This window comes from Triticum aestivum, chromosome 4B (assembly GCF_018294505.1).
Source record: "Triticum aestivum cultivar Chinese Spring chromosome 4B, IWGSC CS RefSeq v2.1, whole genome shotgun sequence".
NCBI lineage: Eukaryota > Viridiplantae > Streptophyta > Magnoliopsida > Poales > Poaceae > Triticum > Triticum aestivum.
In genome coordinates this window covers 129,298,153-129,370,241 of record NC_057804.1, presented here as the reverse complement: position 1 = coordinate 129,370,241, position 72,089 = coordinate 129,298,153, and the positions used below count along the sequence as shown (strand labels likewise).

Below are 72,089 nucleotides of genomic sequence, written 5' to 3'. Positions count from 1 at the left end.
CAGAGAATCCTAATCCCCTAGTCAACATCTTTACTCTCCAGGCGGTAAAGCCTAATAAAGAGAGACGAGGCTCTAATACCAATTGAAATATCGTGGATGTCGCCTAGGGGGTGAATAGGCGCTTTAAAATAATTACGGTTTAGGCTTGAACAAATGCGAAATAAACCTAGCAGTTAATTCGTCAAGCACAAAACCTACAACAACTAGGATCACCTATGTGCACCAACAACTTATGCTAAGCAAGATAAAATACTAGGTGATAGCAAGATATATGACTAGAAACAATATGGCTATCACAAAGTAAAGTGCATAAGTAAAGGGCTCGGGTAAGAGATAACCAAGGCACGTGGAGACAATGATGTATCCCGAAGTTCACACCCTTGCGGATGCTAATCTCCGTTTGGAGCGGTGTGGAGGCACAATGCTCCCCAAGACGCCACTAGGGCCACCGTAATCTCCTCATGCCCTCGCACAATGCAAGATGTCATGATTCCACTAAGGGACCCTTGAGGGCGGTCACCGAACCCATACAAATGGCAACCATTGGGGGCGGTCACCAAACCAGTACACTTTGGCAACCCTTGGCGGCGGTCACCGGAACCCGTCAAATTGCTCGAGGTGATCTCCACAGCCTAATTGGAGACCCTGATGCTTGACCGGAGCTTTACACCAAAATGATTGAGCTCCGAACACAACCAACCGTCTAGGGAACCAAGGCACCCAAGAGGAACAAGCTCAAGGGTACCAAGCAGCCAAGAGTAATAAGCTTCTCAACTTGAAACTTCCAGGTATCACCATGGAGAACTCAAACTGATGCACCAAATGCAATGGCAAGGGCACACGGAGTGCCCAAGTCCTTCTCTCCAAAATCCCACCAAAGCAACTAATGCTAGGGAGAAAAATGAGAGGAATAACAAGAAGGAGAACACCAAGAACTCCAAGATATAGATCCAAGGGGTTCCCCTCACATAGAGGAGAAAGTGATTGGTGGAAATGTGAATCCAGATCTCCTCTCTCTTTTCCCCACAAAACTAGCAAGAATCCAAGGTGAGATTGAGAGGTAGCAGGCTCGAAGAAGGTCAACAAAGGGGGAAGAACACGAGCTCAAGGGATAAGGTTCATTGGGGAAGAAGACCCCCTTTTATAAGTGGGGAGAAATCCAACCGTTATGCTCACGGCCCGCACAGAGCGGTACTACCTCTTATGGGAGAGGTACTACCGCTAGGGCGATGGAAGCCCTTTGAAAAACAACAGTGAGGAGGCAAAAGGCCAGTAGAACCGCCGGAGCGGTACTACCGCTCGACCTCACGGTACTACCGCTAAGGGTAGCGGTACTACTGCTTGCGAGCGGTACTAAAAAATACATCCGTGCCTACCACCGCTGGACTTAAAACGAGATTTTGGTCTGGAGAGAAAGTAGCCAAGGTAGTAGGTAGTACCGCTCTGGAGCGGTAGTAAAATATTGCATCTGCTCCAAGCAGTAGTAGCCACGGTAGTAGCCGCGGTATTACCGCTGCAGCCTTTTAAGGACACCAAAACTGCCACAACTTCTAGAAACAGACTCCAAATTCAATGAAACCAAGTTTGTTGGAAAGCTAACGACATGGGCTAACACAATCTTTACAGAAATAACAATTATAAGCAAATGAGAAATGTCCCATAAGAAAATGGTGAGAACCATTCCTTGAATAAGACCCGTAAAACCTCCAACACCGAAAACTCAATAGAAGAAGCATATGAAATCAGTTTTCGATGTAATAGAGCTTGTCATAAAGATAACCACAAGATCTAAAACCTCAAAAATAGGAAATACAAATAATAATCAATAAATATGATGCAAGGATGCAATGGTTTTAGCTCTCGTCGAACGATATGATCAAGTTACTCACTTGAGAGCCCCCCTTGATAGTACGACTATCGATCCTATAACCCGGTCTCCAAACTATCACCATGAGACCGGTAAAATAGAAAACCTATCAAGTGAAAACCTTTGCCTTGCACGAATTCCACTTGAGCTAGATGATGACGATCCTGACTTCCTCAAGTTGGACCACCTTTCTTGATTGTGTTCGCTCGATGAAGACTAGTTGATTGCTCCCCCATACTCCACTATGGGTGAGCCACTCTTTGGCACCTCTTCACAAGTCCATTGACACCAGAATCGACAACAATCTTCGATGATCTCTTTGTGATGCTCCACTTGAACTTGCACACCACAATTTTTATGACGATCACCACTTGATCTCATCCTCCATGGGTTGTATGAGATCTTCCTCTTGATGCAATCCCATGGAAACAAACCTAACCCCACATAGAAACACGTAGATCATGGGTTAGTACACAAAGCGTAATGGACAATGCTTACCATACCATGGGATCACTTGATCCCTCTCGGTACATCTTCTATGCTTTGTGAGTTGATGAACTTGATTCACTCTTGACTTAGTCTTAATCAACCATGAACCTTTCCAACTCTCTTCATTTGGATTATGCCTTGAAGGTAAGCATGAATGATCACACAATCTTCTTCTTCAAACATGCTTGCAATAAGCTCAACTCTCACATGACCAATCTTTGGATAATTCCTTAATAGCACCTTGGTCAACAAATAAACTCCTTGAAATCAACACATGGACTTCAAGAAATGCCTATGGACAAATCCTTCAAATATAAGTTAATGCAACCATTAGTCCATAGAGAATGTCATCAATTACCAAAACCACACATGGGGGCACTACATGTCCTTTCAAGGAGTCACGAGGACATATTTGTGATATTGTTTCATGAATATTCAAAACAGTTCTGAGAGGATTCGGAAGCGTTCCGGTTTCACCAGAGGGGTTTCAGTGAATATCAGGTAATACCGGGTATTGCCGATATATTATATATAGGTGGAAAATGTTTCTAGAGATGTTTATAACTTAATATATATATATATATATATATATATATATATATATATAATGGTCTAGGAGTATTTAGAATATTTTATATTTAATTTAAATATCAACTGTCCTAAAAAAGCCAAGAGGTGGAGGGAATTATGGGCCACAAGGGCCCATAAGGAAGTGGGGCCCCTTGCCTTATAGGGGGGCGAATTGGACTTTGGGAGGAGTACTCCTCCCCCTTTGTCCGACACACCAAGGAGGGTATTTCCCTCCTTGGTGGCTGCCCCCTCCTCCTCCTACAACCTATATATACTAGGGTTTTTTTCTCTATTGATCATCCAAGTTTTAGAGCCTCCTCTAGTTCTTCTAGTTCTAGTTCTAGTTGGTCCCAGTTGACTAATTAAAGCTAGGCTAATCCTCTTGTCCTCATAATTATAAGCCCCGCATGGTTCTAATCTACTCTCTCTAATTCTCTAGTGATGATTAGCTCTGGACGGGGAAGCACTGTCGGATCGTGAAGGTTGCACACTTGCAACCGAGTAGAGAGGTCGTGCTTTCGGTCTTCAGTTCGAGGGACTGTTCATGGGCGGTATGAGGGATCATTCATCTATGGTTCGAGGGACTCCAAGTATGATCTACAGCAAGACGTTCTTCTTCTGCTACAACACGGTGACGGTAATGATCGTGATCTCAACCCGTTATGCATCTTCATATTGATCTTGAGTGATCGTAGGCACAATTTTTTTTGTTTTCTACTACGTTTCCCAATTAATATTATAGTAATTTGACATTGTTGTAGTTATCCAACTATTTAGGTAAGACTGATATGTTGGTACACATAGGAGCACAAAGATGATGCAATGTTAAGACACACTGCAAATTCTTTATAGTGGAGAAACCTTGATAAAAATAATACCATGATCCTTTTGGGAAAAGATCTTGGAATATAAGGTTTTCATTGGGAACTAATGGAACGAATCCATATGGCAATAACACCTGAAACACCTAACCCCTGAATCTTTACATGTACAATATTTCTACATGGTTCTATATGAATCAATGTACATTATAATGGCGAAACTTATCCATGGTCTGAAAAAAATCTAGTGCAATGATGAGGCATGCATTTCCCCGGCAACACCTCCCGTCGGTACCGTAACGCTTGGGTTCTCGGGACCAATTGCACACGGACCGTGATATGTCTCCAACGTATCTATATTTTTTTATTATTCCATGCTATTATATTATCTGTTTTGGATGTTTTATATGCATTAATATGCTATTTTTATACTATTTTTGGGACTAACATATTAACCTAGACCCCAGTGCTAGTTTATGTTTTTTTGCCTGTTTTAGAGTTTCGCAGAAAAGGAACACCAAACGGAGTTCAAACGGAATAAACCTTTTGTGATGATCTTTCTTGGACCAGAAGCAAACCAGGAGACTTGGAGATGAAGTCGGAGAAGCAACGAGGTGGCCACGAGGGTGGAGGGTGCGCCCAGGGGGTAGGGTGCGCCCCTACCTCGTGGGCCCCTCGTGGGTCTCCTGACCTAATTCTTTCACCCATATATATACTCTTATACCCCAAAACCATCAAGGAGCCAAGAAAACACTTTTCCACCGCCGCAACCTTCTGTACCCGTGAGATCCCATCTAGGGACCTTTTCCGGCGTCCTGCCGGAGGGGGATTCGATCACGGAGTGCTTCTACGTCAACACCATTGCCCTTCCGATGAAGCGTGAGTAGTTTACCACAGACCTACTGGTCCATAGCTAGTATCTAGATGGCTTCTTCTCTCTCTTTGATTCTCAATACCATGTTCTCCTCGATGTTCTTGGAGATCTATTCGATGTAATACTCTTTTACGGTGTGTTTCCCGAGATTCTATGAATTGTGGATTATGATCAGATTATGTATGAATATTATTTGAGTCTCTCTGAATTCTTATATGCATGATTTGGTATCTTTGCAAGTTTCTTCAAATTATCAGTTTAGTTTGGCCTACTAGATTGGTTTTTCTTGCAATGGGAGAAGTGCTTAGCTTTGGGTTCAATCTTGCAGCGTCCTTTCCCAGTGACAGTAGGGGCAGAAAGGCATGTATTGTATTATTGCCATTGAGGATAAAAAGATGGGGTTTTCATCATATTGCTTGAGTTAATTCCTCTACATCATGTCATCTTACTTAATGCGTTACTCCATTCTTTATGAACTTAATAATTCAGATGCATGATGGATAGCGGTCGATGTGTGGAGTAATAGTAGTAGATGCAGAACCATTTTGGTCTACTTGACACGGACGTGATGCCTATGTTCATAATCATTGCCTTAGATATCGTCATAATTATGCGCTCTTCTATCAATTGCTCGGCAGTAATTTGTTCACCCACCGTATTATTTGCTATCTTGAGAGAAGCCACTAGTGAAACATGTGGCCCCCGGGTACCTTTTCCATCATATAAGTTCTATTTTCCATCATATTAGTTTCCGATCTACTATTTGCAATCTTTTACTTTTCGATCTATTTTACTTTACCGCTTATCTATCTTTACCAGATCTCACTTTTACAAGTAACTGTAAAGGGATTGAAAACCCCTTTATCGCGTTGGGTGCAAGTTTGTTTGATTGTTTGTGCAGGTATTTGGTGACTTGTGCGTTGTCTCCTACTGGATTGATACCTTGTTTCTCAAAGTGAGGGAAATACTTACTCTACTTTGCTGCATCACCCTTTCCTCTTCGAGGGAAAAACCAATGCAAGCTCAAGAGGTAGCAGGAAGAATTTCTGGCGTCGTTGCCGGGGAGATCTACGCCAAGTCAAGCCATACCAGGTACCCATCATAAAATCTTATCTCTTGTATTACATTATTGGCCATTCTCCTCTCGTTTTCCTCTCCCCCGCTTCTAAAAGGATTTTCAAAAAGATTTGCCCTTTTATTCTCCCTTCTTCCTTTTGATCCTTTGTTCGCTTGTGTTACCATGTGCCTTCTTTTTGCTTGCATCTTCGCTTGGTAAAAGTTTATGGATCCTCATCCACTGCAAATCTTTTTAAGAGATCTAATTATGATGAACCAATTACTAGAGAGTTGAGTGCACTAGATTATCTTTATGAGGTTTTGCTTGAAATTCGTGAATCTGAAAATTGTGATGAAGTGTTGAAAGAAGAAAATTATAAAGTGATTCACGATAGTGCCTTGAATGAAAAGCATGATTGTGATGATGTTATTATAAATTCAATTACTGTCAGTTGTGTTAATTATATGCAAAACCCTAAGCTTGGGGATGCTAATTTTGCTATGTCTACTACTTGTTGCAATGATCATGATTGGGGTGATTCTTTTTATGATCTTGAAAATTTATTTAAGCCCCATGATGAATATGAGATTGATATTAGTGTTTGCAATAATATTGAAAGTGGGTTTGCAAGAGTGTCAACTTTAGATTCCACATATTTGGAGAATGTTCAATCTTATGAAATTTTTGATAAAAGTGGGTTTGGAGAGGTCATGACTTTAGTTAATGTTAATCCCACTATTTTGGAAGAGTGTCAACTTTGCATGCATGTGGATCGTGTTGAGATTATGTTTTTTGATAGCTATATTGTTGAATTTTCCTATGATCCTACATGTAATTATTATGAGAGAGGAAAATATGGTTGTAGAAATTTTCATGTTACTAAATTACCTCTCTTCATGTTGAGATTGCTATCGTCTCTTTCTTCTTCCTTGCATATGCTAGTTTTTTCTTACCTTGATAATTTGTTTGCTTATAAAATGCCTATGCATAGGCAGTATGTTAGACTTATATGTGTCTGTCACGTGTTTTATGATGCTATCTTTGCGCTTCAATTATTCTCTTTTATGTGAGCATCATTGAATTTATCAATGCCTAGTTAAGGGCGTTAAACAATAGCGCCTATTGGGAGGCAACCCAACTTTATTTTTGTTCTTTGCTTTTTGTTCCTATTTAGTAATAAATAATTCATTTAGCCTCTGGTTAGATGTGCTTTTGTGTTTCAATTAGTGTTTATGCCAAATTAAACCTTTAGGGTAACATACGTTGATAGTTGTGTTGATCCTGCTGAAAAACAGAAACTTTTGCGGCCAGTAAATAATTTTCAGGATTTTATTGAAACACACTTTTGAACTGATTATTTTTGCTATGGATTGGTGCACAAATTGCTCAGGTTGTCCTTATTTTTCAGAATTTTTGTAGTTACAGAAGTATTCGATAGTTATAAATTGCTATAGACTGTTCTGTTTTTGCCAGATTCTATTTTCTATGTGTTGTTCACTTATTTTGATGAATATATGGGTAGTATCGGGGGATATGAACCATGGAAAAGTTGTAATACAGTAGATATTACACCAATATAAATAAAGAATGAGTTTCCAACAATACCTTAAAGTGGTGATTTATTTTCTTATACTAACGAAGCTTATGAGATTTTCTGTTGAGTTTTGTGTTGTGAAGTTTTCAAGTTTTGGGTAAGGATTTGATGGACTATGGAATAAGGAGTGGCAAGAGCCTAAGCTTGGGGATGCCCAAGCCACCCCAAGGTAATATTCAAGGACAACCAAAAGCCTAAGCTTGGGGATGCCCCAGAAGGCATCCCCTATTTCGTCTTCGTCTATCGGTAACTTTACTTGAGGCTATATTTTTATTCACCACATGATATGTGTTTTGCTTGGAGCGTCTTGTATGATTTGAGTCTTTTATTTTTAGTTTACCACAATCATCCTTGCTGTACACACCTTTTGGGAGAGACATGCATGAATCCTGATTTATTAGAATACTCTATGTGCTTCGCTTATATCTTTTGAGCTAGGCAATATTGCTCTAGTACTTCACTTATATTTTTTTAGAGCACGGCGGTGGTTTTATTTTTTAGAAATTGATGAACTTTCATGCTTCACTTATATTATTTAGAGAGTCTTTTAGAACAGCATGGTAATTTGCTTTGGTTATAAATCATAATATGATAGGCATCCAAGGGGGATATAATAAAAACTTTCATATAAAGTGCATTGAATACAATGAGAAGTTTGATTCTTTATGATTGTTTTGAGATATGAAGATGGTGATATTAGAGTTATGCTAGTGGAGTAATTGTGAATTTTAGAAATACTTGTGTTGAGGTTTGTGAGTCCCGTAGCATGCACGTATGGTGAACTGTTATGTAACAAAGTTGGAGCATGAAGTATTTTTTTGATTGTCATCCTTTGTGTGGAGGTCAGGATCGCGCGATGGCTAACTCCTACCAACCCTTCCCCTAGGAGCATGCTTGTAGTGCTTGGTTTCGATGACTAATAGATTTTTGCAATAAATATGTGAGTTCTTTATGACTAATGTTGAGTCCATGGATTATACGCACTCTCAGCCTTCCACCATTGCTAGCCTCTCTTGTACCGCGCAACTTTCATCGGTACCATACACCCACCATATACCTTCCTCAAAACAGCCACCAACTTGTAACACCCACGATGCAGCTATATCTCCCACGTGTCGAGGCATGACTTAGAGGCATAACCGCATTGTGGTTTTGTCGCAAGAAGGGTCGTCTTCACACAATCCCATGTAATGAACAAGAAAGGGATAAATAGAGTTGGCTTACAATCACCACTTCACACAAAGATCATCTAATTCACACATCATCCAGAGTACACACAAGGTCCAACTACGGACGGATCCAAAAGAAAAGAAGACAACCCCAAATGCTAAATCCCGATCGTCCCAACTGGGCACCACTACTGATCATCCGGAAAGGAAACATAGTAACGGCCAAGGTCTTCGTCGAACTCCCACTTGAGCTCGGTGGCATCACCTACACTGGTATCGTTGGCACCTGCAACTGTTTTTGTAGTATCTATGAGTCACGAGGACTCAACAATCTCAAAACCCGAGAGATCAAAACTATTTAAGCTTATAGGTAGGATGTGGTTATAAGGTGGAGTTGCAGCAAGCGCTAAGCAAATATGGTGGCCAACATACGAGTACAAGAGTAAGATGAGAAACTACGCAGCGGACATAGAGCTAGAAGTGAGCAAGAAATGATCCTGAACTACTTATGTTCATACATAAACCCAATCGTGTTCACTTCCCGAACTCTGTCGAAAAGAGACCATCACGGTTACACACACGGTTGGCGCATTTTAATTAAGTCAAGTGTCAAGTTCTCTACAACCGGATATTAACAAATTCCCATCTGCCACATAACCACGGGCACGGCTCTCAAAAGTTTATACCTTGCAGGGGTGTCCCAACTTAGCCCATGACAAGCTCACGATCCGCGGAGACAATCCTCCATCGCGGGACCCTCCGATCATACTCGGAATCCCGATGCACAAGACATTTCAACAATGGTAAAACAAAAGCAGCAAGACCTCCCGACGTGCCGACACCCTGATAGGAGCCGCGCGTGTCTCGTCTCAGGCCATGATTGGATTGTCCAAACTTCTGGTAGGCCAATCCAGAGTTTCCCCTGGCGGCCACCGGCGGTTGACAGGTTTGGACCAACACTCATGAGGAGCACTGGCCTGGGTTGTTGATTAAGAAGCCTTGGGTTAATTACTCCCTATGCAAATTTTAGTTGATATTAGGCAAATGGTAAAACCAATGTTGGGCCTTGCTGGAAGAGTTTTATTCAAAGTGAACTGTCAAGAGGGGCCCATAAACCCACGCCGTGTTAGGGACACAAAATCAAGGAACATAACACCGGTATGACGAAAACTAAGGCGGCAAGAGTGGAACAAAACACCGAGCAAAAAGGCCAAGCCTTCCACCCTTTACCAAGTATATAGGTGCATTAATTAAATAATAGATATTGTGATATCCCAACATATCCATGTTCCAACATGGAACAACCTGCACTGCACCTGCAACTAGCAACGCTATAAGAGGGGCTGAGCAAAAGCGGTAACATAGCCAAACAACGGTGTTCTAGGAAGGTGGGTTAGAGGCTTGACATGGCAATATGAGAGGCTTGATAAATATGTGGTAGGTAGCGCGACATAGCGATAGAACAAACAACTATCAAGCAAAGATAGAAGTGATACCGGGGGTAATGAGCATCTTGCCTGCAATGTTCTCAGGGTTGTCGAAAGCTTGCTCCTCGTAAACGTACTCAACAGGATCCTTGTTCACGAACTCGTCTCCCGGCTCTACCCAAAACAAGAACACAACCATGGAACAACAATCAATCATGGTGCAATGCGCAAGCAACATGATGCAAGACCTGATAGGGAATCTAAGATATGAGGTGCAATGCATATGAGGTGCTTCGAAGGGGGCAAATGAGACGGAAGGAGAAACGATGAACATGGCACAACCTTGGTAACCCAAGCATTCCATTGGATAGATTGGTAGATTTCGTTTGAAATCGATATAAAGATCACCGGAAATGGATGCACGGTTTGAAAATGACAAGCCAAACAAGATGCAATGCAATCTGTTGAAAACAGCAACATAACAACTTGTGTGCAAAGCTTAAATATGCTACATCAATATATCATGGCAAACAGAAGCATGGAATGCTAGTACTAAATGCACTTAACAAGACTCAATTATTGAACATGCTCCAAATATCTACAGAAATGATGATAGCATCAATGCAAACATGGCAAGTGACATAAACAGACCCAGACTCAGTAGAATTTAATGTCATGGCAGAAACAGATTCATGATAGCATGTTTGCAAGCATGTTTAACTCAATATAAAGCATATCATGGCATGATAATAATTCTAGAAGCAAGTAGGCATGATGAAGAGCATGCTCATGTGTAAAACTACCCCATAGCATATTTGCATAAATATACACATGAAAGACAAAACAACAACATGATGTAAAATGACATGTGTGCAAACTTGCTCAAATGCAGAAACTAATGCCACCACTGGATTGGTGGGATTGTTTTACCCTAAAAACATATATAATATGTGGGTGTTCCTATAGAAAAATCATCACAAATGCTACAAGTGAAATACTACCTATTATGGCATTTCCATAGTCATTCCGAGATATATTGCCATGCAACTTTCCAGTGTTCTGTTTATCATGACACGTTTCGTCATTGTCATATTGCTTTGCATGATCATGTAGTTGACATCATATTTGTGGCAAAGCCACCCTTCATAATTCTTTCATACATGTCACTCTTGATTCGTTGCACATCCCGGTACACCACCGGAGGCATTCACATAGAGTCATATTTATGTTCTAAGTATCGAGTTGTAATTTTTTTGAGTTGTAAGTAAATATAAGTGTGATGATAATCATTATTAGAGAATTGTCCCATGTGAGGAAATAAAAAAAAAGGCCAAAGAAGCCAAAGAAAAAGAGAAAAAAAGAAAAAAAAAGAAAAAGAAAAGAAAAAATGAGAGAAAAAGAGAGAAGGGACAATGTTACTATCCTTTTACACACTTGTGCTTAAAAGTAGCACCATGATCTTCATGATAGAGAGTTTCCTATTTTCTCACTTTCATATACTAGTGGGAATTTTTCATTATAGAACTTGGCTTGTATATTCCAACGATGGGCTTCCTCAAATCGCCCTAGGTCTTCATCAGCAAGCAAGTTAGATGCAAACCCACTTAGTTTCTTTTTGAGCTTTCATACACTTATAGCTCTAGTGCATCCGTTGCATGGCAATCCCTACTCACTCACATTGATATCTATTGATGGGCATCTCCATAGCCCGTTGATACGCCTAGTTGATGTGAGACTATCTTCCTCTTTTTGTCTTCTCCACAACCACCATTCTATTCCACCATAGTGCTATGTCCATGGCTCACGCTCATGTATTGCTTCAAAGTTGAAGAAGTTTGAGAATACTAAAATATGAAACAATTGCTTGGCTGAAACCGGGGTTGTGCATGATTTGAGTATTTTGTGTGATGAAGATGGAGAATAGCCAGACAATATGATTTTGTAGGGAAAACTTTCTTTGGCTATATTATTTTGATAAGACATAATTGCCTTGTTATTATGCTTGAAGTATTATTGTTTTTATGTCAATATTAAACTTTTGTTTTGAACCTTTCGGATCTGAACATTCATGCCACAATAAAGAGAATTACATGGATAAATATGTTAGGTAGCATTCCACATCAAAAATTATCTTTTTATCATTTACCTACTCGAGGACAAGCAGGAATTAAGCTTGTGGATGCTTGATACGTCTCCAACGTATCTATAATTTTTTATTATTCCATGCTATTGTATTATCTCTTTTGGATGTTTTATATGCATTAATATGCTATTTTATATTATTTTTGGGACTAACCTATTAACCTAGAGCCTAGTGCCAGTTTCTGTTTTTTGCCTGTTTTAGAGTTTTGCAGAAAAGGAATACCAAACAAAATAAAACTTTCACGATGATCTTTCTTGGACCAGAAGCAAACCAGGAGACTTGGAGATGAAGTCGGAGAAGAAACAAGGTGGCCACGAGGGTGGAGGGTGCGCCCTCGGACTTGTGGGCCCCTCATGGTTCTCCTGACCTAATTCTTTCGCCCATATATACTCTTATACCCCCAAACCATCAGGGGGAGCCATGAAAACACTTTTCCACCGCCGCAACCTTCTGTGCCCGTGAGATCCCATCTAGGGACCTTTTCCAGCGTCCTGCAGGTGCAGTAGGTTGAGGGGCAACTAATTGTGGTTCCGGTCGAGGTGAAGATACCCTGAAGAAACCCCTCAAAGGATTGTTTTCCATAGTATTAAGTGACAATAAATTTCAGCCCGTAGTAATAATGTTTCCTTACCAATTTCCACCTACCAAGAGCTCTTCACTCCCCGACATTGGCGCCAGAAAATAGCCTTGATGACCCACAAGTATATGGGGTCAATTGTAGCCTTTTCGATAAGTAAGAGTGTCGAACCCAACGAGGAGCAGAAGGAAATGACAAGTGGTTTTCAGCAAGGTAATGTCTGCAAGTGCTAAAATTGTAATAGCAGAGTAGTTTGATAGCAAGATAATTCGTAACAATAAAGTAACAATAGCTATCCCACTTTCATGAATATAATCATCATAAATAGGAGGCATGCTTTCCTCATAATAAATACTCTCATCAAAACTTGGGGGACAAAAAATATCATCTTCATCAAACATAGCTTCCCCAAGCTTGTGGCTTTGCATATCATTAGTATCATGGATATTCAAGGAATTCATACTAAAAACATTGCAATCATGCTCATCATACAAAGATTTAGTGCCAACCAATTTAATGCATTCTTCTTATAACACTTGAGCACAATTTTCCTTTCCATCATTTTCACGAAAGATATTAAAAAGATGAAGCATATGAGGAAACCTCAATTCCATTTTTTTGTAGTTTTTATAAACTAAACTAGTGATAAAACAAGAAAATAAAAGATTCAATAGCGAGATCTAAAGATATACCTTCAAGCACTAACCACCCCGTCAACGGCGCCAGAAAAGAGCTTAGTTGACGGGGTGTTAGTGCCGCTTACCTAGCCTTCCCGGCAACGGCGCCAGAAAAGAGCTTGATGTCTACTACACAACCTTCTTCTTGTAGACATTGTTGGGCCTCCAAGTGCAGAGGTTTGTAGGACAGTAGAAAATTTCCCTCAAGTGGATGACCTAAGGTTTATCAATCCGTAGGAGGCATAGGATGAAGATGGTCTCTCTCAAACAACCCTGCAACCAAATAACAAAGAGTCTCTTGTGTCCCCAACACACTCAATACAATGGTAAATTGTATAGGTGCACTAGTTCGGCGAAGAGATGGGATACAAGTGCAATATGGATGGTAGATAAAGGTTTTTGTAATCTGAAAATACAAAAACAGCAAGGTAGCAAGTGGTAAAAGTGAGCGAAAACGGTATTGCAATGCTAGGAAACAAGGCCTAGGGTTCATACTTTCACTAGTGCAAGTTCTCTCAACAATAATAACATAATTGGATCATATAGCTATCCCTCAACATGCAACAAAGAGTCACTCCAAAGTCACTAATAGCGGAGAACAAACGAAGATATTATTGTAGGGTACGAGATCACCTCAAAATTATTCTTTCCGATCAATCCATTAGGCTATTCCTATAAGTGTCACAAACAACCCTAAAGTTCGTAGTAAAATAACACCTTAAGACACAAATCAACCAAAACCCTAATGTCACCTAGATACTCCAATGTCACCTCAAGTATCCGTGGGTATCATTATACGATATGCATCACGCAATCTCAGATTCATCTATTCAACCAACACAAAGAACTTCAAAGAGTGCCCCAAAGTTTCTACCGGAGAGTCAAGACGAAAACATGTGACAACCCCTATGCATAAGTTCACAAGGTCACTGAACCCGCAAGTTGATCGCCAAAACATACATCAAGTAGATCACGTGATATCCCATTGTCACCGCAGATAAGCACATGCAAGACACACATCAAGTGTTCTCAAATCCTTAAAGACTCAATCCGATAAGATAACTTCAAAGGGAAAACTCAATCCATTAGAGAGTAGAGGGGGAGAAACATCATAATATCCAACTATAGTAGCAAAGCTCGTGGTACATCAAGATCGTTCCATATAAAGAACACGAGAAAGGGAGAGAGAGAGAGAGAGAGAGAGAGAGAGATCAAACACATAGCTACTGGTACATACCCTCAGCCCCGAGGGTGAACTACTCCCTCCTCATCATGGAGAGCGCCGGGATGATGAAGATAGCCACCGGTGATGGATTCCCCCTCTGGCAGGGTGCCGGAACGGGCTCCCGAGAGGTTTTTGGTGGCTACAGAGGCTTGCGGCGGCGGAACTCCTGATCAAGGTTATGTTTCGGGGGTTTATGTATTTATAGGAGGGTTTGGCATCGAGAACAAGTCAGGAGGACCCATGGGGTGTCCACGAGGCACAGGGGCGCGCCCTAGGGGGGCTCCATCCACCCTCATGGGCCCCACGGGACTCCTCTCCGATAAATTTTTGTTCCAGTATTTTTTATATTTTCCAGAAAAAATCTCTGTTTATTTTCAGCGCATTCCGAGAACTTTCATTTCTGCACAAAAACAACACCGTGGTAGTTCTGCTGAAACCAGCGTCAATCTGGGTTAGTTCTAACCAAATCATACCAAAAGCATGTAGAAATATTATAAACATGGCATGAATACATCAAAAATTATAGATACGTTGGAGACGTATCACCACCCACGGCGGAATCTAAAAGATTTCTAGATGCAAAATTCAATCCCGCATAAAAAAATTGTATGATCATCCATAAACTTAAACCGTGATTAGGGCAATTTCTTATCATTAATTTCATCATCTCCCATGATTGTGCAACATGTTCATGATGAAGTTGTCTAAAATTCATTATGTCGTTCCCAAGAGAGATGATCTTAGCAGGAGGAAAATTCTTGGAAATAAAAGCATCCTTACACTTATTCAATGAATCGATACTATTTTTTGGCAAGGATGAAAACCAAGTTTTAGCACGATCTCATAGTGAGAACAGAAACAGCTTCAATTTGACAATATCATTATCCACATCTTTTTTCCTTTGCAGATCACACAATTCAAAGAAAGTATTAAGATGGAATGCAACATCTTCATTAGGACTACCAGAAAATTGTTCTTTCCTAACAAGATTCAACAAAGCGGCATTAATTTCATAATATTCCGCACTAGTGATGGGAGTAATCTGAGTAGTAATAAAATCATTATTATTAGTGTTGGAAAAATCACACAACTTAGTGTTTTCTTTGAAGGAAATATGCCCTAGAGGCAATAATAAAGTTGTAATTTTATATTACTTATTCATGATAAATGTTTATTATTCATGCTAGAATTATATTTACTGGAAACTTGATACATGTGTGGATACACAGACAAAACTACGTGCCCCCAGTATACCTCTACTAGACTAGCTCGTTGATCAAAGATGGTTAAGTTTCCTAGCCATGGACATGAGTTGTCATTTGATAAACGAGATCACATCATTAGTAGAATGATGTGATGGACAAGACCCATCCGTTAGCTTAGCATAATGATCGTTCACTTTTATTGCTACTGCTTTCTTCGTGTCAAATATATATTCCTCCAACTATGAGATTATGCAACTCCCTAACACCGAAGGAATACCTTGTGTGCTATCAAACGTCACAACATAACTGGGTGATTATAAAGATGCTCTACAGGTATCTCCAAAGGTGTTTGTTGGGTTGGCATAGATCAAGATTAGGATTTGTCACTCCAAGTATCGGAGAGGTATCTCTGGGCCCTCCTGGTGATGCACATCATATGAAGCCTTGCAAGCAATGTGACTAATCAGTTAGTTACGGGATGATGCACTACGGAACGAGTAAAGAGACTTGCCAGTAACGAGATTGAACTAGGTATGAAGATACCGACGATCGAATCTCGGGCAAGTAACATACCGATGACAAAGGGAATAACATATTGACATTGCGGTTCGACCGATAAAGATCTTTGTAGAATATGTGGGAACCAATATGAGCATCCAGGTTCCGCTATTGGTTATTGACCGGAGAGGTGTCTCAGTCATGTCTACATAGTTCTCGAACCCGTAGGGTCCGCACCCTTAATGTTCGATGACGATATGCACTATATGAGTTATGTGTTTTGGTGACCGAAGGTTGTTCAGGGTCCCAGATGAGATCACGGACATGACGAGGAGTCTCAACATGGTAGAGAGGTAAAGATTGATATATTGGAAAGTTACATTCAGACACCGGAATGGTTCCGGTGAGGTTCGGGTATTTTTTGGAGTACCGAGGGGTTACCGGAACCCCCCGGGGAAGTATTGGGCCTTAATTGGCCATAGTGGAGAGGAGGAGGCCGGCCGCAGGATGTGGCACGCACCCCCTATGGAGTCTGAATTGGACAAGGGGGAGGGAGTGCGGCCCCCCTTTCCTTTCCCTCTCCCTCTCCCTCTCCCCCTCTTTCTCCTTTCCCCCTCCATTGGAAGGAAGGGGTGAGCCAACTAGGAGTCCTAGTGGGACTCCCCCCACTTGGCACACCCTCTAGGGCCGGCGGCATCCCCTCTCCTCCTTTATATACGGGGGCAGGGGGCACCCCGAAGCACAACAGTTGTTTCTTAGCCGTGTGCGGTGCCCCCCTCCACCGTTTACTCCTCCGGTCATATTGTCGTAGTGCTTAGGAAAAACCCTACGTGGATCACATCACCAACACTGTCACCATGCCATCGTGCTGACGGAACTCATCAACTCCTTCGTGCCTCTACTGGATCAAGAGTTCGAGGGACGTCATCGAGCTGAACGTGTGCAAAACTCGGAGGTGTCATATGTTTAGTACTTGATCGGTTGATTTGAGAAGACATTCGACTACATCAACCGCGTTAAGTTAACGCTTCCACTTTCAGCCTACGAGGGTACGTGGACACACTCTCCCCCTCTCGTTGCTATGCATCTCCTAGATATATCTTGCGTGAGTGTAGGAATTTTTTTGAAATTACATGCTACGTTTCCGAACAATAACATCCGAGCCAGGTCTATGTGTAGATGATATGCACGAGTAGAACACAAAGAGTTGTGGGTGGTGATCGTCATACTGCTTACCACCAATGTCTTATTTTGATTCGACGGTATTGTTGGATGAAGCGGCCCGGACCAACCTTACATGACCACGTTCATGAGACCGGTTCCACCAACAGACATGCAACTTGTTTTGCATAGAGGTGGCTGGCGGGTGTCTGTTTCTCCAACTTTAGTTGAATCAAATTTGACTGCGCCAGTCCTTGTGAAGGTTAAAACAAAAAACTTGATAAATTAGCGTTGTGGTTTTTGTGCCATAGGTAAGTACGGTTCATGCTAGAAGCCCGTAGCAGCCACGTAAAACTTGCAACAAACAAAGTAGAGGACATCTAAATTGTTTTTGCAGGGCATGTTGTGATGTGATATGGTCAAGGCATGATGTGATATAAGATTGTTGTATGGGATGATCATGTTTTTTGTAAAAGTTATCGGCAACTGGCAGGAGCCATATGGTTGTCGCTTTATTGTATGAAATACAAATGCTATGTAATTGCTTTACTTTATCACTAAGCGGTAGCGATAGTCGTAGAAGCAATGGTTGGCGAGACGACCACGATGCTATGATGGAGATCAAGGTGTCAAGCCGGTGACGGTGGAGATCATGACGTTGCTTCGATGATGGAGATCAAAAGCACAAGATGATGATGGCCATATCATGTCACATATTTTGATTGCATGCCATGTTTATCTTTATGCATCTTATTTTGCTTAGTACGGTGGTAGCATTATAAGATGATCCCTTAACTAAATTTCAAGGTATAAGTGTTCTCCTCAAGTATGCACCGCTGCAAAAGTTCTTCGTGCTGAGACACCACATGATGATCGGGTGTGATAAGCTCTACGTTCAAATACAACGGGTGCAAGCCAGTTTTGCACATGCAGAACACTCGGGTTAAACTTGACGATCCTAGCATGTACAGACATGGCCTCAAAACACTGGAGACTGAAAGGTCGAACATGAATCATATAGTAGATATGATCAACATAGAGATGTTCACCATTGATGACTACTCCATCTCACGTGATGATCGGACATGGTTTAGTTGATTTGGATCACGTATCATTTAGATGACTTGAGGGATGTCTATCTAAGCGGGAGTTCTTAAGTAATATGATTAATTGAACTTTAATTTATCATGAACTTAGTCCTGATAGTATTTGCAAATTATGTTGTAGATCAATAGCTCGCGTTGTAGCTCCCTTATGTTTTTTGATATGTTCCTAGAGAAAACTAAGTTGAAAGATGATAGTAGCAATGATGCGGACTGGGTCCATGATCTGAGGTTTATCCTCATTGCTGCACAGAAGAATTATGTCCTTGATGCATTGCTAGGTGACAGACCTATTGCAGGAGCAGATGCAGACGTTATGAACGTTTGGCTAGCTCAATATAATGACTACTTGATAGTTCAGTGCACCATGCTTTACGGCTTAAAACCGGGACTTCAAAAACGTTTTGAACGCCACGGAGCATATGAGATGTTCCAAGAGCTGAAATTGGTATTTCAGACTCATGCCTGTGTCGAGAGGTATGAGACCTCTGACAAGTACTTCATCTAAAAGATGGAGGAGAATAGCTCAGCTAGTGAGCATGTGCTTAGAATGTCTGGGTACTACAATCGCTTGAATCAAGTGGGAGTTAATCTTCCAGATAAGATAGTGATTGACAGAGTTCTCTAGTCACCATCACCAAGTTACTGGAACTTCCTGATGAACTATAATATGCAAGGAATGATGAAAGCGATTCCCGAGCTCTTCGTGATGCTGAAATCGACGAAGGTAGAAATCAAGAAAAAGCATCAAGTGTTGATGATTATAAAAGACCACTAGTTTCAAGAAAAGGGCAAAGGGAAAGAAAGGGAACTTCAAGAAGAATGGCAAGCAAGTTGTCACTCCTGTGAAGAAGCCCAAAGCTGGACCTAAGCCTGAAACTGAGTGCTTCTACTTCAAAGGAAATGGTCACTGGAAGCGGAACTACCCCAAATATTTGGTGGTTAAGAAGGATGGCAAAGTGAACAAAGGTATATTTGATATACATGTTATTGACGTGTACCTTACTAGTGCTCGTAGTAGCCCTGGGTATTTGATACCTGTTTGGTTACTAAGATTAGTAACTCGAAACAAGAGTTGCAGAGACCAGTTGAGGGTGAAGTGATGATGTGTCTTGGAAGTGGTTCCAAGATTGATATGATCATCATCGCACACTCCCTATACTTTCGGGATTAGTGTTGAACCTAAATAAATGTTATTTGGTATTTGCATTGAGCATGAATATGACTATCATGTTTATTGCAATACGGTTATTCATTTAAGACAGAGAATAATTTTTATTCTATATACATGAATAAAACCTTCTATGGTCATACACCCAATGCTAATGGTTTATTGAATCTCGATCGTGGTGATACACATATTCATAATATTGATGCCAAAAGATGCAAAGTTGATAATGATAGTGCAACTTATTTGTGGCACTGCTGTTTGGGTCATATCGGTGTAAAGCGCATGAAGAAACTCCATGCAGATGGACTTTTGGAATCACTTGATTATGAATCATTTGATACTTGCGAATTGTGCCTGATGGGCAAGATGACTAAAATTCCGTTCTCCAGAACAATGGAACGAGCTAATGACTTAATGGAAATAATACATACCGATGTATGCGGTCCAATGAGTGTTGAGGCTCGTGGAGGGTATCATTATTTTCTTACCTTCATAGATGATTCGAGCAGATATGGGTATATCTACTTAATGAAACACAAGTCTGAAACATTTGAAAAGTTCAAAGAATTTTAGAGTGAAGTGGAGAATCATCGTAACAAGAAACTAAAGTTTCTATGATCTGATCGTGGAGGAGAATATTTGAGTTACGAGTTTGGCCATCATTTAAAACAATGTGGAATAGTTTCACAGCTCACGCCACTTGGAACACCACAGCGTAATGGTGTGACCAAACGACGTAACCGCACTTTATTAGATATGGTGCGATCTATGATGTCTCTTACCGATTTACCACTATCGTTTTGGGGTTATGCATTAGAGACAACTGCATTCACGTTAAACAGGGCACCGGCAAAATCCGTTGAGATGACACCGTATGAACTGTGGTTTGGCAACAAACCTAAGCTGTCATTTCTTAAAGTTTGGGGGTGTGATGCTTATGTCAAAAGGCTTGAGCTTGATAAGCTCGAACCCAAATCGGAGAAGTGCGTCTTCATAGGATACCCTAAGGAAACAATTCGATATACCTTCTACCACAAGTCCGAAGGAAAGATTTTTGTTGCTAAGAACGGAACCTTTCTAGGGAAGGAGTTTCTCTCGAAAGAAGTGAGTGGTAGGAAAGTATAACTTGATGAGGTAGTTGTACCTTCTCCTCAGTTTGGAAAGTAGCTCATCCGAGAAATCCGTTCCCATGATGCCTACACCAACTAGAGAGGAAGCTAATGATAATGATCATGAAACTTCAGATCAAGTTGCTACAGAACCTCGTAGGTCAACCAGAGCACGATCCCCTTCAGAGTGGTACGGCAATCCTGTTCTGGAAGTCATGTTACTTGACCATGATGAACCTACGAACTATGAAGAAGGTATGATGAGCCAAGATTCCTAAAGATGGCTTGAGGCCATGAAATCTGAGATAGGATCCATGTATAAGGGCAAAGTGTGGACTTGCCCGATGATCGGCAAGCCATTGAAGAATAAATGGATCTTCAAGAGTAAGATGGACGGTGATGGTAGTGTTACTATCTACAAAGCTCGAATTGTCGCAAAAGGTTTTCGACAAGTTCAAGGTGTTGACTACAATGAGATTTTCTCAACCGTAGTGATGCTTAAGTCCGTCTGAATCATGTTAGCAATTGCCATATTTTATGAAATCTGGCAAATGGATGTCAAAACTGCGTTCCTTAAATGGATATCTCTAATAAGATTTGTATATGATGCAACTAGAAGGTTTTATCAATCCTAAAGGTGCTAACAAAATGTGCAAGCTCCAGCGATTCATCTATGGACTGGTGCAAGCATCTCAGAGTTGGAATATACGCTTTGATGAGTTGATCAAAGCATATAGTTTTATACAGACTTGCAGTGAAGCCTGTATTTACAAGAAAGTGAGTGGGAGCACTACAGCCTTTTTGATAAGTATATGTGAATGACATATTGTTGATTCTAAATGATGTAGAGTTTTCTGGAAAGCACAAAGGAGAGTTTGAAAGGAGTTTTTCAAAGAAAGACCTCGGTGAAGCTACTTACATATTGGGCATCAAGATCTATAGAGATAGATCAAGACGCTTGATAAGATTTTTCAATGAGTACATACCTTGACAAGATTTTGAAGTAGTTCAAAATGGATCAGTCAAAGAAGGAGTTCTTGCCTGTATTGTAAGGTGTGAAGTTGAGTAAGACTCAAAGCCCGACCACGGTAGAAGATAGAGAGAGAATGAAAGTCATTCCCTATGCCTCAGTCGTAGGTTCTATAAAGTATGCCATGCTGTGTACCAGACCTGTTGTGTGCCTTGCCAATGAGTTTGGCAAGGGGGTACAATAGTGATCCAGGAGTAGATCACTAGACAGCGGTCAAAATTATCCTTAGAGGACTAAGGAAATATTTCTCGGTTATGGAGGTGATAAAGGTTTCGTCGTGAAGGTTTACGATGATGCAAGCTTTAACATTAATCCAGATGACTCTAAAATCTAGATACATATTGAAAGTGGGAGAAATTAGCTAGAGTAGCTCATGCAGAGCATTGTAGACATAGAAACTTGCAAAATACATACGGATCTGAATGTGATAGACCCGTTGACTAAACTTCTCTCACAAGCAAAACATGATCACACATTAGTACTCTTTGGGTGTTAATCACATAGCGATGTGAACTAGATTATTGACTCTAGTAAACCTTTTGGTTCTATTGGTGTTAAATCACATGGCGATGTTAACTAGATTATTGACTCTAGTGCAAGTGGGAGACTGAAGGAAATATGCCCTAGAGGCAATAATAAAGTTGTTATTTTATATTTCTTCATGATAAATGTTTATTGTTCATGCTAGAATTGTATTAACCAGAAACTTGATACATGTGTGGATACATAGACAAAACTACGTGTCCCTAGTATGCCTCTACTAGACTAGCTCACTGATCAAAGATGGTTAAGTTTCCTAGCCATGGACATGAGTTGTCATTTGATAACCGGGACCACATCATTAGTAGAATGATGTGATGGACAAGACCCATCCTTTTGCTTAGCATAATGATTGTTCAGTTTTATTGCTACTGCTTTCTTCGTGTCAAATATATATTCCTCCGACTATGAGATTATGCAACTCCCGGACACCGGAGGAATACCTTGTGTGCTATCAAACGTCACAACGTAACTGGGTGATTGTAAAGATGCTCTACAGTGATCTCTGAAGGTGTTTGTTGGGTTGGCATAGATCGATATTAGGATTTGTCACTCTGAGTATCGGAGAGGTATCTCTGGGCCCTCTCGGCAATGCACATCATATGAAGCCTTGCAAGCAATGTGACTAATAAGTTAATTATGGGATGATGCACTATGGAACGAGTAAAGAGACTTGCCGGTAACGAGATTGAACTAGGTATGAAGATACCGACGATCAAAATCTTGGGCAAACATACCGATGACAAAGGGAATAACATATGTTGACATTGCGGTTCGACCGATAAAGATCTTCGTAGAATATGTGGGAACCAATATGAGAATCTAGGTTCCGCTATTGGTTATTGACAGGAGAGGTGTCTCAGTCATGTCTACATAGTTCTCGAACCCGTAGGACCCCCACACTTAATGTTCAATGACGATATGTACTATATGAGTTATGTGTTTTTGTGACCGAAGGTTGTTTGGAGTCCCAGATGATATCACAGACATGATGAGGAGTCTCGAAATGGTCGAGCGGTAAAGATTGATATATTGGAAGGTTATATTCGAACACCGGAATGGTTCTGGAGAGGTTCGGGTATTTTTTGGAGTACCGAGGGGTTACCGGAACCCCCTGGGGAAGTATTGGGCCTTAATGGGCCATAGTGGAGAGGAGGAGGCAGGCCTCAGGAGGTGGCGCTCCCCCCCGTGGAGTCCGAACTGGACAAGGGGGGCCCTCTTTCCTTTGCCTCTCCCTCTCCCCCTCTTTCCCCTTCCCCCCTCCGTTGGAAGGAAGGGGGAGCCGACTAGGACTAGGAGTCCTAGTGGGACTCCCCCCACTTGGCGCGCCTCCTAGGGCCGGTGGCCTCCCCTCTCCTCCTTTATATACGGGGGCTGGGGGGCACCCCAAAGCACAATAGTTGTTTCTTAGCCGTGTGCGGTGCCCCCCTCCACCGTTTACTCCTCCGGTCATATTGTCATAGTGCTTAGGCAAAGCCCTGCGTGGATCACATCACCAACACCGTCACCACGCCATCGTGCCTATAAGAACTCATCGACTCCTCTGTACCTCTACTGGATCAAGAGTTCGAGGGACGTCATCGAGCTGAACGTGTGCATAACTCGGAGGTGTCGTACGTTTGATACTTGATGAGTTGATTCAAGAAGACGTTCGACTACATCAATCGCGTTAAGTTAACGCTTCTGCTTTCGGTCTACGAGGGTACGTGGACACACTCTCCCCCTCTCGTTGCTATGCATCTCCTAGATAGATCTTGCATGAGCGTAGGAATTTTTTTGAAATTGCATGCTACGTTTCCCAACATTCTTGAGACACCGTGACACAAAAAGCAATCTAGAACACAAGCAAACAAAAAGGCAAACGGAAAGAAGGCAAATATTTTTGTATTTTTCTAAAAATGTTTTAGAAGTGGGGGAGAGGAAAACGAGAGGCAAATGGCAAATAATGTAAATGCAAGAGATGAGAGTTTATGATAGGTACTTGGTAGGCTTGATGTAGATCCTCCCCAGCAATGGCGCCAGAAATTCTTCCTGCTACTTCTTGAGCTTGCGTTGGTTTTTCCCTTAAAGAGGAAAGGGTGATGCGGCAAAGTAGAGATAAGTATTTCCCTTAGTGGAGAACCAAGGTATCAATCCAGTAGGAGGAACACATAAGTCCTCAATAGTTTCACCTGCACAAACAAACAAATACTTGCACCCAACGCGATAAAGGGGTTGTCAATCCCTTCACGGTTACTTGCAAGGATGAGATCTAATAGTGATGGTTATAAAAGATAAGTAAAAGTGCTAAATAAAATAAAAGTAAATAAATTGCAGCAATATATTTTTGTGATTTTATTTTGTAGATCTGAAAATAATATCATAAAAGTAGACCCGGGGGGCATAGTTTTCACTAGAGGCTTCTCCCTTGAAATAAAGTATACGGTGGGTAAACAAATTACTGTTTAGCAATTGATAGAAAAGCGCATAGTTATGGCGATATCCAAGGCAATGATCAGGTATAGATGCATCATGTCCGAGACAAGTAGACTGACTCCTATCTGCATCTACTACTATTACTCCACACATCGACCACTATCTAGCATGCATCTAGTGTATTAAGTTAACAAGAACGGAGTAACGCCTTAAGCAAGATGACATGATGTAGAGGGATAGATCCAATCAGTATGAACAAACCCCATCTTTTTATCCTTAATGATAATAATACAAATACGTGTCATGTCCCTTTCTATCACTAGGATTGAGCACCGCAAGATTGAACCTATTACAAAGCACCTCTCCCATTGCAAGAAAAATCAATCTACTCGGCCAAACCAAATCAATAGATTGGAGAGAAATACAAAGCTATATAAATCACGCATTAAAGAGTTCAGAGAAGACTGAAATAATATTCATAAATAATTTGATCATAAACCCACAGTTCATCACATCACAAAAGAAGATTACATTGAATAGATCTCCAAGAACATTAACGAGAACATTGTATTGAAGATCAGAGAGAGAGAATAAGCCATCTAGCTACTAGCTATGGACCCCTAGGTCTATGGTAAACTACTCACACATCATCAGAAGGGCAGCAAGGTTGATATGTAGAAGCCCTCCGCGATCGAATCCCCCTCTGGCAGAGTACCAGAAAAGGTCCCCAGATGGGATCTCACGAAGACAGAAACTTGCGGCGGCGGAAAAATATTTTTGGTGTGCCCTCTGGTCTTTGGGGAATATTTGAGTATTTATAGAAGAAAAAATAGGGTTGGAAGTGCCATGGGGGACCTACAAGCTTGGGGAGGGCCCGCCCCTAGGGCGTGCCCCCTGAACTTGTTGTCGCCTCGTGGCCCTTCTAGCCTCCCCCCGAAGCTTCCACAGTGTCTTGTGTTCCAAGAAAAATCCTCAAAAAGTTTTGTTCCATCTGGACTCTGTTTGGTATTGATTTTCGGTAAAGAGAAAAACAAGGGAAAAAACAGCAATTGACACTAGGCACTAGGTTAGTAGGTTAGTCCCAAAAAAATGATATAAAATAGCATAATAATGCATATAAAACATCCAAGATTGATAATATAATAGCATGGAACAATAAAAAATTATAGATATGTTGGAGAGATATCACACACCAATTCCCACGCCCCGGCGGCAGCCCTACCTCTCTAATAACTCTCTTTTCTCCTTAGATTGGTTCCAACAGCATTTGGCGAAGCCCTGCCGGCACTACACCACCACCATCTCCACCCACGCCGTCGTGCTGGTTGAGATCCCATCTACTTATCCACCCTTGCTTGTTGGATCAAGAAGGAGGAGACGTCATCAAGCCACACGTGTGTTGAACGCGGAGGTGCCATCCGTTCGGCACTTCAACGGATTGGATCACGATTGGATCATGAAGAGTACGACTACATCAACCGCGTGATATATGCTTCCGCTTAATGGTCTACGAGGGTACATGGACACACTCTCCCCTGTGGCACCCCGGCTCGGAGCAACCGGTTTACCTTGCATTGCTAGCCCAGAGGTCATGTCTTGTGGCAACACACAACAACTTGGTACAGAAAGATAACCGCTTTATTGATCTCTACAGATACAAGGGTCTGATGATACATGAGTTAACGAGGGCAAGCAACACACATAGTGCTGCTGCACATATGTACATTATTTAGTAAACATGTTGGGGCCTCGGCGATAGCTACTCAGTAGCGGATCAACGACGTAGAAGGACTCTATCTCACAGGGACACTGATGTGGACACGGCCTAGACTATGATGCATGATGCAACTCCAACTCCGGTATAGCTTCTCCTAAAACTGGCATGAAACGCCAGGTGAGTACTTTGAATGTACTCGCAAGCTCACAACAAACAAAGCAACAATGGCAAACAACAACATGATATTTAAGCACGTTATATGCAAGAACATGACATGCTACTCATGAAGTGAAAGTGCTTGCAAACAGGGTCCCTCGGACCAGCTTACCATCTTGGTTACCTTGTAACCACGAACATCATTTTACCACGGTGATCACCTCCGGATTACAAAAGAAACCATCTCGATGGTTCCGACAGCTCAATCATCATATCAAGTGCCACACGCATATCTTATGTGTACAGGTTAATTATTTCCGTTGACCCATGGTGTGACCTACTACGAACTATGTCCATGACTGAGGACGCGACTATCGATAGATTAAACACACCCTGCAGAGGTTAGTACACTGTAACCACACCGTAGAACCCATGGCCTCGTACTCCCATTCGGGTGGACCTACGGCGTTCTGACAAAACCGATCTGTTGCATGACACTCTCCCGGCCACTCCGACCAACTCCCATTTGGGCTAAGTCATGGGTGGCCCCGATGCCACTCCGGACATCCAACGACCACCTTCGTGGCAAAACAAAACGGTCCCAAACAGAGACAATGGTACCAAAACAACTACGGGCACACAAGGCTATGCCTGCCTACCGGGCCAGGGTAGCGCAAGCGTATAACCTTTCCTCGTTGAAGGCACCGACGAGAGGCATGACAACGGACCAAATCAGGGCCTTCCCATAAAGGCAAATGTGGTTGCACTGGGAAGCTCGATTCGGTGGCACCATGACTCAATCAACAACATGTTCAAGTTGTATTATAGTCAGGTTTAACTTGAAATGAAATTTATTCGAGCCATAGTATGCCATGAAAATACCATGATATGCATATGCACCATTTCAACATAATGCCGGTATTAAGCTAAGCATGCTCATGACCATATTACTCTACTTCATAAACTTGACCAAACAACTCAAATACCACTGCAAGCATAGTAAGCATAGCATGAATATAAAACTAGCACATGTGAAATTATTAAATAACTATATGCATTATATGAGATTATATTCCAGTAAAAATCATAGTCATTGAAATGTCACTCTTGCAAATATTTGTGGTGGCTTGCCTTAGTTCAGAGGAGGGTCACACTCCTCCTGGTCCTCCTCAAGGCAGCAAGATCCTTCTGAAAATATTAAAAATGGCATAAATAAAATGTCACATAACACACTCAAATGCACCAGAATTCTAAACAGCAAACAAAAATCTCCAAATTTGCATGCTAAAAGAGGAGCTCAAGACAATACCAATGCAAAAGGAATCAACTGATTTGGACTTATAGAATAAGAGTTATAGCTGGTCAAAGTTGGGTCAAATTTCTGAATTAAATTTTGATTTTCCAGAATAAACAGAAGTGATGACGTCGAAGGCGTATTTTGGGATTACGCCTCCACTTAAACCGCTTCGGGGGGAGGCTAACGGGTGGGCCGCTCTGGCAGGTTTAGGAGAGAGAGAGAGAGAGATAATGTCGGTATTAAGCTAAACATGCTCATGACCATATTACTCTACTTCATAAACTTGACCAAACAACTCAAATACCACTGCAAGCATAGTAAGCATAGCATGAATATAAAACTAGCACATGTGAAATTATTGAAATAACTATATGCATTATATGAGATTATATTCCAGTAAAAATCATAGTCATTGAAATGTCACTCTTGCAAATATTTGTGGTGGCTTGCCTTAGTTCAAAGGAGGGTCACACTCCTCCTGGTCCTCCTCAAGGCAGCAAGATCCTTCTGAAAATATTAAAAATGGCATAAAGAAAATGTCACATAACACATTCAAATGCACCAGAATTCTAAACAGCAAACAAAAATCTCCAAATTTGCATGCTAAAAGAGGAGCTCAAGACAAAACCAATGCAAAAGGAATCAACTGATTTGGACTTATAGAATAAGAGTTATAGCTGGTCAAAGTTGGGTCAAATTTCTGAATTAAATTTTGATTTTCCAGAATAAACAGAAGTGATGATGTCAAAGGCGTATTTTGGGATTACGCCTCCACTTATACCGCTTCGGGGGGAGGCTAACGGGTGGGCCCCTCTGGCAGGTTTAGGAGAGAGAGAGAGAGAGAGAGAGAGAGAGAGAGAGAGAGATAATGTCGGTATTAAGCTAAACATGCTCATGACCATATTACTCTACTTCATAAACTTGACCAAACAACTCAAATACCACTGCAAGCATAGTAAGCATAGCATGAACATAAAACTAGCACATGTGAAATTATTAAAATAACTATATGCATTATATGAGATTATATTCCAGTAAAAATCATAGTCATTGAAATGTCACTCTTGCAAATATTTGTGGTGGCTTGCCTTAGTTCAGAGGAGGGTCACACTCCTCCTGGTCCTCCTCAAGGCAGCAAGATCCTTCTGAAAATATTAAAAATGGCATAAAGAAAATGTCACATAACACATTCAAATGCACCAAAATTCTAAACAGCAAAAAAAAATCTCCAAATTTGCATGCTAAAAGAGGAGCTCAAGACAAAACCAATGCAAAAGGAATCAACTGATTTGGACTTATAGAATAAGAGTTATAGCTGGTCAAAGTTGGGTCAAATTTCTGAATTAAATTGATTTTCCAGAATAAACAGAAGTGATGACGTCGAAGGCGTATTTTGGGATTACGCCTCCACTTATACCGCTTCGGGGGGAGGCTAACGGGTGGGCCCCTCTGGCAGGTTTAGGAGAGAGAGAGAGAGAGGGAGGGAGGGAGGGAGGGAGGGGGAGGGGGAGGGGGGAGGGGGAGGGAGGGAGGGAGGGAGGGAGGGAGAGAGAGAGAGAGAGAGAGAGAGACGGCGGCTCGGTTGCCGGTGGTTCTCCGGCGAGAAGGCCACGGCTACCACCGGCGAAGGGATGGATGGACGCGTCTCGGCATGGCGAACACATACGTAACAACAGCGTGGGCGGAGGTGGACGGACGACGTCGCGGCGATCTTCTCAAGAGATGGTAGGCAGCGGAGCTCATCGGAGTTGGCGCTTCCGGCGAGGTAGAAGAGCTCCAGCAGCACCGTCTCGACCAAGGGAACGTCACGAGCACGCCTGCGATGGGAGAGGTCAGTGAAGCTCACACGGGCACAGTGGAGACTTGGCGCCAAGCACAGGACACGGGAGGGAGACGACACGGTCACACGAGTGTACTGTGCCCTCTGCTCCGCCGTCTCCGCATCTGTAGCGGCTGTCGCCGGTGTCAGGGAGCTCCAGGGAGAGGTCAGGAGGGATGAGTCGAGGCAGGCGAGAGTGATTGACATGCTGGAATGGCCGGAGGTGGACGCATGGGCTGGACAGTGGCGATGCCGACGCGCAGAGCGCACCGAACGCATGACAGGCGCCCTGGACTCACGCGGTTACTGCGTGCACTGGTGCAACGCGGTGCACATGAGTAGTGAATTCATGTCTAGCATTTAGTCCTTACAGTGTTAGGTCACCCTGAGGTGTTGGTTCATAGTCAAGTCGACAGGAGGTGACTTGAGCTTCCTGGCAAGTTTCTGGACAGAAAATGTAGCTGCCATTTGAGAGAAATCTAGAAGGAATTAGGAGCTGAAACTTGGAGGTTAAGGGTTTGATAGGACAAGCCCAATCTTCTCTTGGTTCAATAAGGGTGTGTTTGGTAGGGTGTATGAAGGGTGCATGAGAGCAAAAATTCCCTTCTCGACCCACTTTTGGGTGTTTGGTAGAGTGTATGAAGGATGCATGAGTCCACACTAGTTTAGCACAAATACACTAGGAGCATGCATGAGGAGAGCATGCATGAGAAGGGGTGTTGAGGTGAGCATGCATGAAGAGGGAACAACTATGCCGAGATAAGAACGCAACCAAACACACCCTAAGGTGCGCTATACACTCGAGGATTATAGTTCAATTTGTTAGAGCACCGCCCTATCAAGATGGAAGCTACATGTTCTAGCCCCATCAATCCCGAACCATGGTTCAACGAATGGAATTTCCTTTTCCCATGAAAAAAGAGGTCAGGGGGACAAAATCAAACAACACCCTTACTTTGTTTTTTCTTCTTCACATTTCTCATTAAAGAGGGAGGGCACAGTAATCCCCCCCCCCCCCCCCCCCCCCAACCCCCCAACACACACACACAAAACAACATTCCTTATAATACATTGAACCACTAGTAAGAGAAAGGTACACTTGCGAACGCCCTTGCTGTACCAGGCTTTGAAGACTGCAGTAACCACTCTATGCTAAAACATGATCTAGTAAACACATAATGAAAATTGGGTCAGGCATACCGCCACGTAGCATATGCTTGTAATTCTTCATCACCAGTCCAGAGGAATTTGGCACACCCGCCCCCCGCCACATTGCATGACCCAAACAAATTTCCCTTGGTTCTATTTTTTGTTTTTGAACATGAAAGGCCACGAAAGGCCTAGAGCTTCATTAAAACTTCACCGGTTATAGCACAAAGCCCACAGATCAGTCCTGAACCAGGGTTCAATGAATGGAATTTCCTTTGGACATGAAAAAAGAGACCAAGGGGCAAAATCAGATACCCATAGGGCACCCTTACTTCACTTTCTCTACATCTCTCATTAAAGAGGGAGGGAGGCGTATATATAATTTTTCCCTCACTACTACTTGACCCTCCCCCCCCCCCCCCCCCCCCCCCCCCCCCCCAAGGGGCGAAACAACATAGGTTATATCCCAGATATTAGCATATTTTTTCTCTATCAATGATCAACGTTAAACAAGCTTTAATTAGGACTAAGCTAGAACTTAAAATAATTTGAAAATGAGGGAGTATTAGCTAGTATCCAAGCATACCGTACTTTTTTTGTCATGCCTCTTTCTAAGAACATGAACTCCCACTAGTGTAGAACATCTTACATTTCCATCGGTTGTCAACTACTAAGTCATTTCAGGATGGCCATGTGAATTTTCGCTTACAAAATGGAGGTGGCATCCTCATCCCCAGTCTATGGTACACCCTCATTCATCACAGGAACAATTCTGGAAAGGACCACATGATGAACCTGGCATACGTGTCATTCTCCAGGAACTCGACGTGTGCAGCCCTACCGACAAAGGAGTTGAGGTCCCGTCGCTGGGTGGACTGGTCGAAGCTCACGTCGCAGCGCATGAACACCCGCGTCTCGGAGGTGGGTGCACGGATCTGGTCCAGGCAATTGTTGAGCATCTCCGTGAACACCTGCCCCTTCTTCGAGCTATCTGACGACGAGGCCGGGCAGAGGTCAATTCTCGCTGAATGGTATGGGACGTAGCCATCCTAGCACAAGAACATTGTGACCAGATTTATGAGTAAACCTTCTTGACATCTAATAGAATGAGTAAACCATTGTGGCATTCAAAACGAAGGGAAGGCATGCTGATCATATTAGGCACCTGCGGCGAAGACACCAAAATGATGTTTTTGAAGTTCTCCAATGTCTTGAGCTGAAAAAAGATAGGAAAGCAAGCGCATAAACCAAGTTATAGGAAGTTGGCCTATTGTCCTAGTTCTACTTCTAGCTGTAGAAAACATCTAATTCTAGCATGAAGCTAATAGATTTAATCGATGTACCTTGCAGAGCTTGTAAAAAAATGTATTCTGGGGGTCTTGCTCATCAGTGAAAGTGAGCTGATGCATGCATTGCAGTCCCTTGAGTCTCTTCATAAGCCAGAGGCCAGAGTTGAACAACGAATTTGAGCTGTACCAGTAACCTAAATGAGGCCCTGATATCGACATGTATGTGTAGAGGTTCTTCAAAAACGGCTGCAACTTGGGTTCTGTTGAATGGAAATTGATTAGCCACATGCAGCAGTCTGTTTGGACGGAATTTCTCAGGTTGAAAAATACCTGATAATGCACTTCTGATGATGACGTTCCCAATGGAGTGACCGACAAAACTAAGCTTCAATTCTCTGCAGCCTCCATGTCTCGAATACTTATCCAATTTGTTCTTTAGGAATGAGACCACTTCATTAGCAAGCCTTCTACCCATTTCTTTAAAATCTCCATATGTTCTATCTTCGTTTGTCTCAGACAATAGGCACTCAGCTCCAGGATCACGCAAAAGCCATTGGTTTCTAATGAGACAAAGATCCAGATGATGCCCCTGTTTTTTGACATCGGCAGAAGTTCAAATTAAATGTGTACTAATTAGATCCAAACCAACACATAAGTCCAAATAAACTTGCCTGAAATCCATGCACAAAAATAACAGCTCGTAAGACATGTCCAGTGTTTTTACCACCGAGCGGATTCCCCGCAAAAGAATCTCCTTGTAGATTAGGTGGTACAGAAGTATTATACAGATCTGGAGCATTTGCCAACAAATCCTTGTTACAACCATGTTGTGGAACGACCATGACATGTTGTTCTATAAGAACAACAGGAACACGTGAAGGATTAGCATAGATATGCATATCTTGAACAGACCGTGCGTTAATCTGCAGTGGACTTCGCATTAGTCTCCTCTTATTGAGTAAGATAAGTGTTTCACTTATAAATTGTTCCAACATCAACAAAGACTGACCTTCATTTGCGCAATACTTTTTCTGTGGAGTTCAGCTCGTGAAGAAGCATTCTGTACAGGCTACAAAAATATATGGAACCATAAAACAGTGACAAGTGTATCAAGCATACTTCGTTCTAAACAATCAAGAGAAGACAATTACATCATGATGCAACTTCTTTGAGCTGGAAACCCTCCGGAGTGAATGGCGAGGAGACGAACTGTCACCCATACCATGCATGTAACGATGTGGAATCTCAATTTTTGAATGAACAATCCATATTGACCATTCTGATTTCCGATCAACATCCCAAATATCATGCAAGTAATCCAATATCTTTAATTTATTTATCCTGCAGGAGACCAACCATACTTTGGCTGAATACGGCATGCCATGAAATAATCTAAAATGTTGAGAAATAGCGGTGCTAGCCACTAACACATGAGAGCAATAGAAAATGCCCATCTTCTGAAGTAACATCAAGAAAGCAATTATAACCTCACCTATGAAATTTCAGGAATCCACTCCATAAAAGTGAAAGTTGGTCGCTCACTGTTTCAAATAATTCAAACAATTCTTCTTTGGAAAGGGTGTACAGCATAACATCATTAGTGCTTTGAACCGCATCATCAGATCTCTGAAATACTTGGAAGATAATGTAGCCAATCAGCAAAATTATCATATTTGCACTTTGTCAGTAGTCATCTTCAACAGAGAAATGAAGTACCTCTAGAAGATCTTGTAAAATGCCAAACTGCTGGCCAATGCACTTTGGGATTACAGGGAGCCCATTAGTATAATTAGGAAAACTTGACTTTGTTGGGTGAACTGACTCGTATTTACCAAGTGTTAAATCAGCGCCATCCAAATCTTCAAGAGTCTGACCAATACCATTACTGATCCTCTTTACTTCCTCAAGCAACAGTTCTCTAGAAGATAATAATGCCTTCAGAATATCATATGACTTTGAGACTGAACCTTGCTTGAATGCCTGCATAATGAATGAAACATTTTACTCACCAACTTGATGAGATGATTAGCAATAAAAGAAATAATTTATTCAGGGGCACGAAATAACATCAAGCAATTAACCTCACATTTATAATTAATATATATATATATATATATATATATATATATATATATATATATATATAGGACCGCTAAACTACTCCTGAGCGCATAATAAGTTAGCGTACACTCCGGCCCCGTGTGAGCACTCCTAATTAGGCTGACGTAACCATCCTGTCCCGCGCGCCTCAGATCAGTTATTCTACCGTAACAGGAGATGGAAATATAGTAATGAGAAGATGGGTTTTACGAGACAATTTTTCTACAATTCGATAGTAAAGAGAAAGAAGATAGTAGTAATGCGATTATTACTACCTAGCTACCAACAAAGAAGATACTAGTAATGGGATTACTACCTAGTTACCAACTAACATCTTGTACCGTTGATCCTCAAAAAAAATAAACATCTTGTACCGTTGGATAGTAAAATTAGAGAGGGTAGTAGTAACGCAATTACTACCTACTAGCATATATTAGAAATTGACCCTGTCGATAACACGGTTACCATCTAGTACCACTTTTTGGCAGGATGTTTACTAGTAGGCAACGTATATACAGTAATAAATTTTATTATATTACTGTTTTTGCAAGGAGTTTTAATTCATTACCATCAACTGAAACGGAGCCATGGAGCCTGTTCATGTAATCGGTAAAGCATTTTAATTCATTACCATCAACTCCGGCCTTTTTACCATCAACAATTAGTGATCGAAGCTGCGGGACCGAGGTAGGCACATACGATGGTAATGGAATTAAATCCTTTTACTATATTCGCTTACTTTTTTACCATCAACTAGTTAGTGGGAGAGAAGTTTGGTGGAGCGCCCGCCCAACTAGCGACCGGGCGCGTACGATATGCTTTTCTGCGCGCTCGCTTAGTTTAGCGCCACCGTATATATATATATATATATATAGGGTCGCGCTATTCGTCACCCTTTGTGAGGAATAGTTATTCTTCACCCCCTCTATTTTAACATCAATTCACCGTAATTTTACGTTCCGTAAATTTTGTCTTATTTCAAACATAAAAAGAGAATGTAAGAAAATACATAATCACCGTAAAATATATTTTATGTTACGTAAATTACAAAAGTAAAAACATAGTGTAAAATGTACACAAAATGTAATTTTTCTGGTCTTCTGACATTTTTTTATGCCAAATTTTACGCAGTGAATCAATATGACTGTAACTATTTGTATTTGAAACATAATTTATTTATGAAATGATCGTAAGATTACCTCAGGTGAAGAATAACATATTCTGCACCCCGGGTGATGAATAGTAATACTATATATATATATATATATATATATATATATATATATAGGACAAAATTTTCCTACTACCGGGTGTAGTTACTCCCACCACTTCTGTTTGATACGTTCTAGGTAGTATCTATCATATTGGAGAGTATGTATGCGTTGTATGTAGTATATAAGAATGTTTAGGTAGTATATATACTACTTTTTTGGTAGTATGTATCATATTTTATGCATACTGTATTTCGGCGTACAAATATGTACGTATTTCACAAATACAATAAAACCATGAGCTCACTTGCAATTTTTTCATATAACTCAATTTGAAGTATCTTAGATGTAGTATATGAACATACTAAAAATAATAAAGTAAAGTATATACTACCACATGGTAGTATATGAAAAATGGGTGTAGCTACACCCGGTAGTAGGATGCATTTTTTCATCACCCAGGGTGCAGAATATGTTATTTTTCATCTGAGGTAATCTTACGATCATTTCATAAATAAATTATGTTTCAAATACAAATAGTTACAGTATGTATATATTTGGAATCTCTAAAATTTTATGCCAAACTTGTTCGAAGCATATTTCTCTTTAGTTCTTTTTAGTATAAAAAGGAAGAAAGCGGACATATGGTTTCTGTTATAGTAGCAGTCTCAGACAAGTTTGTGGAATAGACTAAGTGCCTAAAAATAATATTCAAGCTAAAAGCATCACAAACCTGTGTACCTTCAGTGACGATTTAGTCACGCCAGCTTTCAGGTACACTATATGTATGGTCAGATCAACAAGCACAGGGTGGAAAGTGTCAAAATGGACAGGACAATATGTGTGTAAACCCAGGAGTGCCCTATGTGGGATCCTAAATTCATGAACAGGGACCAAATACTGGTCATTTGAATCTTCAGTTTCAATCCTGTAATAGAGAAGAAAAGGAGAACATGCTTCAGTATTGATGCAGTCAGCCTGTGAAATGTTAGATGCACATGTACTCCACAATGAAAAAAATGTCGAGAGCATGCAAAACAAGATCCAAAGAGATGGAAATAACATACACACTCACCTATTCCCCAATGTTGGAACAAATAGGAGCTCAAACTTCAACATAACTGAAGAAGTTGCTGGACCCTATAATAGACAAAGCTGTCAAATCACACTATATACAAGATATGATTAAATTAAAAAATGAAACTTGATGAAACCCAACCTCATCTTGACTGTTGGGTATGTAGAAAGACACCATAAGTGATAAATAAATATCTTGTCTAGCATATTTAATTCTAAATGGCTGTGTATAGAAGCTGTTGTCAACGTCATCTATTTTCCAAAAGCCACTTGCACGCTTCGCACCAATATCAGTAGCTGCACAATCCACCTAGCACGTCATTATCTATTAGCCAAAAGATTGAAAATTTCAAAGGATACTAGACAAAAAAATGTCCCAGCATGGAAAATCCAGCCTAATATTTTTCTGCACCCTGAATTGATTTTTTTTCTAACAGGCATCGAAATGCTCATTGCAGCACAACAAGCGCGGGAACGACCAAAACTGAACAAATCAAAATTGCCTAAACTAACCAAAGAAAAAAAAGAGGTAAAGTAGTAATGAATTGATTTAATTCAAGATAAAAATAGCAATGAACAGATCATTTTAAGTCAATGCAAAATGGCGAACAGCTGTTGCTTTAACATTACAAACTGGTCTACGTGTTGATCATAGTAAATATAATAATCTCGGCTTGGCGAGGGTCCGGTGACCCGGCGGGGTGGCCGGCGGCGGACGTGGTGGCGGCGCTGCTCCTTGGCGGCGGGGCGGCGTGGTGGTGCTGGGTGGCCGACGTCGCGCCCCCGGCCCAGATCTGGGCCCGGCGGGCCCCATCTGGGTCCTAGTGGGCCGGCCCCTCGGCGTGGCCTCATTGTCTGCGGCACGGTGAGGAGGAGGAGCGGCTCGGATATGGGGCGTCGGCACCGATGGCGTGCCGGCAGCAGCGCGAAGGCGGGAGCTTTACGGGCCCACGAAGGCTCAGCCGGGCCTGGTGTGCTCCTGCTATTGCGTCCGGACGGCTACCGTCGCTGACGGTGGAGGTGGGGCCCTCCCACGTGCCGACGGTGCTGATGCCCTAGTCCCGGCTTTGATTCTTCGCCGCGCTGTCCTCCTCACTTCGCGGTGCCGTGGTGAGACGGCGTGGGGGCCTCATGACCGCATTGGTGCAGGGTGGTGGTTGGTTTGGTGGCTGGATCCGGAGCGCCCGAGGTGCTGGTTGGGATCGGGGGAAACCCCTAACGGCGTGGCCGACACCTCGTCGTCGGTGCCACCTGACCTTCCGGGAGGGCGTCGGGGGCTACCCTTCCTCTCGCCTCGTCGTGTACCGGGGGAAACCCTTGGCAGCAGCGTCGTCATCGTCGCAATCCTTCTTGGAGGTGTTGATAGGTGCCAGCGCTTCAGAGTCTTGGAGCCTAGTGGAAGATCCCGGTGGGCGCAGCGTTCGCGAGGCTTCTTCGTTTTTGTTGATCCGCCGTTGTCGGCATTTGTTTCTTTTGTTCTTTTTCTGTCGTTTCTTTTGGGCGTGACTGTGTTGCTTCCGCCCCAGCACCTATCCTGTATGGTTCGGTTGGTTGCTTTGTATACAAAGCGGGGGGAAACCCTTTTTCGGGAATATAATAATCTGATTACGGTTACCAATACAAGGCAGGATTGAGAACAATCACGCAGAACATACCTTCTCACCCCCCCCCCCCCCCCACACACACACATCCCCTCCACACACACACACACACACACAACAATTGAACATATTTTCTATGATATATGTATCAGGCACAATAAATATTGGAAATGATTCATTTGAACAATCCCAAATCACAATGCCCCACCTAAGTCCTTTAGTTCTTGGCAGATAAATCATCAAGCACGAATTTAGACATTTACTTCCACCCACACAGGATCATGCAAGAAATGTAAAATGAGTACGGAAATTTCTTTTTCCAAGCCATGGGAGATGCAAGAACCTTCGTATTGTGCTACCCTGGCTGGCGACACCGGTGCCCTGCCGTCGTCCTGCTCCCACGCCGCACTAATCTTCATCCGGTACCATCTGCAGGCAGACACAAGCAAATTTCAAAAGAAATAATCAAATTTCACAGCGTCCGCGTGTTGGGAAAAAGGGGCGGAAGTTTGCACCGGATGGTTCTCCGAGAGGAATGGACAGAAGAACAAAATTAGAATGTGAAATTACCAAACAGGGTGCCGGCAAAATACAAAAAAAAAATCGTACCAGATTACAATCAGGGAACCAGCAGTGAAATTCCGCATAGAAATCTTCTTTAATGGATGATGGGCATGCTATATGTATTCTCGAAAAAAAATACGCATATAAATGGTCACAGGAATGAAACATTCATCTGAAGGAAAATCGCATGCCAATCGTATCTCTATCTACCCGACAAAGGCTCAGGAAAATCCACATGGCGCCATTCAAGAATCAAGAAAAGAAGGAGCGCCAATGGAAAGAGGGAAGATGCACACGGCCCTTCTCGTTACCCTTGGTGGTACAAGTCGAGATTGTGGAAGCGGTCAATGTAGATGGCCACCTCGTGCGCCGTCTCCATCGCGCCCCGCGGCGGCCGGAGAAGGATCGGCCGGCGGCTGGCGGCGTCGCGCGCACACCCGCTTCCACTACCAACGCCGGCGAAATCGCCTTTGCCGCTCCCCGCAGACCGCGCCGTGTGTGTGGGGGCCAACCCTTACGCTCTCGGCTCTCCTTCCTTCCTGAGCTTTTATCCCAATTGGGCCGCTACCTCCTCGTTCAGGAGGCCACTTTGAGCCCATCTTTCGGCTCAACACCAGAGAGCCCAGCCCAGCCCACGAACCATTCGGCTTCGTCCTTCTTAAGCCCTGGAGAAACCCCGCCGCCAGCACTAGCCAGCCACCGCCTCCAGCTGCCCGTGGCGCCGCCGCGGCGAGCAACGGCGATGATCACAGCCATGTACAAAGCGCTTCCGCGCCGCGGATACCCCATCCTCGTCCTCCGCCTCCGGGGGCTTCGTGGGCTCAGCTCGCACGCGGGCGGCGGCGAGCGGTGGAGGGGTCAGCCCCAGCAGCAGCAGCAGCAGCAGGAAAGCAAGGAGGTCAAGGTGTCGGTGTGGTGGGACTTCCAAAAGTGCCAGCTTCCGCCCGACGCCAACCCCTGCCGCGTGGCCCCGCGCGTCACGGCCGCGCTGCGCGCCGCCGGCATCCGGGGCCCCGTCGAGATCACCGCCTTCGGCGATGTTTTCGTGCTCCCCCGCCCCGTCCAGGAGGTCCTCGCGGCCACCGGCGTCGCGTTCTCGCACGTCCCCGCCAGTTGCGTCCTCCACCTCCGCCAGCCACCATTTCCTTACTCGCCTACTGTCCTTGTTTAGGTTTTCTATCACACGAATGGGAATGTTATTACCTTATGCCTCAGAATGCATTGCAGAAATGTTCGTGTGTTTTTATGCTGTTGGTCGCCTAGGTTGGATGTAGTTGGGCACAGTGGGGTGTTATTGGATTTGGGTATTTGCAACAAGCTGCATTAATTGGTGCATGAATGCTGAAAAATGAAAGCAGATTCTAGATGATACTACATTTTTTATTTACTGTATATTGATATTTGTGCTAAATGCACCTTGATCATATGCAATATATCATTGTGAGGTATACTATTTTGTCAATGTTTAATAGGAACCGTTACATTTTCTTGTCTTCTTCTTCTTCATAAAAATGTAGAGGTTGCCCATTGGGGTCATCTCAGTTAACCTTTTTTATTAAGTTTTAGAAAAGTTGGGGTCACTAAAACATGAAATGGCCTTTGCAATAATTCATATGTCTGTGTCATGTAAACAAAAACAGCTGTTTGAACAGTCGATTTGTGGTCTTTGGAGAAACTTTACCCAACACTACTGGTAAATAAGTAGATGGACAGTGTAGGGAAGTCTGCTCGCTTGTCTGCTGTTATGGTGTTATAAGGCTATTTTGGTGAGTGCATATTACTGAATTTCAAGTCTCCGCTAGTCTGGGAGTATTTCTAGTCTTCAACTCTTCTTTTGTCGCTTCAAGTTAAATGGGACTCAGTTCTGTTTTTTTTTCTTAATGTTGCATGTAGTATTTACTTATCTTGCGCTAACTGTTTGATCTTATGGTACTAATAATACTGACCTTGTATAGGTGGAAAGGATGGTTCTGACAGATCATTCATTGCTGATCTTGTCTATTGGATTGCTCAGAACCCTCCACCAGCCCATTTCTTCCTTATATCTGGGGATGAACACTTTGCGAATATTCTGCATCGCCTTCGGATGAGCAATTACAACATACTGCTAGCCTGTCCTAACAATGAGCCCAGCATTCTGTGCAGTGCAGCAACAATTATGTGGCCGTGGGAAGCTTTGATTAAAGGGGAGGGGTTTACTCGAAAACATTTTAACCAGCCACCTGATGGTTTGTCCTGTTCTTGGTATGGTAATTACAGGGGAGCTCTTGATGACCCCTTCCAGAAAGCAGAACCAAAGCACTCCGTAAATGTATCATTGCAAACCAAGAAGCCAGAGAAGCCACCTATAACCTCCAAATCTGTGGTCAACGGGCCTGATTATGCCAGGTTTATAGATCCTCTACCAGGTGATAGTCAACCTGCTCTAGTTGGTGAAAAAAGCTTTACGAGAATGAGTTATCAGCAAAGTATTGGGGACAGAAAATGCCTCACTGAGACTAAGAATGAGAAGCCACGATCATCCAATGTCCCATCTTCTCCATCAGATATATTATCTTTAGAGCAACAGAAAATTCCGGTCGGTGATGATCCCTTCCTGCAAGGAGAATTCAACCACTCCATGAATGTACCATTGCAGACCAAGAAACCAGAGGAGACACCTAGAATCCCCAAATCTGTGATCACCTGTATCAGGAGAGCACTAAACTCTTATCCTGAAGGGGTCAATCTCGAAGATCTTCTATCAGAACTTAAAGAGAACAAGTTGTTTATGTATAATGGATTATATGGCTTCAAAAACTTCAGTGCTCTTCTCCAAGCTATGCCTGATTATGTCAAATTTATAGATCCTTTACCAGGTGATAGTCAACCTGTCGTAGTTGGTGAAAAAAGCTTTAATAGATTTCCTTCTGCTCAAAGTAATGGTGAGGTAAAATGCCTCATTGAGACGAAGAATGAGAAGCCACCATCATCTAACATACCATCTTCTCCATCAGATATATTGTCCCCAGAACAAAGGAAAATTCCGATAGTTGATGCTCCATCTTCCCAGAGTGGTTTGTTGTCTAGAGACCAAAGGAAAGCTCCACCCGTAGATTTTATTAAGCCATCTGAACCACCTGCGGGTCATATGGAAGCTGATATGGTGATCACTGCTGCAACTCCCTCCTCGGAGGCTCAAGGTACTACTAGTAAAAAAGGGCTACTTGAAAGGATTCAGATACTATGGACTGGTCCCAAGACCATTAAGCCCTGGTCCATCCATCTCATGATGCTACTTTTTCTGAAGGGTCCAGTGATGTAACAAGCCAGGAAGGGCAACATAACAGACATTTGAGAAAGGCCATGAAGAATTGTTCCACAGCTGACAATGCTGATGTGAATGGTCCTGATAACAGTTCAGCAGGCAGCACTAGTTTGTCAGATGACCCGTCTAATAACTGTTCTGAAACAGATGTCAAGAGGAATTTTGCAAATACAAAGAATCACAATGGCGAAACAGTCGAAATCAGCAAAGCTGAAAAGATACGAGGTTCTGGAGAAAGCAACAAAGGAATATTTAGCTGGGCAGCAAGGTGGTGGTCATCTGGAAAATCAGATACACAAGATAATCAAAATCATGATGGAACAAGGAAAGATTTGGACAAAGGATGTTCATTTGTTAACAGTGCAAGTGGACAGCAAGTAGGAGTTGAAATGTTTGAAAAATCTTACTTCTGGGATGCACTACAGCAATATCTTTTAACCCATCATGGATCAAAACTTGTTTCAGAAGCAAAGGCAAGGTAAATGTATCTTTCCTGCTTCTCCTTTTATTTCTTATATCTACTCAACATCAATGTTCGCGACATTGGCTTCAAATTTGATAAGTAAGTAGCAAATTACGACCTATCACAGATAATATAACCTGGATTAACAATTCTCCCTCCGTTCCTAAATATAGGTCTTTTTATAGATTCCAGTATGGACTACATACGGGGCAAAATGAGTGAATCTACACTCTAAAATACGTCTATATACATCTGTATGTAGTTCATATAGAAATATCTAACAAGACTTATACTCCATCCCAAAATAAGTGACTCAACTTTGTACTAGCTTTAGTACAAAGTTAGTACAAACTCGAGTCACTTATTTTGGGACGGAGGGAGTATTTAGGAACAGAGGGAGTAGCTCTTTGGTTAAGAACCAGTTGTAGATCTGTAACTGAAATGAGAACAAAAGCTTGATGTCCGGAAAACTACGGGGTCGCATTTTTGCTCACAAGCTGATCCCATGGCACCTTGTAGGATATTGTGCAATTTTGTAGAAAAACACAGAAACTTAATCATGCACCCAGAAACATGACGAGCAGACTGGGCATAAGGTGCATAGTGGTAGTGTTTTGCTCATAGTGAGCGGATTCTTTTGTTCATGAACCCGAGCTGATCCCTTTTTCTGTTCTCCAACTTGTTTGAAGATCCATATGCTAGTCTGAATATCCTGATTACTACTCCCTCCGCTCCTAAATATTTGTCTTTCTAGAGATTTCAAATGGACTACCACATATGGATGTATATAGACATACTCCCTCCGTCCCAAAATTCTTGTCTGAGATTTGTCTAAATACGGATGTATCAAGTCATGTTTTAGTATTAGATACATCCGTATCTAGACAAATCTAAGGCAAGAATTTTGGGATGGAGGGAGTATTTTAGAGTGTAGATTCACTCATTTTGCTCCGTATGTAGTCACTTGTTGAAATCTCTAGAAAGACAAATATTTAGGAACGGAGGGAGTAGTAACCAATAAGCTGCATTGTGGTTGTCATATCTGGAGCGACAAACAGTGCAGTGTGATTCTCAGTGGATGATCCATCATACTGTATTACAAGCAAATGTCTTGCTCATAAGTGTTAACAGAAACATATCACCTGTGGAAGCACCAAACTATAATATGAAATTGCATGGTGTATTGCCTGCCTGGTGATGTTGCTGGGTCGTGTAGATAAAAGATCAATGTATTTCAAAATTACTTTCTTTTCCTTGAAATAAAATAATACTTTCCTTGTCTGCTCATGATTTCATGATGTATATTGTTCTTATTGACACGAATCAAATAAGGATGATATTTCCTGAACTGGGTATGATATCTATATGCTTGTGAAACATATATAGTCCAGTCCAGACGTATTATATTCATCAAGTTGCAGTGCAGTTATTCCATCTCATGCAATTCCCATCCTATGGTGGACAAGGACTTGTCTGACATGTAATGTGAAATAATCGATGGACCTTTGTTTAGAAAGTACTATTACTCAAATAGTTGCCTATTTCTGGCAGGGAGGAGTTGGCACATGGACTGCAGAAGGGCTGTTCGCTTCTCAAAGGCCTTGACGAGAAACATATCCATCAGTTAGTACATCTGTTGATCTCTGAGAAGAAATGGATCAAGGAGTGTAGGTCGGAAACTTTTCATTTCCAACTTACGCTGCCTCAGAGAGGAACATGTGCTCCATTACATTCCTGTAAACCAGAAGGGTCAACTTCTCCTCTTACAAATGGAAACGGCCAGGCCAGCTGCAAGGGCAATGAATACCGTGGTAATGTCGATGACTTTGCCTGGGAAGAGCTTGGTCCTGTATCCAGTGCTGGTGATCCTCATCCAGAAACTGGTAAAGTGGTGTGCTATCACCCTCCCACCTCGTCAGATGATGAGTTTTCTGATGGTGAAATTCATGCGGTAGATGAACAAGCAGGAAAAGATTCGGATGCTGAATTTTCCGAGAATGAAAATCATACAGCAAGCCAACAAGCAAGAAGAGACCCATCGCGGAGCTCGCTCGTCGAAATTATTGCCTTGTGGGAAACAGGCAAGGATGATGGTTCACCGCCGAGAAATTTCAAGGCCGAATGCTCTCGAACGAATAAACATTATCGTCAGTGTTATCGTCCTTCGACCAAGCAGCAGCGGCAGCAACAACACTCGTGATATCAAGTCAGCACTGGTGCTATAGATAGTATAAAATAAAATGCTCTCACAATTGAGCATTATTATTTTGTGTTCTCATTTATTTTTCATTGTCATTATTAACATCAACACGTTTATGGTATGCACTAGATGATGGCTAATCGTATAAAAGCATAGGATATTTTCATGGCAAACCTCAATAATTTGCATGTCTATATAGAGGATTTGGTGGCTGATTACACAATCAGACCAATTGCGCTGCTTCCAATCGTCTCTGCTTCTTCACCAGCCCTTAGGGGACTCTTCCGCATCAACAACTGATCTTAAACAGCTTCAGGCTTAACCATCTTGCCCTAGATCGTTCCCACTCCATTCAAGGATACAGTCTCACCTTCCAACATCAGCTGCTCATTTTTCACATCTTCCTCGCAACTAGGCATACACGCATGTTACCATATAATACACCAGATTGCCATCCAGCATTCCAGGCCGGTTCATGTGTTCTCCCTAATCCAGGCGTTGAATTCGTCCATCCTTAGTGCGAAAGAACTTGAGCTCGCCTTTCCACCTCCGCCATATGCCTAAGTTTCAAACGGCATGCCAAGGTATGAACAACTAAACTACTAAAAGACTAAAACCATGCAGGTTTACAGAGACAATAAGAGGAACACACACCTTGGCGATCTCTGCAGTGTTGGTTGTATTGTCTGTAGTCCTCAAGCAGATCTTCAGCAGTCCACGTTGCATAAAGACCACTGCTCCAATTGGTCTACCAAGTGAAACAAAGCGTTCATGAAAAATCACTGAAACAACGCTAACCACACACAAAACTTGCAAACAAAGTTTGTACCTTAATCCGGCGCCAGCACTCATCTTGCTCAACTCCAAACCGATTTCGTGGCTCAGCTTTGAATCCCCATCGGCTCTGATTGCCTAATGGTAAAATAAAGCATGTAATGTTATAACATAAGATTTCTTTCAACGGTGCGAACACAATAAGTTTCAGATGTAAAATTGTGGATGACAAGGCCACCAAAAAACTCTTGATTTTGTTTTATTAGCCAACTAATATCTGCTATCAAACTTTCGGGACTGGGTCCATTAATGCCCAAGCATGAAACCAAGTTTGCAGCAATACTGCAGGCAGACAAGTGCATGAGAATCAAAGAATGCTCTTAAGCATAAATAAGTTTGCATCAAATGGCAGCTTTGAACTATGAGGTTAATCATTGATTTCAAGCGAGAAACTATGAGGTCCACATGTCTTTGAACTATAGATAGTCGTTAATTTAATTAAACAATAGAGGAAAAAATGGGCCAGAGTATTTTGCCTTTGAACTAGACTTAATGTAGCCTATACCATTAATGTGAGAGCACTCCTGGATGCACATATTACATGCTTGTGCTAAAGAAATCTAAGGACGCTTCAGAAAAGAAAAAATATGTGCTATGCGGCTACCACTATCAAAAGGTACATCAAGGGTAATAACTATAATAATGCAAGAGCATCATTTTCACTTACAAGGCATTCACCATATAGCCCTTGTCCGAGGTAAATCTTGAAAGGATTGTGTATGAGCTTCCTTGCAGCCTCTAGACGATTTTGAGCTAATGAATTCCCTCTAGCAAGCAGATCGCTAACATCAAGTTGCATTAGCTGTTTGGAGTGCCAACAAAATGGTCATTGACCATGCCATCCTCAGGGATACACAAAAGAAGCTTATAAGCATGATTGCAGGTAGACCTTCACCTGCTCAAAAACATGAGGATTACTAACACAATTTAACTTTGCACGCTCATCCCTGAGAGCTGTATGAAATGCTCTGCTATCGGGCAGCTGCCATTGCTGCAGATCAGCATCCTCTACATATTTGATAACATTTGAAACCCGCTCCTCATCTTCTTGGCCCAACAGATTCTCGCATGTCTCCTGGATGAGAAGAGAACAACCTCATGTTCTTGTTTCCAAATGAGACGATACAATGAACAGGAACATGAAATGGGTCGTCCTACTCACGGAATCGAGGTTTTCCGATGTAAACTTATTGGAGAAATAATCAAATACAGCTCGGGCACTACTCTTTGAGGTGTCGATGCGGAGGTCAAGGTTAGTCGGGCATCGACCCAACTCGGGGATCCTTGCTAGTGTGCTTTGCCGGTGATCAAATGCCACCACGCTGCATCATTTGGAAATGGTATGTCACGAGGTTCCTTATTTATATCAGTGCATACACTCCACTGCAAGTTGCTCCTTTAAATTTGTAGTCAAGATAAAAAGAAGAAGAAAATTCAGTTGCATACTTGCTGAGATTTCTGCGACTTGTTGGACGCACCTGGGGATGAATCGAGAGAGCTCCAACGCAAAATTCCTTGGCCCGATGAAATCCAAAAGATAGCAAGAATGGAACCCGGCACCCTTGAAGTCATCAGCTCTACTTGTTCCAAGCCAGTGCGAAACAGACAAGCATAATCAATTGAAGGCCGACGCAATGAGGGAATGGTGAGACGCAAGTGAGAGGGAGACCTGAAGGGCTCGACGGAGGAAAAGGGGAGGACGAGGAGACGCCGGCCGAGGCGGCGGTGGAAGAGGTCAGCGGCGAGCGCGGAGTAGGCGCCGGCGAAGGTGGGGTAGTTGTAGAGCGCGAGGTGGGCGGGGCCCGCCTGGTCCTCGGAGGAGGCCTTGGATGGGTGGGAGTGTGAGAGGATGGCTTCAAGGGAGGCCGCCGAGCGGAAGGCTCGCCGGAGAGAGGACGCCGCCGGCGAGGAGACGCCACGCAGGAGGCAGGGGAGGCGGAGCATTATGGTGGATGGGCTTGGTGACCCCGAAAGCGAACTCGCTGCCCTTGTACAGATGGGCCGGCATGGATTAGCCCACCGCAGTGGTGTGAAGTGTTCTTCTTTTGTGCCATTCTCGGGGGAAAGAAGTGTCGTTTTTCCACCTGAAATCCTTTCTAATGGACCAATTTCCCCCTCAACTCTAATACCGGATCAATCACCCCCCCCCAAATATCTAAAACCAGATCAATCACCCCCTAAAGTGGTTTCATACTTGATTTTGAGTGGTTTTGACCCATACCGTGCATTTTTCTTGGGTTGACCGTGCACTTCGCGTCGCAACAGTTGGATGGAGATGACCGCTTCAGTGCACGCGCCCAGCTCGTCGTCTTCTTGGTCTCCACCGGGCTGCAGCTGAAGTACTCCCGCTCGATGCATACGACGACTCCCGATGCTTCCCATGAAGCTGTTCGCGTGCTGCTGCTCAGGTCTAACCGCTCGCGCGGGAAACGCTTTGTGCGCCTCGCACCGCCCGGACCGGCGTCCCGCCTGGCTGCTGCAGGAGATGAGCCGCATCAGCACCGCCGACGCGCGCATCTGGCCGCCCGCGATCACGCCCTGTTGCGCCAAGCCCGCATCCTCTTCATCCCGCCAAGTGGCGACGGTGTTCGAGGCGGCGGCCACGCGAGCGTCATTCTCGATGAGCGTCTCCAGCGTGTCGGGCCTGCTGGATGACGACGGCGGCGAGATCTCGTCGGCTCCGAGCTCGTCGTAGTGTGTTGCGGCGGAGATGGCTCGAGGTCCCGGTGTCGGCCTTGTTTCTCGCCGGTCTGCATGGCCGTGTCCGGCCCGGTGCCGATGCGCGCGGCTGCCACCACGTACTGGCCGAGGTCGAAGGAGCTCCATTTCTTGCGCCGGTCGTGGGCCCTGCTAATGGCCGATGTAGGCATCTTCTTCTCGTTCCCGGCCTGGCAGCTGGAGGTGAAGGAGGACAAGGATGCGTCGGCGGAGATGTCGCGCAAAATCAAGTACATGGAGGAGGTGGAGCAGCTTGGGGCCCTTGAGCACGTACTCGACGCCGTTGGCGGGGTGCACGGGGTCGTCGGTGGTGAGGTCGTGCCAGACGTAGTCGGTCTTGTAACTCCGCTTGGAGGACCAGGAGTAGGCGTCCGCCATGCCGGCGCCTTGGAGCACGGTCAGCCTAGTCAGTCAGCGAGAAGAGCACGGTATGGGTCTAAACCACTCAAAATCAAGTCCAAAACCACCTTGGAAGGAATTTGATCCGGTTTTAAAGATTTGAGGGGCTGATTGATCCGATATTAAAGTTAAGGGGGAAATTGATCCATCAGAAAGGATTTCAGGGGGAAAACGATACTTCTTTCTTCTCGGGGACATCTCCAACTGCAAACCTTAAATATGGACATGTCCACGGATGATCGATTAGACACCAGTCCCTTAACATTATACCTAAAAAGTCTTCCTTTTTAACTCTTCGGATAGAAATTTAGACAAATTTGATATATTACATGCAAACTAACAAAATTTAACGAGTTTGATATGTATTCATCGCACCAGCTCCAAATTAAACCTAAGCGAAACTAAAACTTCAATGGATAACGGACGATGACATCGTGGGGATGACCTCTAAGGCCACCAAACGCTTTTGTCATCGTCACCATCGTCATTGTAAATGTTGCACCAATTATGGAAGGCGCCCCAGCTGCCGTGGTGACGACATGCTCACAACGTAGCAACTCGGCCTCCTCCTCAACCTTGCATTGACTCGCCTCAGTCACGAGGCATAACTCATGCTCCGACTCGACAGTCCAACGCGGAGGAGCTGCTCGCTGAGCTGGTGTCAGTCTCTTTGGTGGTCTTGGATCGGTCGAGGGCCCAGGTCTCCGCGAGCATGGGGTTTGCGAGGATGTGTGGCGGCGTCACCTAGGTCTTGGCGAGCATTGTTGGGTGCGCTAGCCCTCCAACGAGGAGGAGGACATGTTTCATGACCTCTCTTCCCCTAATAGTACTTGATGCGAGGGCATGACTTCAGAGGGGTTGGGCACCATTTGGCACTAGGGCCACAAGGTCGGAGTGGTGAGCATTGGAGCCTGATGCGACGTCTAATCTAGACACCGTGGGTTTTCGACAGGGACAACGCCTGCACCAGATCCTGGTTAGCCAACAAGTTCCATAGCGCCAGTGGGAATTGGAGTTGCCACATGCACTCTTCATCCTTCGTCGTGGGTTGGAGTTGTTGCTCTTGGTCCAAGTCCTTGGTATCGATCTTCTCGCAATTGACACTGTCGTCCTCTTTTTCATTTGACTCCTTCACGGCGGATGGAGTGGTGGAGGACTCCGACCTAGACGACCCATGACCAGGTGAGTCCATAGAGACATGGTGTCCCCATGTCGACGCCGATTGGATTCAGAGCTTCTCCCGTATCTGGTGCTGCGACATGGTAGTAGCTAGTCGGAAGGTAGCCGTCGAGCAGCCTCCGCACCCGGATCTGCTCCTTCCCCTTCTTTGTGAACTTCTTTCCCATCGTAGCGGCAGGTGGCAGTATTGGTGGGTGGCGATTGGCGGCTAGGGTTTTGGGAGGGGAGTGAAGTGAGTGAGATGGAAGAGGGGACTGTCAGGCCGACGTGGCGGATATCCAGATTCCCCTATTCCATCCCTTGATTTAGGGTTGAAAAAGGGGATTATGATGTCCAAACTGCTTCGATCCAACATTTAAGGCGGAGTAGGGGTCCACGTTGAAAATTCTCACATGCATGACTCCACCGGTCCGATTATGAAGTATTTTTTTCGTCCAAACCATGTAAGAATTTTTCAATTGTAGATGTTTTAGCTGGCTCATTTGAAAGCACCATTTTAAGATGCACACTCCAACGTGTTGGAATATGCTTATTGGTTACCGAGGTAGTGCATGCGTACATATATGTGTCTAGCCGGCGGCCAGAATCTTTGGCTAATAATATCTGGAATTGCGACATGCACGAGGAAAATAACCTCCGTGATTTGCGGAGCCTCGGTCGGGATGATTCTGAGGCGATCGGCGACCGGATCCGGGTGAAGGAAATATGCCCTAGAAGCAATAATAAAGTTATTATTTATTTTCTCATATCATGATAAATGTTTATTATTCATGCTAGAATTGTATTAACCGGAAACATGATACATGTGTGAATACATAGACAAACATAGTGTCACTAGTATGCCTCTACTTGAACTAGCTCATTGATCAAAGATGGTTATGTTTCCTAACCATAGGCATGTGTTGTCATTCGATTAATGGGATCACATCATTAGGAGAATGATGTGATTGACTTGACCCATTCCGTTAGCTTAGCACTTGATCGTTTAGTATGTTGCTATTGCTTTCTTCATGACTTATACAAAGTTCCTGCAACTATGAGATTGTGCAACTCCCATTTACCGGAGGAACACTTTGTGTGCTACCAAACGTCACAACGTAACTGGGTGATTATAAAGTGGCTCTACAGGTGTCTCCAAAGGTACATGTTGAGTTGGCATAATTCGAGATTAGGTTTTGTCACTCCGATTGTCGGAGAGGTATCTCTGGGCCCTCTCGGTAATACTCATCACCTAAGCCTTGCAAGCATTGTAACTAATGAGTTAGTTATGAGATGATGTATTACGGAACGAGTAAAGAGACTTGCCGGTAACGAGATTGAACTAGGTATTGGATACCGACGATCGAATCTCGGGCAAGTAACATACCCATGACAAAGGGAACAACGTATGTTGTTATGCGGTTTGACCGATAAAGATCTTCGTAGAATATGTGGGAACCAATATGAACATCCAGGTTCCGCTATTGGTTATTGACCGAGAATAGTTCTAGGTCATGTCTACATAGTTCTCGAACCCGTAGGGTCATGTCTACATAGTTATTGGATGACTATATTCGGACACCGGAAGTGTTCCGGGTGTTTTCGGAGAAAAACCGGAGTACCGGAGGGTTACCGGAACCCCCCCGGGAAGTAATGGGCCTTGATGGGCCCTAGTGGAGAGAGAGAGGGGCCGGCCAGGGCAAGAGGCGCGCCCCCTCCCCTTGAGTCCGAATAGGACAAGGAAGGGGGGGGGGGGCGGCGTCCCCCTTGCCTTCCCCCTCTCCCACTCCTTCCTTCCCCCTCCTTCTTGGAATAGGAAAGGGAGGGGGCAAACCTACTTGGAGTAGGTTTCCCCCTCCTAGGGCGCGCCTCCCCTTAGGCCGGCCCCCTCCTCCTCTCCCTCTTTATATACGGGGGAGGGGGGTACCCCATAGACACACAAGTTGATCTACGGATCGTTCCTTAGCCGTGTGCGGTGCGCCCCTCCACCATATTCCACCTCGGTCATATCGTCGTGGAGTTTAGGCGAAGCCCTGCGCCAGTAGAACATCATCATCGTCACCACACCGTCGTGCTGACGGAACTCATCCCCGACGCTTAGCTGGATTGGAGCCCGGGGAACGTCATCGAGCTGAACGTGTGCTGAACACGGAGGTGCCGTACGTTCGGTGCTTGGATCGGTCGATTCGTGAAGACATACGGCTACATCAACCGCGTTGTCATAACGCTTCCGCTTAACGGTCTACGAGGGTACGTAGACAATACTCTCCCCCCTCGTTGCTATGCCATCACCATGATCTTGCGTGTGCGTAGGATTTTTTTTTTGAAATTACTACGTTTCCCAACAGTGGCATCCGAGCCTAGGTTTTATGCGTTGATGTTATATGCACGAGTAGAACACAAGTGAGTTGTGTGCGATACAAGTCATACTGCTTACCAGCATGTCATACTTTGGTTCGGCGGTATTGTTGGATGAAGCGGCCCGGACCGACATTACGCGTACGCTTATGCGAGACTGGTTTTACCGCTGTGCTTTGCACACAGGTGACTAGCGGGTGTCAGTTTTTCCAACTTTAGTTGAACCAAGTGTGGCTACGCCCGGTCCTTGCGAAGGTTAAAACAGCACCAACTTGACAAACTATCGTTGTGGTTTTGATGCGTAGGTAAGAACGGTTCTTGCTCAGCCCGTAGCAGCCACGTAAAAATTGCAACAACAAAGTAGAGGACGTCTAACTTGTTTTTGCAGGGCATATTGTGATGTGATATGGCCAAGACGTGATGCTATATTTTATTGTATGCGATGATCATGTTTTTTAACCGAAGTTATCGGCAACTGGCAGGAGCCATATGGTTGTCGCTTTATTGTATGAAATGCAAACGCCCTGTAATTGCTTTACTTTATCACTAAGCGGTAGCGATAGTCGTAGAAGCAATAGATGGAGTAAACGACAACGATACTACGATGGAGATCAAGGTGTCGCGCCGGTGACGATGGTGATCACGATGGTGCTTCGGAGATGGAGATCACAAGCACAAGATGATGATGGCCATATCATATCACTTATATTGATTGCATGTGATGTTTATCCTTTATGCATCTTATCTTGCTTTGATTGACGGTAGCATTTTAAGATGATCTCTCACTTAATAATCAAGAAGTGTTCTCCCTGAGTATGCACAGTTGCGAAAGTTCTTCGTGCTGAGACACCACGTGATGATCGGGTGTGATAGGCTCTACCTTCAAATACAACGGGTGCAAAACAGTTGCACACGCGGAATACTCAGGTCATACTTGACGAGCCTAGCATATACAGATATGGCCTCAGAACACGGAGACCGAAAGGTCGAACGTGAATCATATAGTAGATATGATCAACATAGTGATGTTCATCATTGAAACTACTCCATCTCACATGATGATCGGACATGGTTTAGTTGATTTGGATCACGTGATCACTTAGATGACTAGAGAGACGTCTGTCTAAGTGGGAGTTCTTAAGTAATATGATTAATTGAACTTAAATTTATCATGAACTTAGTACCTGATAGTATTTTGCTTGTCTATGTTTGTTTGTAGATAGATGGCTCATGCTGTTGTTCCGTTGAACTTTAATGCGTTCCTTGAGAAAGCAAAGTTGAAAGATGATGGTAGCAATTACACGGACTGGGTCCGTAACTTGAGGATTATGCTTATTGCTGCACAGAAGAATTACGTCCTGGAAGCACCGCTGGGTGCCAGGCCTGCTGCAGGAGCAACACCAGATGTTGTGAACGTCTGGCAGAGCAAAGCTGATGACTACTCTATAGTTCAGTGTGCCATGCTTTACGGCTTAGAACCGGGCCTTCAACGATGTTTTGAACGTCATGGAGCATATGAGATGTTCCAGGAGTTGAAGTTAATATTTCAAGCAAATGCCCGGATTGAGAGATATGAAGTCTCCAATAAGTTCTACAGCTGCAAGATGGAGGAGAATAGTTCTGTCAGTGAGCATATACTCAAAATGTCTGGGTATAATAATCACTTGATTCAACTGGGAGTTAAACTTCCGGATGATAGCATCATTGACAGGATTCTCCAATCACTGCCACCAAGCTACAAGAGCTTTGTGATGAACTATAATATGCAAGGGATGAACAAGTCAATTCCCGAGCTCTTCGCAATGCTAAAGGCTGCGGAGGTAGAAATCAAAAAGGAGCATCAAGTGTTGATGGTCAACAAGACCACTAGTTTCAAGAAAAAGGGCAAAGGGAAGAAGAAGAGGAACTTCAAGAAGAACAGCAAGCAAGTTGCTGCTCAAGAGAAGAAACCCAAGTCTGGACCTAAGCCTAAAACTGAGTGCTTCTACTGCAAGCAGACTGGTCACTGGAAGCGGAACTGCCCCAAGTATTTGGCGGATAAGAAGGATGGCAAAGTGAACAAAGGGACTATGGATTAAGCGAAGATTGGCTAAGGACGAGGTGACGATGCGCGTGGGAAATGGTTCCAAAGTCGATGTGATCGCGGTCGGCACGCTACCTCTACATCTACCATCGGGATTAGTTTTAGACCTAAATAATTGTTATTTGGTGCCAGCGTTGAGCATGAACATTATATCTGGATCTTGTTTGATGCGAGACGGTTATTCATTTAAATCAGAGAATAATGGTTGTTCTATTTATATGAGTAATATCTTTTATGGTCATGCACCCTTGAAGAGTGGTCTATTTTTATTGAATCTCGATAGTAGTGATACACATATTCATAGTGTTGAAACCAAAAGATGCAGAGTTGATAATGATGGTGCAACTTATTTGTGGCACTGCCGTTTAGGTCATATTGGTGTAAAGCGCATGAAGAAACTCCATACTGATGGGCTTTTGGAATCACTTGATTATGAATCACTTGGTACTTGCGAACCGTGCCTCATGGGCAAGATGACTAAAACGCCGTTCTCCGGAACTATGGAGCGAGCAACTGATTTGTTGGAGATCATACATACTGATGTTTGTGGTCCAATGAATGTTGAGGCTCGTGGCGGGTATCATTATTTTCTCACCTTCACAGATGATTTGAGCAGATATGGGTATATCTACTTAATGAAACACAAGTCTGAAACATTTGAAAAGTTCAAAGAATTTCAGAGTGAAGTGGAAAATCATCGTAACAAGAAAATAAAGTTTCTACGATCTGATCGTGCAGGAGAATATTTGAGTTACGAGTTTGGTCTACACTTGAAACAATGCGGAATAGTTTCGCAACTCACGCCACCCGGAACACCACAATGAAATGGTGTGTCCGAACGTCATAATCGTACTTTACTAGATATGGTGCGATCTATGATGTCTCTTACTGATTTATCGCTATCGTTTTGGGGTTATGCTTTAGAGACGACCGCATTCACGTTAAATAGGGCACCATCAAAATCCGTTGAAACGACGCCTTATGAACTGTGGTTTGGCAAGAAACCAAAGTTGTCGTTTCTTAAAGTTTGGGGCTGCGATGCTTATGTGAAGAAACTTCAACCAGATAAGCTCGAACCCAAATCGGAGAAATGTGTCTTCATAGGATACCCAAAAGAGACTATTGGGTACACCTTCTATCACAGATCTGAGGGCAAGATTTTCGTTGCTAAAATCGGATCCTTTCTAGAGAAGGAATTTCTCTCGAAAGAAGTGAGTGGGAGGAAAGTAGAACTTAATGAGATAACTGTATCTACTCTCTTGTTGGAAAGTAGTTCATCACAAGAACCGGTTCCTGTGACAACTACACCAACTAGTGAGGAAGCTAATGATATTGATCATGAAACTTCAGATCAATTTTCTACTGAACCTCGTAGGTCTACCAGAGTAAGATCCGCACCAGAGTGGTATGATAATCCTATTCTGGAAGTCATGTTACTTGACCATGATGAACCTACGAACTATGAGGAAGCGATGATGAGCCCAGATTCCGCAAAATGGCTAGAGGCCATGAAATCTGAGATGGGATCCATGTATGAAAACAAAGTATGGACTTTGGTTGACTTGCCCGATGATCGGCAAGCCATTGAGAAGAAATGGATCTTTAAGAAGAAGACTGACGCTGATGGTAATGTAACTGTCTATAAAGCTCGACTTGTTGCTAAAGGTTTTCGACAAGTTCAAGGGGTTGACTACGATGAGACTTTCTCACCCGTAGCGATGCTTAAGTCTATCCGAATCATGTTAGCTATTGCTGCATTTCATGATTATGAAATTTGGCAAATGGATGTCAAAACTACATTCTTGAATGGATTTCTGGAAGAAGAGTTGTATATGATGCAACCAGAAGGTTTTGTTGATCCAAAAGGTGCTAACAAAGTGTGCAAGCTCCAGCGATCCATTTATGGACTGGTGCAAGCATCTCGGAGTTGGAATAAACGTTTTGATAGTGTGATCAAAGCATATGGTTTTATACAGACTTTTGGAGAAGCGTGTATTTACAAAAAGGTGAGTGGGAGCTCTGTAGCATTTCTAATATTATATGTGGATGACATATTGTTGATTGGAAATGATATAGAATTTCTGGATAGCATAAAAGGATACTTGAATAAAAGTTTTTCAATGAAAGACCTCGGTGAAGCTGCTTACATATTGGGTATTAAGATCTATAGAGATAGATCAAGATGCTTGATTGGACTTTCACAAAGCACGTACCTTGATAAAGTATTGAAAAGGTTCAATATGGAACAGGCAAAGAAAGGGTTCTTGCCTGTATTACAAGGTATAAAGTTGAGTCAGACTCAATGCCCGACCACTGCAGAAGATAGAGAGAAAATGAAAGGAGTTCCCTATGCTTCAGCCATAGGCTCTATCATGTATGCAGTGCTGTGTACCAGACCTGATGTGTGCCTTGCTGTTAGTTTGGCAGGGAGGTACCAAAGTAATCCAGGAGTGGGTCACTGGACAGCGGTCAAGAACATCCTGAAATACCTGAAAAGGACTAAGGATATGTTTCTCATATATGGAGGTGACAAAGAGCTAGTCGTAAATGGTTATGTCGATGCAAGCTTTGACACTGATCCGGACGATTCTAAATCGCAAACCGGATACGTATTTTTATTAAACGGTGGAGCTGTAAGTTGGTGCAGTTCTAAACAAAGCGTCGTGGCGGGATCTACATGTGAAGCGGAGTACATAGCTGCTTCGGAAGCAACAAATCAAGGAGTCTGGATGAAGGAGTTCATTTCCGATCTAGGTGTTGTACCTAGTGCATCGGGACCAATGAAGATCTTCTGTGACAATACTGGTGCAATTGCCTTGGCAAAGGAATCCAGATTTCACAAGAGGACCAAGCACATCAAGAGACGCTTCAATTCCATTCTGGACCAAGTCCAAGTGGGAGACATAGAGATTTGCAAGATACATACAGATCTGAATGTTGCAGACCCGTTGACTAAGCCTCTCTCACGAGCAAAACATGATCAGCACCAAGACTCCATGGGTGTTAGAATCATTACTATGTAATCTAGATTATTGACTCTAGTGCAAGTGGGAGACTGAAGGAAATCTGCCCTAGAGGCAATAATAAAGTTATTATTTATTTCCTCATATCATGATAAATGTTTATTATTCATGCTAGAATTGTATTAACCGGAAACATGATACATGTGTGAATACATAGACAAACATAGTGTCACTAGTATGCCTCTACTTGAACTAGCTCATTGATCAAAGATGGTTATGTTTCCTAACCATAGGCATGTGTTGTCATTTGATTAATGGGATCACATCATTAGGAGAATGATGTGATTGACTTGACCCATTCCATTAGCTTAGCACTTGATCGTTTAGTATGTTGCTATTGCTTTCTTCATGACTTATACAAAGTTCCTGCAACTATGAGATTGTGCAACTCCCATTTACCGGAGGAACACTTTGTGTGCTACCAAACGTCACAACGTAACTGGGTGATTATAAAGTGGCTCTACAGGTGTCTCCAAAGGTACATGTTGAGTTGGCATAATTCGAGATTAGGTTTTGTCACTCCGATTGTCGGAGAGGTATCTCCGGGCCCTCTCAGTAATACTCATCACCTAAGCCTTGCAAGCATTGTAACTAATGAGTTAGTTATGAGATGATGTATTACGGAATGAGTAAAGAGACTTGCCGGTAATGAGATTGAACTAGGTATTGGATACCGACGATCGAATCTCGGGCAAGTAACATACCCATGACAAAGGGAACAACGTATGTTGTTATGCGGTTTGACCGATAAAGATCTTCGTAGAATATGTGGGAACCAATATGAACATCCAGGTTCCGCTATTGGTTATTGACCGAGAATAGTTCTAGGTCATGTCTGCATAGTTCTTGAACCCGTGGGGTCCGCACGCTTAACGTTACGATGACAGTTTTATTATGAGTTTGTAAGTTTTGATGTACCGAAGGTTGTTCTGAGTCCCGGATGTGATCACGGACATGACGAGGAGTCTCGAAATGGTCAAGACATAAAGATTGATATATTGGATGACTATATTCGGACACCAGAAGTGTTCCGGGTGTTTTCGGAGAAAAACCGGAGTACCGGAGGGTTACCGGAACCCCCCCGGGAAGTAATGGGCCTTGATGGGCCCTAGTGGAGAGAGAGAGGGGCCGGCCAGGGCAAGAGGCGCGCCCCCTCCCCTTGAGTCCGAATAGGACAAGGAAGGGGGGGGTGGCGGCGCCCCCCTTGCCTTCCCCCTCTCCCACCCCTTCCTTCCCCCTCCTTGGAATAGGAAAGGGAGGGGCAAACCTACTTGGAGTAGGTTTCCCCCTCCTAGGGCGCGCCTCCCCTTAGGCCGGCCCCCTCATCTCCCCCTTTATATACGGAGGAGGGGGGCACCCCATAGACACACAAGTTGATCTACGGATCGTTCCTTAGCCGTGTGCGGTGCCCCCCTCCACCATATTCCACCTCGGTCATATCATCGCGGAGTTTAGGCGAAGCCCTGCGCCGGTAGAACATCATCATCGTCACCACACCGTCGTGCTGACGGAACTCATCCCCGACGCTTAGCTGGATTGGAGCCCGGGGAACGTCATCGAGCTGAACGTGTGCTGAACACGGAGGTGCCGTACATTCGGTGCTTGGATCGGTCGATTCGTGAAGACGTACGACTACATCAACCGCGTTGTCATAACGCTTCCGCTTAACGGTCTACGAGGGTACGTAGACAATACTCTCCCCCCTCGTTGCTATGCCATCACCATGATCTTGCGTGTGCGTAGGATTTTTTTTTTGAAATTACTACCTTTCCCAACACCGGGGATCTGGATCGGGCGACGAGGGGATCTTATCAAGAAGAAGAGAGAGGATTAGGAGAGAGATCGAGGTACTCACAAGATCGTGATGATCCTCTGGGATTACGAGATGCATGGATCAGAGCTAGAGTAGCGGTCCAGAGGCTCGCGAAGCAGAAGATAGAGGGGCAAAAAGGGACATGAGATCAACGAAAACCAGATTTTGGTACAACATGTGATGATGGAAAAGATCAAAGACAAGGTTGTGCAGATGATGAAGGATCTAGGTCGCAGATTGATGGAAGGAAATCACAGACAGATCGACTATGGGGGGAGGATATTTGCGACAGATGGACCCGCCAGACAAGGATAGAAATCAGATCACTGGTGGAATATATGAGGCAGAATTGGCGAAGGGTCAAAACTTGCCCAAGGACAGAGGACCACCGCCAACTACTAGGGAAATCTCTAGGAGTATAAAGAATCGGATCATGGGAGTACCAAACCCTCATCTTACAACCCAGAAAACATTCCCCAACAACATTTCTACGATGGCTTACCGGGACTCCTGCAAGAACAAGACGCCGATGATCACCGGTGAAAAGGTTGACTCCAACGACAAGGCGGGGCTGGGCTCAAGGCCTATGCTTCGGGGTGGCTCGTCAAGGGCCCGGGGTGATCTGTATCGCACCCCTGTTGGTCAGGGGGTGGACGTCCATGTGGTGGCTCCGGTATTCCCAGTGAACATGGGGGCGTCGACATCGAACATGGTGGAGCTTGACCTCTCTAGAGAGAGGGAGGCCATGAGATCGAGATGGATCACGGTCAGACTGTTCTTCTTGGTGCAACTCTTTAGCATCGGGGGACTGTTCGACGAGCTCCATGGCAAATGGGGGCTGAGGGGTCGCCTCAGCTACACACCACTAAAGAATAACCGGTTCCTCCTCAAGTTCTAGCATGAGGGTGACCTTCGGTTCATCCTCAACAATGGGTCATGGACGCACAAGGGTGATGCCTTCCTCATGGTGGAGGTGGATGGCAGCGCACGCCCAGGCGATGTCGAGGTCACCCACATGCCGATATGGGCACGCATCTTGGACGCGCCCTGATCATGCTCTTCAAACATGTTGCTAGGGAGCTCGCGACACAATTAGGAGAGGTCCTGGAGGTGGATGCCGACAGTGAGGGGAGAATTTGGGGCGACTATATGATGGTCCGTATAAACCACAATGTTGATGAACCCATCCGTAGCAAGCTAGAATCCCATGATCATGCTAAAGGAAAATTATATGTCCTAAATGTTAAGTATGAGAGGCTCCCTAGCTTCTGTAGCTCCTGTGGTCATTTATGACATGGGCAGCGTGACTGTAAGCTACCTGAAGATCTACAAGAGATTAGGTTTTCGGTAGCAATGCGATCGTCCCCACTTAGAAGGAGTAGCATGAGAGGTGGAATTGTAGTTCCAGAGGTGCTAGTGCTCGCCGTTTCCTTTAGTTTGAGTTAGAGACCACTGGGCCGATAAGGGCAACACCTCCAAGGATAGCAGCGACGAGATACAACTCCGTCCCAGAAGATGTTCTGGCTGATCCACTGGTATAAGAAGCCATTGCGGCAGTCAGCGCACTCAGGTTGGATGCAGGGAGGAACAAAGGAGTAGAATGGAGCCTGACAATTAGACATGGTGGCACACACAAGGAGGAGACACCTGCGGTTGAGGCTGGTAGGGTGGATGGAGCTGGGGACAACACCAACAACACCCACCCAGCCCAGGCCACGGATGATACTTTGACTGGAAAAGCACAGGATATAAGCTCACAAAATCTAGAGTCCCACCGGGCTTTGGCACCAGACCTGGCATTGGCAAGGATTGTGAGACTGTTGGCACTGTCAGAGTTGTGGAATAGAAGGATCACCTGATGGTGGATGCAAACCAAGGGGCTGCTGATGTTTTGCAGAAGGTAGATATAGGGAACAAGTTGCAGGTGAGGGACATTCAGAAGGGGGTTGCCGGAAAGAATCGGCATAGTACCAAGAAGGCCAAAAAGTGGACATGTGATGGGGTCTCTGTACTTGGAAAGAGAGGTGGGCGTGGAGCTACAGAAATAGGCAAATCTAAAGAAGCTAGTGCAAGGAAATCAAATGACCAATGCAAGAAAAAGAAAGCTACAAAGAGGTGAAGAGAAGGACAAGGCCGGTGAGGAGGGTGGAATGGAAACTACCGAGCCAGGGGCTCTCAGTCAACTGGTGGGCCCTGATGGTAGCGCCCACTAGGAGCCATGACGCTCCTAAGTTGGAACTGCCGTGGCCTCAGGCAACCACGGACAGTTCAAGAGCTCGTGTGCCTCGTGCATATGTATAAGCCCAAACTCGTCTTCCTCTTGGAAACTCGGCAAGGTAATAAGTATTTTAATAATATGAAGTGGAGGCTAGGCCTTCGTCACTGTATTGCACAACCCGACATTGGAAAAGGTGTCGGCATTGCCCTCTTTTATGATAAGAGTGTTGAAATAAAAAAGATTGCTGTGGGGGTGAGGTATATCGATGTGTTGGTCCGTTTGAATCCCCTTGGCCTGCAATGGAGGGCTACTTTCTTTTACGGGAAGCCAAAAGCACATGAGTGTCACCATATGTGGACTATGTTATGGAGGATGAAGGATACATCAGACCTCCCCTGGCTAATGATCGGTGATTTTAACGAAAAGACGTGGCGGTCCGAAAACTTTTCTGCAGCAAAAAGATCTGAAAGATACATGGAAAACTTCCGCAAGGCCCTTTCGGACTGCAATCTGTTTGATATTGGTTTTAAAGGGCCGGTCTGGATGTTTAACAATAAACAAAGTGTCTGAGAGAATGTCCGCGCCTGGCTGGATAGAGGAGTAGCAACACCAGATTGGTCTGACCATTTCAAGGAGGCAATAGTTGAACATGTTTGCTCCTCCCGGTCTGATCATCTCCCTATTCTGCTGCGCTTTGGAGAAGGAAAGTCTAAAGACCAGTTGGAGAAAGGAGAAGAGGCCCGTTTGATTATGAACAGATGTGGGAACGTGAGAGCTCCCTTCAGGATACAAAAAAGGAGGCATGGGAAAGAGTGGTCCAGCCGTAAACCTAGATGAAGTGCACACAAAGTTAAGGGACATGCAAAGGGAACTAAATAGATGGTCTGAACGTGACTTTGGTTCAGTATTAAAGAAGGCTGCAGAAATCCGAAAACGTCTCAGTAAAATCTGGAGTTCCCTGCCCTTACCAAGCCAACATAACCTAGTAGATAATCTGTCGAAGGAACTTGATGAACTACTGCTGAGGGAAGAACTCATGTGGAGAAAATGATTGCGAGCCACTTATCTCAGGGAAGGGGACCAGAACACAAAATGGTTCCACCGGAAGGCAACATGGAAGAAAAAGAAGAATACTACATCAAAGCTGAAGAATGAAATGGGCGTTTGGGTCGAGGACGGTGAACGTCTACAGAAGATGACAAATGCCTTCTTCTAGAACCTGTATGAAAAGGAGGAAGGTGTTGACCCCTCTGGAATTCTAGACTTAGTAGCCGAGAGTGTGAGTAATGACATGAACGTTCAGCTTACAAAACCATTCTCAGACTCAGAAATTAGTGATGCCTTGTTCCAGATTTGCCCTCTAAAGGCCCCTGGCCCGAACGGCTTCCCAGCTCGCTTCTACCAAAGGAATGTGGGGGGGGGGGGGAGATCAAGGATGATGTGCTGAGAGGAGTTCTTGACTTTTTTGAGAAAGGGAAGCTACCGGAAGGCATAAATGACACGGTGATCGTCCTTATTCCTAAAGGAAAGGACGCACAATCTTTGAAGGATTTTAGACCCATAAGCTTATGCAATGTCATACACAAGGTGATTTACAAGTGTCTTGTTAATCAGTTGCACCCTATGTTAGATGAGATCATATCTGAGACACAAAGTGCTTTTATTCTGGGAAGATTGATCACCGATAATGCTATCATCACGTTTGAATGCTTCCATAAGATCCAGCATAGCAAGAACGTGAGGGACAACTATTGTGCATAAAAGTTGGACCTAGAAAAGGCATATGACAGAGTGGACCGGGGCTTCTTGAAAGGTATACTTCAGAAATTTGGGTTCTGTGAGAAATGGACGAAATGGGTGATGCAATGCGTTGAGTCGGTGAGATACTCTGCTGGACACAATGGCATGTTGCTTGATCCATTCATACCCTCTAGAGGATTGCGTCAAGGGGGTCCACTAAGCCTGTATCTCTTCCTGTTTGTCGCTGATGGCTTAGTGCATCTCCTGAAAAAGGAATTGGCGAAGAACAATTTTACCCCCATAAAGGTGGCGAGGAATGCACCGGGCATCTCAAATCTCCTATTTGCGGATGATAGCTTGATCTTTTTCAAAGCCACAATTGAAAAAGCTGAGACAATTAAGAGAGTCCTCACCCCCTTCGAGAAGTGCACTGGACAATTGTTGAGTACAAGTAAATGCTCTCTACTGTTTAGTGAGGTATGTTAGACCAGTACAAGAGAAGGGATAAAAAGAATTTTAGGTGTACAGTCAGACCCGATTGAAAGTAAGTACCTTGATTTGCCTACCCCAGAAGGGAGAATGAAAGATGTTCAATTCCAACCAATAATGGATAGGTTTGGTAAGAGATGCAATGACTGGTCAAAAAAGTTTATGTCCTTCATGACAAAAGAGGTTCATGTCAAGTCGGTGGTGCAAGCCTTACCCACTTTCACTATGAGTGTTTTCATGCTCTCCAAAGGTTTTTGTGAGAAATATGAAAGGATGATCAGAGATTTTTGGTGGGGTGATGAACAGGGGCATAGGAAAGTCCATTGGATGTCCTAGGAAAGGATGACGAAACCCAAGAGAGCGGGTGGTATAGTCTTCAAGGAAATGCATCTGTTTAATCAAGACCTTCTAGCGAACAAGGATGGAGACTTATCCAGAATCCGCAGAGCTTGTGTGCTAGAGTGCTCAAAGTCAAGTACTACCCAAAGGGCAATCTCTTATATACTGTCTTCACGTCAGACGCATCGCCTGTCTGGATGGAAATCGAGTTCGGCCTGCAACTTCTGAAAAAAGGGCTTATTTGGCGTGTGGGTGATGGAAAAAGAATCCAAATCCAGCAGGACCAGTGGTTACCGAGGAGGCAAGGTATGATGACAACGGGCTTTGTCAGAAGATCTCGTCTCTGATGGGTCAACTAGCTAATGCACACAGATAGGAAATAATGGAATGAGGGCCTAATTAGACAAATATTCTACCCTTTTTGATGTCGATGAGATATGCAAACTGAATATCCTAGCTACAGATGCGGAAGATTGTGTAGCATGGCATTACGAAAAGAATGGAGTTGTCACGCCCAATATACGACCCTATCCAAAAGGAACTCGAAGGTCCCACCAAGGATAGACCCGCATATTGAAACGCTTTTGCAAGGTGGATATCATTACATCAACATTACCTAATAGATAGGGATACATACAAGAGGCATACAATGCCACACGAATACAACATCAATTCATCATACATAAGAGCATCATCCGACTACGGATGAAACACAAACAGAAACTCAAACGACATCCGCCCTGCTAGCCCAGACTGCCGACCTGGAACCTATCCCTTGATTGAAGAAGAAGCAGAAGAAGATCTCCAAAACAAGCAAACATCGCTCTCGCGTCAAGATCATCGCATAAACCTGTACCTGCAACTGTTGTTGTAGTAATCTGTGAGCCACGAGGACTCAGCAATCCCATTACCATGGGTATCAAGACTAGCAAAGCTTAAAGGTAAAGGAAGGGGTAAAGTGGTGAGGTTGCAGCAGCGACTAAGCATATATGGTGGCTAACATACGCAAATAAGAGCGACAAGAGAGCAAGCGGAACGGTCGTGAAACTAGCAATGATCAAGAAGTGATCCTGAACTCCTACTTACGTCAAACATAACCCAAAACCGTGTTCACTTTCCGGACTCCGCCGAAAATAGACCATCACGGCTACACACGCGGTTGATGCGTTTTAATTCGGATCTGGTGTCAAGTTATCTACAACCGGACATTAACAAATTCCCATCTGCCTATAACCGCAGGCACGGCTTTCGAAAGTTTAAACCCTGTAGGGGTGTCCCAACTTAGCCCATGATAAGCTCTCGCGATCAACGAAGGATATACCTTCTCCCAGGAAGACCCGATCAGACTCGGAATCCCGGTTTACAAGACATTTCGACAATGGTAAAACAAGACCAGCAAAGCCGCCCGATGCACCGACAAATCCCAACAGGAGCTGCACATATCTTGTTCTCAGGGCAACACCGGATGAGACTAGCTACGAGTAAAACCAACCCTCAAGTTGCCCCGAGGTGGCCCCGCAGGCAGCTCAGTTCGGACCAACACTTAGACAAGCACTGGCCCGGGGGGGGGGGGGCTAAAATAAAGACGACCCTCGGGTTGGCCGACCCAAGGGAAAGGTATAGGTGGTGGTGAGGCAAATGGTAAAACCAAGGTTGGGCCTTGCTGGAGGAGTTTTATTCAAAGCGAACTGTCAAGGGGGTCCCATAAATCACCCAACCGCGTAAGGAATGCAAAATCCAGGAACATAACACCGGTATGACGGAAACTAGGGCGGCAAGAGTGGAACAAAACACCAGGCAAAAGGCCAAGTCTTCCACCCTTTACCAAGTATATAGATGCATTAATAATATAAGAGATATTGTGATATCCCAACCAAAATCCTGTCCACCATGGAGAAATCTTCAACTTCACCTGCAACTAACAATGCTATAAGAGGGGCTAAGCAAAGCAGTAACATAGCCAAGCAACGGTTTGCTAGGAAGGGTGACAAAGGTTAGAGGCTGACATGGCAAATAGGGAGGCTTGAAGAGCAAGCGACAGGTAGCGCAGCATAGCGATAGAACGAAACAACTAGCATAGCAATGATAGTAGTGAGATCCAGGGTAGCGGTCATCTTGCCTGAAATCCCGCTAGGAAGAAGAACGAGTCCATGAAGAAGACGAACAGATGAAGCCGAACCAAGCGTAGACGAACGAATCCTCACGATCGCAACAAAACAGGAACTATCGAAAAGAAGCACACAACATGGTAAACACACCACACATGAACAAGGCATGATGCACAAACAGTCATGATGCAAGACAAGACTACATGAAGCTACTCATGGCAAGAGATGGTGCAAACAAGAGCAACACATCAAGGCAAGTTTAAATGAGGCCGGGAGCAACATATAACAATTCCGGTAAGTTCTCATATGCATATTTTGAAAATGGTCCAGATCTGAATAAACCTTATGTTCAAGTTGTTCAACAACAAGTTAAGATGCACAAAGATGATCTACACAAGATTCTAGTCAATTTACATATAAAGTTCATTTAGTTCGGAGCTACGGTCTACAAGATATGAGCAAAACAAGTTAAACATGGCATTGATGCAAAAAGCATACAAACATCAAGCAAACACCTCAAAACAAGGATGCAACATTATAATATGAAGCTACATGCAATTATAAGCAAGTTTCATATAGAGCACACTCAAAACGGAGCAACGGTGCAACACATACACTATACAAGTCATAACAACAATCTGTCCAAAACAGCAACTAGGCATATTGCAAGCAGCAAAACAATATGCTACAGGACCTCAACAAGAAAACGAAAGGCATGGGCATGATGTACAGGTAAAGCATAACAAAACATGAACACTGAGCTATCTTCAGAAATCGCTAGAACATGCTCAAACACACATGGCAAGATTGCAAATAATAACAGTTTCAGACTTTGCAGAAAATAACATCAGGTTGCAATGTTTAGAGCTGTCAAACAACATGTTACAGGAACTTATCATGGCAAACAAAGGCATGGCATGGTACTACTAAATGCATAGAACAAAAGTCCTTTACTGACCATAAGCCAAAAAGGATCAGAAGATATGATGGCACCCATGTAAACATAGCAAGTTATAATATAGATTCATACATGGCAGGAACAACGATAAGTAGGCATGTAGATGAGCTTGTACCACTCACCACAGAGCAATAAATGGCATGGCAATGCAACCAACAGTACGAAGACATGATTATGAAGCTAAGAATGGCAATAGCAAGTTCATAGGGTACATGGAACACTAGCAACAATCATGGCAACAACTGAACTTACTGTTAACAGGCTGACAGCAACATTATATAGCAACTTTGGAGCAAGATTACAATAAGCTACAGCAGGACATAAATGCAACCAGGGGCATGGATGGATAGAGCATACCATGTAGAACAAGACACCCTTAGTGAACATCTCCAGATTATGCATAGAATGATTTGTAGAAGCAGGTTTACATAGCATCACGAAATAACAGATTCAGCCTAGCAAAACAGTAACAACAAGTACCCTACTTAACAAGCTCGATTCACTCACCACAAGTCATTGCATGACAAGATAAGCATAGCATCATCAAGAAGACATGTTTATGAAACAAACCAAGGCAAGAACAAGTTCATAGCATGCAAGGATCAACTACAACAACCTTGGCAAAATTGAATAACATGTAAACAATCTGCCACGAAACATTTTGTAGCAAAAGTAGAGCACGAAAATGACATGCTAGACTACTCCATAATTGCATCCAGGGGCATGAATGGATAGAGAAAAACTATATGTTCAAAACATCCTTACTGAAATATCTCAAAATATGCATGGATCTCTCTGTAGCATCAAGTTTACATGGCATCAAAATAACAGCAGAACAGGGACTAAAATCAGTAATATGATGATGCCTAGTTTGCATGCTTGTGCTAGTCACCACAGAGATCACAAAAATATATGGTAAGCACCTATGTAAAGAAAACATAACATAGATCAACCTCATAGGATGCACACATCAAACATGGCAAAAATGACAAAAGTGCATGTTCTGTTAACACACAGCAGACAACATTATGAAGCACTCTTGCAACGATGATTTAGGCATCAAGATGAGCTCAAATGAACATGATGCAATGGAATGAAATGAAGTACTCGTTGAGGCAAACAATTTGACATATTGCACGCACAAAATGGAGTAGTATGCATGGAGATATGATGCGATGAACATGGCATGATAATGTTGAAAAACTTCGGGACTTGGTGAAATCGGGGACAACCTGAAGATCTGCACGGTTTTCGACCCAGCAAGGCCCAACGGCGACTGGCCCAGCCATGCCCTTCAGCCACCCCAGTACACCACCAAGCCGGCCTGCCAGGCCTCCTACACCGACTGGGCCGAGCCCATGGGTGAGGCCCCCCCCAGCTCCTCCAGATTCGGCCTGTGTCATATTTTTTTCCTGTTGCGTTTTTTTCTATTTTCCAGAGAAACTGCATATTTACAGATTGACCCCTGTTGTTCGTGCTTATAATAACTAAATAACCGTGCATCAGATTTAAACATGTCATATATGTAACTTGCTCAGTTTTTCATGCACTTTCATAATATGCCACTTTCATCCATGTTTAAATTGTCTAAAATGATGTTTGATTAAATTTGCTCAAATGCCATGTTAAAATGATTTATTTCATAACTAAATAACCGTAGCTCCATTTTAAATAAACTTTATATGTAAATGGGGTGGAAAAATGCCTAGTTTAACATGGTGCACTTTATGTTGCTGTTTAACAACATTAAAATTGTGTTTAGGACAGAACTGTACCAAATTCGAATATTGCTCATGAGGATTTTCGGGAATTGTTGTTTGTTACTTCCGGCCTCATTTAAACTTGCCTAAATAGTTAGTTCACTTTTGTTTCACCTCTTGACATGTTTAACAACATTTAATATTGTTGTGTACCTAAACAAGAGTGAACTAAATAACTCGATGTGTTGTTTTGTCAATATGCAACTCGTTGCATATTGAGCTCCACTTAACTTGTAGTATTGTTTGTTGCACTTTGCCATGCCATGCCTCATTTAAACCGGACATGCATCATACTTGTTTGTGCATCATGCCATGTTTATGCTTGTGCATTTACCATGTTGTATGCTTCTTTCCGGTTTGCTTCTCTCGTTAGCTTCGGTTTCATTCCGGAGTTGTGAGGATTCGTTCGACTACGTTGGTTCGTCTTCTTCATGGACTCGTTCTTCTTCCTTGCGGGATTTCAGGCAAGATAACCGCTACCCTGGATCTCACTACTATCATTGCCATGCTAGTTGCTTCATTCTATCGCTTTGCTGCGCTACCTATCACCTGTTTATCAAGCCTTCCCAAATTGCCATGAACCTCTAACCTTTGTCACCATTCCTAGCAAACCGTTGCTTGGCTATGTTACCGCTTTTGCTCAGCCCCTCTTATAGTATTGTTAGTTGCAGGTGAAGTTGAAGATTGCTCCATGGTGGACATGATTATGTTGGGATATCACATATCTCTTATTTAATTAATGCATCTCTATATTTGGTAAAGGGTGGAAGACTCGGCCTTATGCCTGGTGTTTTGTTCCACTCTTGCCGCCCTAGTTTCCGTCATACCGGTGTTATGTTCCCGGATTTTGCGTTCCTTACGCGGTTGGGTGATTTATGGGACCCCCTGGACAGTTCGCTTTGAATAAAACTCCTCCGGCAAGGCCCAACCTTGGTTTTACCATTTGCCTCACCTAGCCCTTTTTCCCTTGGGTTTCCGGAGCCCGAGGGTCATCTTTATTTTAACCCCCCTGGGCCAGTGCTCCTTCGAGTGTTGGTTCGAATTGAGTAGACTGCAGGGCCCCCTCGGGGAAACTCGAGGTCTGGTTTTACTCATAGGATGTCTCATCCGGTGTGTCCTGAGAACGAGATATGTGCAGCTCCTATCAGGATTTGTCGGCGCATCGGGCGGCTTTGCTGGTCTTGTTTTACCATTGTCGAAATGTCTTGTAAACCGGGATTCCGAGTCTGATCGGGTCTTCCTGGGAGAAGGTATATCCTTCGTTGATCGCGAGAGCTTATCATGGGCTAAGTTGGGACACCCCTGCAGGGTTTAAACTTTTGAAAGCCGTGCCCGCGGTTATGGGAAGATGGGAATTTGTTAATGTCCGGTTGTAGATAACTTGACACCAGATCCGAATTAAAACGCATCAACCGCGTGTGTAGCCGTGATGGTCTCTTTTCGGCGGAGTCCGGGAAGTGAACACGGTTTTGGGTTATGTTTGACGTAAGTAGGAGTTCAGGATCACTTCTTGATCATTGCTAGTTGACGGCCGTTCCGCTTGCTCTCTTGTCGCTCTTATTTGCGTATGTTAGCCACCATATATGCTTAGTCATTGCTGCAACCTCACCACTTTACCCCTTCCTTTACCTTTAAGCTTTGCTAGTCTTGATACCCATGGTAATGGGATTGCTGAGTCCTCATGGCTCACAGATCACTACAACAACAGTTGCAGGTATAGGTTATGTGATGATCATGATGCGAGAGCGATGTTTGCTTGTTTTGGAGATCTTCTTCTGCTTCTTCTTCGATCAGGGGATAGGTTCCAGGTCGGCAGCCTGGGCTAGCAGGGTGGATGTCGTTTGAGTTTCTGTTTGTGTTTCATCCGTAGTCGGATGATGCTCTTATGTATGATGAATTGATGTTGTATTCGTGTGGCATTGTATGCCTCTTGTATGTATCCCTATCTATTATGTAATGTTGATGTAATGATATCCACCTTGCAAAGCGTTTCAATATGTGGTTCTATCCTTGGCGGGACCTTCGAGTCTCTTTAGGATAGTATCGCATATTGGGCGTTATAGGAGTTTTCTCGGTTAAGAGTGCATACAAATTGGCTGCATTATACATCATGAGCCGTTGAGCTCCTCCAGTGAATCGAGTGAACAGAGCATTTGGGACCTCATTTGGAAAGCCAAAGTGCCTGGAAAAGTTCGTATATTTGGTTGGAGAGTACCGACAAATACACTAGCAACCAAAAGAAACAAATGGAAAAGAACTCTGGAGATAGATCCTACTTGCTGTATTTGTGGCAATGGAGAGGAGGATGAGTACCATGCTATGATTGCTTGCACGAAGAGCAGGGCTCTGAGGGCAGCGATGAGAGAAAAATGGGGTTTATCGTCAGGGAATAGGTTCTGGTACATGCGATCAAAAATCCTCCTTCTGCTTTGGCGATGCTGGCATCTATATGAGGATTGTGTGCGTAGAAATGGCAAAGAGTCGATCAACAGATCAGCTCAGTTTCTGATGCAGTACGAGGAAGAATTCAGAAATGCAGCAATAACCGGGCACACAAGCAGGATGAATATGGGGGATGAGACTGTACCCAGCCTGCAAACCGCTGAACCATGGGACAAGATATGGGAGGCACCTGAACCGGGTAGTCTAAAAATAAATTCTGACGCCTCCTATTGCTGGAGATAGGAGAGAGTGGTGCCAGTGCCGTCGCTCGGGATTCCAAGGGCGGAGTAGTTATGGCACTATCTCTGAAACTTGACCCTTGCTGCAGTGTAGAGGAGGCGGAATCCCGGGCTGCCCTGGTAGCGCTCCAGGAACTAGCGGGAATTTACAGGGGAAAGTTGATTTTGGAGATGGACTGCTAGAGTATTGCCAAAGAGCTTGCTAAATAGGCCCCAACGAAATCCCTCTGCTATGGCATAATAATGGACATCAAGCGAGCCATGTCCACATTCATTGGGTGCAGAATCAACTGTGTGAGACGTAACAAAAACGCCTTGGCACATGAGCTAGCAGTGTTGACCAGAACCACTGGGGATCATAGGATGCTGAATGACGTCCCTTATAGTCTCCTAAATATGATGCTATCTGAATGTTCTGGTCTGTCGGAGTAGTGTTTGTATTGCTCCAGTTCTAAAAAGACAATATGTTTGAACCTATTGGTCTGTGTTAGGGCATCTTCAATGCGGACCCTCAAACCGCCTGCATCCATTTGGATCACATAGTCCAGACGTGTTTTTCCATCTAATGTGATCCTATATCCATCCGCGGGCTGGTCCGGGCGTCTTTTTTTTGCAAAACCGGGGAGGGGGGAGGGGCTTTGCGGGTTTCCGAACTGCTGCCACGCACGCACCAGACAACCTTGACCACCCAAAACCCTCTCCCTCGCTCGTTCCCTTTCCCGCCTGAAGCATTTTGTA

The 72,089-nt window shown here is 43.7% G+C and overlaps 3 protein-coding genes and 1 pseudogene across 5 annotated transcripts; 1 reads left to right on the top strand and 3 right to left on the bottom strand.

Annotated features, from left to right (window-relative positions):
- Positions 1-31,380: 31,380 nt before the first annotated feature.
- Positions 31,381-39,223, bottom strand: LOC123091439 (uncharacterized). Of its 2 annotated transcripts, none has more exons than XM_044512944.1 (14): positions 39,014-39,223; positions 38,482-38,567; positions 36,680-36,834; positions 36,536-36,600; positions 36,202-36,388; positions 33,866-34,129; positions 33,642-33,775; positions 33,301-33,490; positions 33,159-33,218; positions 32,821-33,072; positions 32,480-32,738; positions 32,204-32,409; positions 32,026-32,076; positions 31,381-31,909 (listed from the first exon to the last, which is right to left on the bottom strand). In XM_044512944.1, the coding sequence occupies exons 1-14, from the start codon at positions 39,079-39,081 to the stop codon at positions 31,619-31,621; spliced, it is 2,268 nt and encodes a 755-aa protein (XP_044368879.1). In that variant the 5' UTR covers positions 39,082-39,223; the 3' UTR covers positions 31,381-31,618. The 2 variants fall into 2 exon arrangements, with proteins under 2 accessions (XP_044368879.1, XP_044368881.1); XM_044512946.1 differs by having other exon boundaries at positions 36,680-36,847; positions 39,014-39,073.
- Positions 39,224-39,375: 152 nt separating this feature from the next.
- LOC123091438 (uncharacterized) lies at positions 39,376-44,672 on the top strand. Its single transcript, XM_044512943.1, has 4 exons — positions 39,376-39,814; positions 40,658-41,884; positions 41,992-42,487; positions 44,024-44,672. Exons 1-4 carry the CDS (start codon positions 39,445-39,447, stop codon positions 44,670-44,672), a joined length of 2,742 nt encoding a protein of 913 aa, XP_044368878.1. The 5' UTR covers positions 39,376-39,444.
- A 24-nt stretch (positions 44,673-44,696) lies between these two features.
- Positions 44,697-47,536, bottom strand: LOC123091440 (uncharacterized). 2 transcript variants are annotated; one of them, XM_044512948.1, is made up of 8 exons: positions 47,176-47,536; positions 46,985-47,083; positions 46,669-46,828; positions 46,402-46,578; positions 46,174-46,308; positions 45,502-45,584; positions 45,327-45,420; positions 44,697-45,232 (listed from the first exon to the last, which is right to left on the bottom strand). In XM_044512948.1, exons 1-8 carry the CDS (start codon positions 47,448-47,450, stop codon positions 45,146-45,148), a joined length of 1,110 nt encoding a protein of 369 aa, XP_044368883.1. In that variant the 5' UTR covers positions 47,451-47,536; the 3' UTR covers positions 44,697-45,145. The 2 variants fall into 2 exon arrangements, with proteins under 2 accessions (XP_044368883.1, XP_044368882.1); XM_044512947.1 differs by having other exon boundaries at positions 46,402-46,581; positions 47,176-47,535.
- Positions 47,537-47,683: 147 nt separating this feature from the next.
- LOC123090021 (protein SOSEKI 5-like) lies at positions 47,684-49,969 on the bottom strand (annotated as a pseudogene).
- Between the last annotated feature and the right edge of the window lie 22,120 nt (positions 49,970-72,089).

Bases quoted from the DNA above. Each gene is read 5' to 3' on its own strand.
- LOC123091440 (XM_044512947.1), bottom strand. From the start codon at position 47,450: ATGCTCCGCCTCCCCTGCCTCCTGCGTGGCGTCTCCTCGCCGGCGGCG. The intron at 45,585-46,173 runs GTAAGTGAAAAT...TTTTACCATTAG, and splicing joins GGCTATATGGTGAATGCCTT to GCAATCAGAGCCGATGGGGA. The intron at 45,421-45,501 runs GTACAAACTTTG...TTCACTTGGTAG, and splicing joins AGTGCTGGCGCCGGATTAAG to ACCAATTGGAGCAGTGGTCT.
- LOC123091438 (XM_044512943.1), top strand. From the start codon at position 39,445: ATGATCACAGCCATGTACAAAGCGCTTCCGCGCCGCGGATACCCCATC. The intron at 39,815-40,657 runs GTTGCGTCCTCC...GACCTTGTATAG, and splicing joins GTTCTCGCACGTCCCCGCCA to GTGGAAAGGATGGTTCTGAC. The intron at 42,488-44,023 runs GTAAATGTATCT...TATTTCTGGCAG, and splicing joins GTTTCAGAAGCAAAGGCAAG to GGAGGAGTTGGCACATGGAC.
- LOC123091439 (XM_044512944.1), bottom strand. From the start codon at position 39,081: ATGGAGACGGCGCACGAGGTGGCCATCTACATTGACCGCTTCCACAAT. The intron at 38,568-39,013 runs GTAACGAGAAGG...GTCTGCCTGCAG, and splicing joins CTCGACTTGTACCACCAAGG to ATGGTACCGGATGAAGATTA. The intron at 32,739-32,820 runs GCAAGTTTATTT...GTCAAAAAACAG, and splicing joins TTTTTGTGCATGGATTTCAG to GGGCATCATCTGGATCTTTG.